Source organism: Hakea prostrata, chromosome 2 (genome assembly GCF_041222555.1).
Source record: "Hakea prostrata isolate BN-2017 chromosome 2, UWA_Hpros_2, whole genome shotgun sequence".
Classification (NCBI taxonomy): Eukaryota; Viridiplantae; Streptophyta; class Magnoliopsida; order Proteales; family Proteaceae; genus Hakea; species Hakea prostrata.
This window is the reverse complement of record NC_142601.1, coordinates 36,025,733-36,097,821: the sequence shown is the minus strand read 5'-3', so window position 1 is coordinate 36,097,821 and position 72,089 is coordinate 36,025,733. Positions and strand designations below refer to the sequence as shown.

Sequence of the window (72,089 nt, the reverse complement as noted above, 5' to 3'; positions counted from 1 at the left end):
TGAGCACCAACAGCAAGGGAAACTAAATAAGACCATCTAAGATAATTTGTCTCATTAAGTTTCACAATGGTTATCTAATGCGGAGAAAACTCACAATCCTGATGAATGGAAGATATGAGAGACTCTTCAGATGTACCAGATAAAGGAGATATGGGATCAGCCATCATTGCAAGGAGAAATTATTCAAAAAGTCCCTAAACTTTTTCAAAATTTACAAAAAAGTCCCTGTAATTGTTGCAAATTGCAAAAAAAATCCCTGAACTTTTTCAAAATTATGAAAAAGTCCATGAAATATTTTGAAAATTACTCCCACTAATTTATGTGAAAAGTATCTTCTCAGATTACCTTTAATTGGTATATTGTTGAATCAAAGTACATTAGGAAAGTTTTCAGGAAAAAATGGAGAGACACAACCAGTCCGCTTAAATACCAGACTTATTAGACAAATTTTCCTAGACATGCACTTAATCACCCAATATATATTTCTAGGATACCTAAAAGAAAACAAACATGTGAATAGCGACTTAAAAAAAAATTTCTACAGCACCTCTGTAGGATGAAAACAAAACCTGGCTCTGATACTATGTTGTAATGTGATGAATTGTTTCTTTAAAAGTATATTGTTCACAAGATCCCAATATGGTATTTATAGTTACAACCTAGTTAAGCCCTATACTAAGTAGGAAAATAAAATATAAAACAAATAGAAATAAAACTCTAAACTTATTAAGAAATATAATCATATTCTAATTAGGAAACCTTAGTATATGTTTTCAACAGGTACATTTTGCAAATTTGTAAATTTTAAAATATTAATAAAAAATCACATTTACAAGTTTACCCAATACTTATAATTTAGACGGTTGAACCTAAACATAATGATGTGGCAACCTTGCCAAAAAAAAATTCCAATAATTTCACCACCTAAGGTGGGCTGCAACGATCAACACCTCTTACTAAAGGCATCAATAAGTTCTACTCTCCTTAGTAGTATATGTAATGGTTATCCTTTCTTTTTTTTTTTCACTAATGAAAAATAAAATATCCATTAGACTAAATTAGACTACTAAACAAAGTGACATGTCATCTGGCTTGGACAATCCTAGAAAAAGAAACCACCCTTATAAATCTCCTTGTATCCCAAAAAATAAAAGGACCTTAAAGGGGATATGTTCGTAGTTGATTTGGCTTCAATGCTGCGAATGGTGAGATTCAAAGTGGCAGTTGAGATTCGATCTTGACCATTCATTTTTTTTTTTTTTTTTGTATTTTTTGATCTACAGTAACTTTAACACAAAAAAAAAACAAAAAAACAAAAAAAAAAAAAAGACAAAACGGGTGTGGTATTTGAATCCCATCAGTAGGCAGCTCACTACTGTACAATTAAATCTCGACCACCGCTTTAAAACCGTCATCAGTGCTGCGCATTAAGCAGCTAGGAAGTCTAGCCCGTTCGTGCTGAGTTTTCGTAGAAGGCCGTACGTTGGGTGTAAACTGTAAAATAGCTTTATGTATGTCTGTTTGATCATTTTATTTCTCAGGTTTTTATTTTTTCAAGGATTTCTTTAAGAGTCTCTACTACTCTGCTGTCTCCATTTGAGTGGCTCTTACTGAAATTTAATCTCTTAGATTCTATCTACCGACTCAAGCGGATTTATTTTGAGATATTGAGTTGCTTAATCGCCGGTAGCTGCAAATCTGTCTGCGAAATTTTCGTTAGCAATAGCTCCGTTAAAGGATCCCGCATTAACGCTACTGGTCTTCCTGTACGACTCGATTCTTGGTTAGGGTTTATGTGTCTCTTCGCATTCTGTGATCAATTTGCTGAAAATGCCGAAGATATAGTTCTTTGAGGATTGTTAGCATTTCCAGTAGCTCTCTTGTTGTCTTGGAATATTTTTCAAGAGCATCCGTAGCGAGATTATTGGAAGAAGATGAGGTTCTACCGTTCGTAAGGTTTTTGAGCTTGTACTGGTGTGTTTTTCGTGGATTTTATTCATGATATATCATTCTCGATGGAGTTTTTAGTGCTTTGGTGGACATACGTCTTCGCAGTTTGTTCAGCTGAGTAATTTAGGGAGATATTTATTAAAGAAGGACTCGAGATTGCTGCCAATTGCGGAGTAATGGAGTTGGTTTAGAGCTTCCTAGTGTTGTCTTAAATCTGTTATTGGTTCGGCCAAGATCAGGTACTTGTTTCAATTTTTCTGTGTTTTTTTTTTCTAATGTCTGTTCGACTATCTTTTCCAATAAAAGTTATGATGTTGACTGAAATTCGACATTCTGGTCTTTCCTCCTGTCTAGGGAATCGTAAAATCCGCAGTTACCCCGTTTTCATCCCCGGGAGAATCGCTGAAATTGTCGGATTTTTTGCCTTGGTGATCGATGAAATGTTGGATTGATACAGCTGGGTTGCTTTTTCTGAGAACACGTTCTTGCTGCGTTTCTTGAACTTGAGCTGCGGTTTAATTAGTAAGCATTGAATGGGGCTCCTTGGAAGTCCCTCAATGCTTGTTGCATTTCTCTTGATTCCGTGGTTGCTGGGACTTAGAGTTCAACCGTCTGGAACTTTATTTGACGAAGCAAGAGCCTTGGATTCCATTCTGCAAGACTATGCTTATAAAGCTTTTGTTCGGCCACGAACCGGAATCGCCTATGATGGAAGACCCCCTTCGAATTTATCTGGGATTGCGATTTCTGTAATGAGGCTCAGAAGCGGAAGCTTGAGGCGCAAAGGTGTTAGTAGCTACAAGGAATTTGCAATCCCAACTGGTGTTATCGTGCAACCTTATGTAAAGAGACTTGCTCTGGTTTACCAAAACCTGGGCAACTGGTCGACGGTTTACTATCCACTGTCTGGTTACGATTACATAGCTCCAGTTGTGGGTCTTCTTAGCTACAGCGCTTTCAATTTATCTGCAACCAATTTACTGGAATTGGATCTAAGAGCCTCTGGTCAGCCCATTTCTATCAGGTTCTCCGATGTAAAATCAATTGCAAGCAGTTCAACTGCAAGATGCGTGGCCTTTGATCTACATGGCACAATGAAATTCAGCAATATTTCTTCTGGGAATGTCTGTTCGACTGTAGAGCAAGGGCATTTTGCCATTGTGATCAAGTCTCTTGCGCCTTCTCCTGCACCTGTGCCTGTGCCACATCCACCTTTGCCTGCAAAGAAAGGTGAGAAGAACCTGATAACAAAGATTGTAGGGAGTATTTGGGGTGGGATCGGGGCCTTCACTCTGTTGTTGCTACTGGCATTGTTAGTTCGAAGACTCAAGCACCAGACAAGGATACAAGCAATGGAGAGGGCGTCGGAGGCGGGTGAATCGATGGATATGGCATCCATAGGCAATGTAAGAGTTCCTGTGGCGAGGCTAACCCGCACACAACCCTTACTGGAGACTTAATAAGCTTTAGGTTTTTGGCATTTTGTATACAAGGTACCTATACCCTTCTATTCATATTCAGTTCAAAGCTCTTAAACCCAATTCATCTGTTCAGAAGAATAATATATTCTTGTTTCATCCATTTGTCCAGAAATATACTTCTCTGATTCATTCTCAGCCTCTTAGGGAGATGGGTTTTGTATTTTGTATTCCGGTCATTCTTTTCTTCTTTGCTTTCCTTTCTCTTCCCCCATGGTTTTCTCTATTGCTGTATGTTGTTTGGTTTGTAATTCCTTTCCTGTGGGATTCATATAGTCAAATGTCAGAAACTTGGGAATTGTAATCTCACAGATAAGAGTTCATCAAAGTATTGTTGCATTGTATATTCTCTGATTGCACACCAAATTGAACAGCCGTTGGATCGTTTCAGCAGTTGAGAAATTTCCCACTTCCGTCAACCTAGAGAAATCAAGACAAATAGATAGACAAAACCATGAAACCTTCAATTTTAAAACCATGAATCCACCAATTTAACTGCCACAAGATGTTAGAATTGGATCTAACCAATTATAAAATGAAGGGTTTTCTTTCTCTTTTCTGTTGAAATTATAAAATGAACATTATAGTATGAAATACGTATGTGTTGACTTGAAGACTGGAAAATTGGAAGACTGACATGGTCAGACCAAAATTTGTGTAATAAGTAGAAATGGACCTAATCCAACTTACACTTGTCTATGGTTTGAGATTGGGATGTTTCTACGGGTAGAGGATAACACTACTCAGACATTCAAGGGTAGAGAATAAAACTAGTCTCACTTCTTTCTACCATATAATTAGCAAGGTGGTTTATCGAACACTGATAAGGTTGACCCTCCTAAAAGTGTGGTGAAGGGACATGAGGGCAGTGCTAACCAAATCAATGGGAGTATGTGATGGGACATCATTTGGAAAAACTAGGAGTCATTTCAAGGTGGGAATAGAGAATTAGATAGAATTCGACATGATGGACTCTAACTTGCTGTATCTGGGTCAGGTTGAATCCGATAGGGAGGATTTGGGTTGAGACATTTTACTTCAATGATTATTTGAGGAGGATGTACTTCTGGCACTGTGGTGGTAATGTAGAGAGAGTAAGATCAAGAATATATTGAGTATGAACCTCTATCCCTCCGCATTCCCCCCCCCCCCCCTTTGGAGTGCTAGGAAAATGACTATCTGAACACTTAGGCAGTGTTTGGTAACGTTCTTAGAAAATACTTCGGCATTTTTTCTAGTATTTGAGAACACAAGAATGGTTTAGAGGCATTTGATAAAACAGTTTGTTCTTCCATTCTTTAAGATTGAACCGGTATGAAAATTGGTCTGAAGAATGCCTTTTGTAGACATGTAAGACATGTTTTTACCAAAGAACAGAAACGAAACTTGTAAAAGTGGTCCCAATAAAGCCTCGTTTTTGCTATTCATGTAAAGAGCCAACAGCCTGGAGAAGCTTTGAAGCTCTGCAAATCTGGCATCTCTGCGACAGTGAGCTTCCAACGGCGGTGAATATCTCTCACTACATTCCGTGAAACTCTACTTCTTTGTTCACTACACCCCTCCTTCCCTCTCTTTTGTTCCTTCTCCTTCTCTATTACACACTCTGACTGACTGATCCCTATCTTGTGTTCCCTGTTGAGTGCAAATCTCTAGTCCTCTGCAAATCACGAGTGTTGTTTACTTCTATAACTCAGGTATCCTCCATTACTGACGTTTGCATGAGTGATTGTGGATTTCTTTTTGATATCCACAGTTAAATGTTTGTTTCTGGCTATTTGATCGTTCTTTTGTTTAGTTGATGAATTTTCTTTCATTATCTGTGAAATTTGTAGTTGATTTTCCATGTGCAGACCAATGTAAATGTAGGAGCTCAGATTGAACACTGAGGAGTGAAGTCAATATCTAGTTATTTTCTGGTTCATTTTCTTCTCTAAAATCTTCTTGTAAAGATTTTTTTCCTTGCTATGAATCCATTCAACTGATGCATCCATACTTTCATTTATTTCTGTTTCCTGTCATTTGCATGTTCAACGAACTTTGCCTGTAGTCATATTTAAGGTTAACATTTAACAACCATTTCTATAGTTACAATTATTTCTACTCTTTGGACTGACCTTCTGCTCTTGAGTTAAATTAAGTTGCTTTCTGCTATAAATTCACTGAATATGATGTTTTCTTTTCTGCAAGGTTTCAGAACTAGATTTGTTTCTACAATTTGGGACTCTTGGATTTTCAACAATGGAAGGCATTGCTTTTACTTTGAGAGACAGGATAGCCAGCCCTAATATTGGTTATTTAATCCTGGCTTGTTTCTCTTCTAGTTTATCTGATAACTTATTAGGAAGGAAAAAAACAAATTTTCTAAGGAGCACTATTGTTTTGAGAATGATGACCACTTTGTGCTCCTCCAATTTGGAGGAAGCTTGCTGTCACCCACCACTATATTTTCTAATATCACGATATGCCCCAACTCAAGCAGCCACACCATCATTTCAACTTGGTTTTCAAATACTCGTTTACTTGTCCAATTTCTATTGATGCTTCTTATGCTTTCAAAAACTTTGGGACAGGAGATGCATCCCATAATTTAATTTCCTAATTTAATGTCTATTGATCTTTATCTCCAGAACATTCCTGCTAAATGATCTGTCAGTGGGTTCTACTTTTTGGCCTTGTTTTGCCATGTTCTTATATATGACTAACTTGGGGTTTGGATTGGATGGCAATACTATTTTAAGTGAAGTAGGGCAGCCTGTTCAGCAACCCATCTCTTTTGAGAATGATTTAAAGTGGTTCAGAGATGGGATTGAGAAACTGTTGGTTAGAAGAGGACATTCCTTTTCCATGGGTACAGTTTCGTCATCCTATTTTGTTTATCAATTATTGTTTCAGATTGATTGTATTCAGCAGGTCATTAATTCAGTTATTTCAAGTTCTCAACATGCCTAGGTCACCTTATTGTGCCTAAATTTGTCTGTTCTGATTTTCTGTGTTTTTGTTTACAGCTACGACTTGAACAGTTCCAAGGAAGAAAGAGATTCCATAAAAGCTGAAAAAGAGGTAACATTTCAATTTCATTTTGTTAGGCCTTCATTTAGGGTAGATGTTTGTCAGCAAACTTTGCTAAACACATGTTGTCTATGTAAATTATATGGGTTGAGAAGTTGTTTTCTCCTAATAAATTTTGATACATACTTAAGGTTATGGGTTAATTCTGATTTTGTTAATGTTGTGATACTGTTGATGTTTTATATTCTTTTGGAAGTTTTACAAGGGAAGGTAGGCTGTTGTATCCTTTAATTGGTAGCTCTTGTAACCATCCTGTTTGGCATTTTTGTCTTTGATGTGTTTATTGTAAGCAGTTTGTCTGGAGGATTTATATCCAGAATTAAGATGTTTATATTTTGGGTTTGAAGCTATAAAACTTCATTTTTTTAATTAAATAAACTATCATGAGCGCATAAGTTTGAGTTGGTGAGGTCAATCTGGAGTTAATGGCTTCCCAACTTATATGTTTATGATTTAAATTTAGGTTTGAGGACAGATGTGGGAATCTTTAACTGGAAGCTTTGTATGGAATAATTTGAGTGGTACTCACTGACTTTCTATTTTTTCCACGGATATAGGGACTGATGAATGTCTTGAAACACATGGAAGCTGTTGGCAGATTCCTCCCCTCCCGGCTTCGTTCTTCTGTCTCTCTTTGTGAAGGCAATTTCTCACACTTCAATAACCCTAAAGGTATGTTTTTGTTGACTAAATTTCTCCTCTTCCTCCTTCATTCTTTCTTTAACTGGAAAATGCATTTGGTGAATTTGCCAACCCTTAATGTTGATATCCACAAATGGACTTACAGTCAGATGTGTAAGACGAGCTCAAGAAAAAAAAATTTGAGCTTGCCGGTGGACTGAACTTTTTCCCTCTTCTATTTTGCCAAGAAGCACATTGATGACTATGCTGTCAGCCGGATTGGTTGGTCTTTTCACAAGAGAAAATATGCCTGCAATTGTGCCCTCACTCATTGTAGATCTTCTTGTCCATTTCTCTGATGAATTGCATTTTATGTTAGGGATGTATTATTTTTGTTGATCAACTGAGTCCTGGAAGTGAATGTTTTCCTTTCTATGAATAAAGAGAAAACCAAGAGAAAATTTTGAGTTTTTGCTGTTTGTTTCCAGCTCTTTTGATTATGGTGACTTACCTAAAGATTTAAAACATGGTAATGTTAATTTGGATTTCACATTGGATTAAAATGGGTAATGAACCGATGAAATAAATTCTAGTAAGTTGCTTAGCCAGTAAGCTTCAAGGTTGGTTGTCCCCCCCCCCCCCCCCCCCCCACAAAAAAAAAAAAAAAAAAAAAAAAAAAAAAAAAAGAAGAAGAAGAAGAAAAAAGAAGGGGAAAAAAAGAAAAGAAAAACTCACATCCATGTTCTGACAAAGGAACTGATTCGAGTTCCAACTAAATGTTAAGCTATTTCTGGACTCTCTGGGAGGGTGATTTGTTGGAGTTCTAACTTTGCCATTTTGTTGTGCCTTAGTGGTTGGGACTTGGGACTTATCTGTAGAGCAATAAAGATCAATTTTTTGGAATGGGTAAAGTACAACAGAGAGGTAGGCAGTAGTTAAACATACTTTCAAGCTTGGTGTCAGAAGTGGACTCAGATGGCTGTGCTGGCTTTAGTTGTATGAATGCAGTTGTGCTTTTACAATCATTTGTGGTTGTGTCTATTCTGTTCTGTTGGTCCAGGATTAATTTCATTTTATGTAAGTTCTTGTGTTGTTTTTCAGTTAATCTTTCTTGTCCTTCGTTTCCATCAACTTTTGTTGATTATTTAAGGGCCTGTTTGGTTACATGAGTCTGGAGATTTCAAATATCTAGAGATTTCAAATCTATGGAGTCATAATTCATAAAATTAACTGTTTGGTTAACCTGAATCTGTGGATTCATCCTAAAAAACTGTTTGGTCAACGTGATTTTTGTGAATGTGCAAATGTTTAGCGCTTTTATAGTAAGGGTGAAATCCAGAGAGACCCTTTTACCCATAAATCACCCTCGTACCCATAAATCTACAGATTCATGTTTTTGTGTAAAAACATGAATCCCTAGATTTCATGAATCTGGGGATTTTCACAACTAAACGGGTATAAATCTCGCATTCATGAATCCAGATATTTCAAATCTCTGGATTCATGTAACCAAATAGGCCCCAAGTACATATGCTAATTCTAGATAGTTTTCATTATGTGTGAGTAGTTGGATGCTTTTATTTGTAGTGTTTCTTACTGTAATCTTGATACTCTTCCGTAATTCAGGCGATCAGATTTCTGCAGGTGTTATCCTTTGGACATCAAGGATGCGTTCAGCATTGTCCAAGATGTACTCACACTTTTGCCCCCCAAAAAAGGTGTGGTCACACTGTGCATTATACTGATGTTAGAAAGTGCTATTGTAATCTTTTCCTTTAGCCAAGTTTTCTTCTTTTTGTAACAGTTACTGGCTTTGTGGCCCGTTTGATGCTACCTTGAAGGTTATTCACTCATTGATTGATTCATATGGGTTAGATCTTACGATGGGTTTTCTAGTTTTCTTCTCTCATCAGTTATGCAATGCTTACTAATCCACTCATTGCAATGCTGATTAAAAAATTGGGAAAATTGAGATTCATTTCGATGGGTTGCTTCTGCTTGTCTTTCATAAGTGTCATTTTTTTTTCTCTTCCTTACCTGTCTCTCTAGAACTGAGACTCTAGTGTTCCTCAGTGTTGCGTGTGAATGGCAACTATTAGAGAGTGGTCTTATCCCATTGTATGCTCCCTCCTGACTAATGACATGAATGATGGTTAATGTTGTAGTAGCAGTTAGGCCTTAATTGCTACTTGGCATTTTCATTTGCTTTATTTGGTGGATTGACAGTGTTAGAGTTCTTCGATTTAGTGCTTACATTATCTTTAATGTGGTTTCCTTTCGTTTGATTTTCCAGTATGTGCTGTGAATTTGTTTAATTTTTTAGTTGAGCAGCAGTATGAAGTGGTATGTTTTCCAAAACCATTGCTTGAACCAGAGACCTAAGTGGGGTGTCAGGTTAAGCGGGCATTTCAGGTCACTTTGCTTTTGGCAGTTTCTATCTGGCTGCTCTACTGGGTAACACACACAATAATGTGGTGAGAAGAAGCTCAGCAGTGAGCATCGAAGCATGGTTTTGGGACATAAAGGGGATCTGGGGTCTACTGAAGGGGTTGAGTAAAGTGCATCATGTTGGAGAAGGTGAAAGGAAAGAAGAGATGGAGGTGGTGGAGATGATAAGCGTGATAAAAATGTTGATAATAGGGCCCAAAGAATTACTAATGATGAGAAAGAAATGAAGGAACTGGGAACTAAAGATAGGGAATTAGTGAGAAGTGAGGAAACTAATCTAGGTACTAGTGGAAACTCAAGTTTAATCTTAGGTGAGTCTTTAGCTCAGAAAGGAAGAGCGTTTGGATTTGTTTCCAAAAGATGATGGTTCGACTCCATCAAGACTCATGTATCTTTTCTCTTGGAATTTTAATAGCTTAATAGTTTCTTGGTGCACTTTTATAAAAAAAATTGAGCCTCGGATAGTCAATTGCATTGATGCAAAAGGAATTAGGTTGATGAATAGATATATTTGTTGCAGAAGCTTGATTTTATTCAAGATAAAGCTGAAGTCTCGATTAAGCAAGGGAGCACTATTACAACTTGAACTTTTAACTAAAAGCTAATAAGAACTTCATACCCAAAAAAAAATAAAAAATATAAGAACTTCAAAAGCAAACTACTATCTAGCCTCCAGCTAACCCAAAGTTTTGGCTGGTGGACCCAGCTGACATTCACTTAAGGCATGTCTGAAAAACATGAGAAAAGGCCAGTCAAGGCCTGCTTGCCTCCGAGAATCTAAGGTCTGTTTTTCATAACTTTCCTGTAAGAGTATATTTTGTTGGGTTATGAAAAATCCACCGAATAGAACAATCAGTAAATAAAAGAAAAGAAGAACACAAGAATTTACGTGGAAAACCCTTAAAGGAAAAAAAAACCACGGGCAAGAGAGAAAACTCTACTATAGATAAAAAAATATAAAAGAATGAAGATTTTAAGATGAATTACATGTAGAGGGGGAGGCATCCTTTTATAGCCTCTTCCTATCCTACCTTCTCCCACATCTACTCGAACTGGGACTAAAACTCTCAACAAACTCTCACTTCTTTATGATGTGGGATAACAACTCCTACTTCTAGATGTGGGACTAAGGCTATTTTTGGTATCAATTATCATTGTCTATTATGCCTATTTAAAAAAAATAAGTACAAGAATTCATTATTGGTCAAGAATGAAAAATGGTTTGGTGAATGTTCTCAAAAATAAATTATTGAATGAAAAATAAGTTTGGTGTCAAAATAAAAAATTATTAATAAATAATAATGAGCAAGTGATAAAAGAGGGAAAAAGTATAAATTTTATAAAAATGTGTATTGACTATTTTATCCTCATCTTAACCATAAATTTTAAGTAAACTTGTGCATAAATGAATAAAATGAAAATTTCACCATAAATCATAATAGACAAAAAGTTCATTGTGGATTTTGGAAGTTTTTCTATTATTTTAAATAAAACTAAAACTGATAATAGATGCCAAACAACTTAAAATAATGGGAAAAAAAATCTCATAATTGAGAATGATAATTGATACAAAAAAGAGCCTAAGACTATACAACAATCTCCCATTTAAAGATTAGATTGAGAACCAATTAATCTCCACACCATTTTCTATCTTGCCACCACCATGCTGTTTACGTCTCTGTCAAGCCATACAAGAATCTGTACCAAATGAACTTGTCAGTGTTGATTGCCTTTGTCAATGCATCTGCTAGATTATCTTTCGTGTGGATTTTCTGCACATTCACCCTTCCGTCTTCCACCACTTCACGAACAAAATGATATTGTACTTCTATGTGTTTTGTCTTGGAATGAAAAGATGGATTCCTTGCAATGTGCAAGGCACTCTGACTGTCATAATACAAGAGAATCTTCTCGTGTTTGTGCCCAAGTTCTTCCATGAATCTTCTTATCCAGATTGCTTCTTTACAAGCTTGTGTAGCTGTCATATACTCAACTTCTGCTATAGACAGTGCTACAACTGTCTGTAGTTTAAATACCCAGCTCACATCTCCTCTTGCAATTGTAAACACATACAGTAGTGGATCTCCTTTTATCAAGATCACCTGCAAAATCAGAATCAACATATCCTCTGACAGTAAATTCAGATCCTCCATAACATAAAGCAGCATCTGAGGTTCCTTTAACATATTTTAAGATCCTCTTCACAGTAATCCAATGCTCTCGTCCTGGATTCGCCATGTGACGACTAACCACTCCCATTGCATGTGCAATGTCTGGCCTTGTACATATCATAGCGAACATCAGACTCCCCACTGCTGATGCATACGATATTCGACACATCTTCATCCTCTCTGCTTCATTGCTAGGACACATACTTGAGGATAACTTGAAATTAACAGGAAGCGGGGTAGAAACTGGCTTACAGTCTTGCATATTGAAGCGGCGCAAGATTTTCTTTAAGTAACTCTTCTGAGATAGCCAAATCTTCCTGTTATTTCTGTCTCGGTGAATTTACATCCCTAGAATCTTGTTTGCGGGTCCCAAGTCCTTCATTTCAAATTCCCTAGCCAACTGAGCCTTTAATTCTATGATATGATTTTTTTTTGGGCCTGATACCAACATATCATCAACATACAACAGCAAAATAATGAAGTCATCACCACCAAACCTCTTGTAATATGCACAAGGGTCTGAAGCAAGTCTGTTGTATCCAAGGCTCAATATGAAGGAATCAAATCTCTTATACCAACATCTTGGCACCTGTTTTAAGCCGTATAGAGATTTGTTCAACCTGCAAACCAAGTTCTTCTTTTCTGGTTCTTCAAAACCTTCTGGTTGGAGCATATAAATTTCTTCTTCAAGATCTCCATGAAGAAATGTAGTTTTTACATCTAACTGCTCAAGATGTAGATCAAACGTAGCACAAAATGCCAAAACCATATGGACAGTAGTAAGTCGAACTACTAGAGAAAAGATTTATGTAAAATCGACATCTTCTTTCTAAGCATATCCTTTGATCACCAATCTTGCACGATACCGCTCTACTTGATCATCACTGTTTCATTTGATCTTGTAAACCGATTTGTTACCAATGGACTTCCTTCCGTGCAGCAAAGGTACAAGCTCCCACGTCTTATTCTTATGAAGAGCTTCTAGTTCTTCCTACATAGCTGCCATCCAAAGTGACGCTTCTGAGCTATCAATCGCTTCTTTGAATGTTGATGGCTCCCCATCTTCTGTTAGAAGACAGTATACAACATTGCTCTCCATAATATAATCAGACTGCCATGTTGGTGTGTGTCTTTCATGAGTTGACCGTCGAACTTCTACAGTTGTAGACTCAACTGATACATAGAAGGAAAGATCACAATCAAAACTAGACCAAGAAAGGGGTTGCTGTACCCATTGGTCGACTGATTGGTCTACTTCCCCAGTCGACCAATGAGTCGACCAACAGAGACAGTAGCCTTCAACAATCAGAAATTTTAGAATATGAATCCGAATTTGGTGGTTCAAAAGGGTACAAAATAAGGGGGAAACTCTAATGGAAGCATCTAAGTTTATAGAGGACATCAAACTATTAGTCAATTCAAGTTTCCAGGTTACAACTTAGGAACCAGAAGGTTAACCTAATTAGGTTAAACATAGATCATGAAGAAAACACAGTGTGATCAAGGGTAAATAATTAGAGGATGATAGGATACAATTCTAGTAAAGAAAATAAAGTGAGTGTCTTCTAACATGATCAAAATAGGGGTTCTTGATTTTACCCAAGAAACTAGGGTTTCACCCTTTTTGGCTCCCATGAAAAGGTTGAGAGTACCGGACGAAGGGAGGTAAATTGTTAGGTCAAATACAACAAGAAGAATTAAAGAATATTGAATTTAGATCAACCTCCACATTACCCATGAGGTTTCCCTCACATGGGGGTTACCAAAAGGTTCTCCTGATGACCACACAAGGTTAGGGTTTCAAGGGTTAGGGTTTCCAGGATTCAACTGGCAAGGGTTGAGATCATGATGATGATCATAGATCTCAAAGAACATGATGAGATCATGGAATGGATGGTTGCTAGAATGCAGCATCATCTTCCTGATCTCAATCAAGAACAGATTAAAGAAAAGAAAATCAGAGATAGAGAGGAAAGAGATCATAAACATACCTTTGATGCAGGAGGATGAAGATTACTTGAGTTCTTGTGAGATATCAACCAAGGATGCAAGGGAATTGATTAGAATAGGGTTCTAACTCGTTCCAGAGGCTTAGGAGGCAGATGAGGCAGAGTATTCCCGAGACTAAACTTAAATAGAGTAGCCACCACCTAAATTTCAAAAACAGACTCAATTGGTCGATTGATTGGTCGACCAATCAGAACAGCAACTTCAAAACAGGGAATTGAAGGCTCAGATCAAGTCCAAACATCAAGGGGTTTTGCACACACCTAAAGTGACATACCTAGTAGGTAGAAATGTCTTCGAACCAATACAGAGAGCACTCCAAGTCCATCAACTAATCCAATCTTCATCAGGGTGCAGTTTCCATAAATGGAACATTGACATCCATACTCAAGGATTCCAATCCAGCCATCAAGTCTTCTACTGAAATGGCCCAAAGATGACTTCTTGCCTTACATCAGGTTGCCGGACCCATGGTCCGACATGTCGCTCCATGTCGCAGTGTCGGACCCTGGCGACTTGGGCGATATGTCGCCAAAAGTTGACCGACTTTTGGCAGGGGTTCGATGAAAAATCGAACCCCTGTTTCGAAGGATATTTCAGGTCATTTTAACATGAAATTTGACATGTAACCTAATTTGAGGTCAATAAACACAATGGGAGTGTTATTTTGACCTAAAACATCACCTAACCTAAAGTTTATAATTGGCACATGTCCAGCTATATGCGGGCAAAACTGGAAGTTTGGAAAATTCATATAAACTAAAGTAAATATGCAAAGAGAACACAAATACACAATTAGTAAAGAGATGTACTAAAGTTTACAATTCATTATACAATTATGTTGAGTATGGCTCATGCTTCACATGTTGTTACCCTATGTCACTTTGGCAAAAAGTGAACGAAAAATCGGCGAAAAACAAACGAAAGGATGTAATATATTCAAGATGTAGCGATATATCGCCCATTTTTTGGCGATATATCGACTTGTCGGCAATATATCGCTGACATATGGTAAATATTGTGTCGTTGGGGGGAGTCGTGTCGCCCCCGAGCGACATGGCGACATAGTCGCCGACACAGTGAACCATGGCTGGACCTACAAACAATAGGGTTTCCGGGTCAGGGTTAGGGCTAGGTTTCACATTCTCCCCCCTTAAAGAAATTTCGTCCTCGAAATTGAAAGCGTACCTATGCTTCCAAAGAGGTGAGGAAACTTCTCCTTCATATCTTCTTTCTTCTCCCAAGAAGCTTCTTCAGGGGTATGGTCTTCCAACGAATCTTTACCAAAGGGATGGTGCGATTCCGCAATTGCTTATCCTTCTTATCCAAAATTTTGGCTGGTTCTTCATCATAGGTGAGATCAGCACTAAGTCCTTCAAGTGCTTGATGTAGAATCTGTTCCGGATTCTCTATATATTTCTGGAGCATCGAAACATGAAACACATTATGCATAGCAGCGATAGACGAAGGTAATGCCAATCAATACGCAACAGGTCCAACCTTCTCCAAAATCTCAAAAGGTCCAATGAAGCGGGGGCTAAGTTTTCCTTTAACATTGAATCTCATCACACCCTTCATTGGTGAAACCTTCAAGAAAACTTTCTCTCCAACTTGAAATTCCAAATCGGTCCTTCTCTTATCAAGATAAGATTTCTCGCCTAGATGGGCGACTTAATCCTTTCTCTTATCATATCGACCATTGCGCTCGTAGCTTCAATCATCTCAGGACCTAAGACTTTTCTTTCACCAGTCTCAATCCAGTACAATGGTGTCCTGCAAGTACTACCATACAAAGCCTTAAACGGAGCCGTGCCTATTGTTGCTTTATAACTGTTGTTATAGGCAAACTCAACCAAAGCTAAGTGTTCATCCCTATTTCCACCCATATCCACCACACAAGATCTGAGCATATCTTCTAAAGTCTGAATTCTTCGCTCAGATTGTCCATCAAACTGTGGATGATGAGCTGTACTCAAATTCAATTGGGTTCCCAAGTCCTTCTGCAAACTGTTCCAAAACCTTGACGTAAACCTAGGATCACGATCATAACCAATACTCATTGGCACACCATGCAAACGAACCACATTATCCACATAAAGCCTAGCTAGCTTATCTAGAGTATGAGTGATCTTCATAAGAATGAAATGGGCTGATTTGGTCAACCTATCAACAATCACCCACACGGTGGTTTTGTTTTTTTTTTTTTGGGGAAAAGAGAGTGCACGAAGTCCATAGAGATATCTTCCCACTTCCAACTAAGAACAGGAAGGGGCTGAAGTAATCCAGATGGAGGTTGATGAACAGCCTTCACACGCTGGCAAGTCTCACACTTGGCAACAAAATCATCAACATCGGTCTTCAAACCAATCCACCAAAAATGTTCCTTCAAGTCCTTGTACATCTTGGTGCTTCCAGGGTGTACTGTAAAGATCGACTGGTGTGCTTCCTTCAATATTTCCTTCTTAACTTCATCATTTACTGGCACACACAATCTACCTCTAAACAATAAAGCACCATCCATGGATATACCAAAGTCGGGATCCGACTCAGGATTCGAAGAAATCTTCTCCACCTTATCCTTAAGTTCTTGATCAGAACTCTGCAGAGCAACAATCTTATCTCTAAGACCAGATCTTGCCGTCATGGCAGAAAGAACAAAATCAGAATTCTCAGGGACAACTTCCAAATCAAAACTCTTAATAGAAGACAACAATGGTAGACTCAAAGTATTCAAATCCATGGTCTTCTTCTGAATCTTCCTAATAAGAGCATCCGCAACAACATTTGCCTTCCCAGGGTGATACTGAATATCACAATCATAATCAGAAACCAATTCTAACCATCTTCTTTGCCTCATGTTCAACTCCTTTTGGGTAAAGAAGTACTTCAAACTCTTATGATCCATGAAAATGGCAATTTTCTCACCATAGAGGTAATGTCTCCAAATCTTTAAAGCAAAAACCACCGCGGCAAGCTCTAAATCATGAGTGGGGTAATTCCGCTCATAATCTTTCAATTGCCGGGAAGCATAGGCTACAACCTTACCATGCTGCATCAGGACAAAACCCAAACCAATCATTGACGCATCAGTGTAGACTGTTAGACCACCGGAACTATCAGGTATAGTCAAAACCGGGGCACTTGTCAATCTATCCTTCAACTCTTGGAAGTTCTTCTCACAAGCATCAAACCAAACAAACTTCTCTTCTTTCCTGGTTAGCTTAGTCATAGGAGCAGCCAACCGAGAAAAGTTCTCAATAAACCTTCTGTAGTAACCTACCAATCCAAGGAAACTTCTTATTTCCGTAACTGTCTTCGGTCTTTCCCAATCAGCCACAGCTTGGACTTTCTCAGGATCAACATGAATACCTTCAGCTGAAACCACATGGTCGAGGAATACTACACTCTTGAGCCAGAAATCACACTTGCTGAACTTAGCATAAAGCTTCTTTTCTCGCAGTCTTTGCAAAGTGAAATCTAGATGCCTTGCGTGCTCTTCTTCACTCTTCGAATAAATCAGGATATCGTCAATGAAGACAATCACAAACTTATCGAGCACATCGTGAAAGACTCAGTTCATGAGGTCCATGAACACAGCAGGAGCATTAGTCAATCCGAAAGGCATGACTCGGAACTCATACTGGCCGTACCTTGTTCGGAAAGCTGTCTTGAAAATATCACTAGGCTTCACTTTCAACTGGTGATATCCAGATCTTAAATCAATCTTCGAGAACACAGCTGCACCCTTCAACTGATCAAAAAGGTTCATCAATTCTGGGCAGCGGGTATCTATTCTTGATAGTCAGCTTATTCAACTCATGGTAATCGATGCACATACGCATACTACCATCCTTCTTCTTGACAAACAAGACCGAAGCTCCCCAAGGTGACACACTAGGTTGTATGAAACCTCTATCAATGAGCTCATTCAACTGGTTTTGTAACTCTTTTAGCTCAGTAGGAACCATCCTATACGGAGCCTTAGATACCAGAGTGGCACCAGGGATGAGATCAATAGAAAACTCAACATCCCTATCTGGAGGCACTCCCGATAGATCATCAGGGAAGACATCAACAAAGTCAAAGACAATTTTGACTTCGTCAATTCTTTTCTCCACTTTACTCTTGCCTTCAAATGAAGCATCATCTACTAGGGCATAGATTTGCATCAGTGCGGACAATATCTTCCTACATACCCTTCTTTTCTCACCTTGAAATTCAAAAACCGGACTTCCACAAACATGGAACTGGATCTTCCTTGAGGAACAAAGAAACACAGCTTTGTGGGCTGTCAACCAGTCAATTCCAAAAATAACATCAAAGTCCTTCATCTCAAGAAGTACCAAATTGGCTTCCAAGTTCTTCTCACTAATCAACACAGGACATTTAACTAATCCTTTATCTAGTTTCACAACAGGACCAGTAGGTGTACTAATCAATAAACAACTAAACAATTTCTTAGGGATTAGGTTAGTCTTCTTGATAAATGCAGATGATATGAACAAATGAGATGCACCCGTATCAAATAAAACAAATGCAGGAATAGAATCGACTAACAATGTACCTGTAATCACTTCATGGCTTGGATCCTGTTCAGTACTAGAAATACTGAACACTCTACCAGAGGGAGGAGCAGGGGCACTCTTCACCACTGGGGCTAGTTGCTGGACAGGCTTCTTCAGACATTCACGAGCAAAATGACCAGTCTGCTTACAGTAAAAGCAAACAGGGTTGCTAGGTCCTACTGAAGTAGCCGCAACAGGGGGCTTCTAAACCAATGGCCTTGGATTTGCATTCACTGGCCTAGCACTCGCATTCACTGGTTGTCGATTCCCTTCATACTGCTTAAACTGGCCGGGCTGCCGAAAACCAGGGTTCTGACCTACACTCCTAGGCTGAAAAGCAGGAGTGGGATAGGGTGTAGGTCTCACAAAGCGCCGATCATTAAGATCCACCAATCCAGGGTTCCTAGGCTGCCAGGGCCTTTGCACATGAGCATTCTCCTTCTCAGTTTCTTCCAACTTCTTCGAGTTCTGCACCACTTGAGCATAGCTCACTATAGGCTGGACAGTGAGGTAAACTTTAATGGCAGGGCGCAGTCCTTTAAAGAATTTCTTCGCTTTGGCAAGATCAAGGTTCAGAGAATCAGGAGCAAAGAAATGTAGCTCCTTGAATTTCTGTTGGTACTCCAACACAGACAAAAATCCTTGCGCGAGAACCATGAACTCAGCTTCCTTCGCATCTTTCACTGCCTCAGGGAAGTAATTCATGCAGAAAGCTTCCTTAAACAACTCCCAAGTTACCACACCTGCATGCAAACCTTCCAAAACAGGCCGAGTAGAGGTCCACCAAGCGTCAGCTTCATGTTCCAACTTCTGCTCAACGAACAAAATCTTCTGGGCTTCCGTACATTGCAAATGACGAAAAGCCTTCTCCAACTCACGAAGCCACTTGTTAGGAAACAAGAGGTCCTTGGTAACACCAGTAAAGCTGGGCACTTGCATCTTCAGAAAACTTTCTATTAGATGAGTATGAGGAGTTCTAGCTAAACCTCCCGTATTCGGGGCTACAGCATGAAGATTCCCATTAACACCTGCACGAGTCTCATTATGCAGAGTCATGAAACCGGTCATCATTTGGTTGAACTGGGCTTCTTCTGCTGCACCATATTACCCATAATATTGGCAATATCACGAAAGCTTCCAACATTCGGGGCACCGAGTATGTCATGGGTACCCTGATCACTAGTATTAGTCCGCTGATCATGACCATCTTCAGGTATCTCACCACGACCATGACCACTAGATTCCCCACGCCCACTTCTCAGAGTAACCATTCTGCAAAAACTGAGAACGTCAAAATACCAAATTTCGAAGTTTCAACATAATCCACAAGTCCAAATGATTTGAAAACTTAAATCATGCTTATACATCCATTTAGTCATCCAACAACAAATCATAGGGCAAAAATCACATTTTCCAAAAATCCAACACAAAATGAGTTCACTGGGTCCATTGGTCGATTGATTGGTGATCGCCTCGATCGACCAATGAGTCGACCAATCAAGACAGAATACGAAAATTCACATTATCAGCCTCATTATCACATTCCAACTTCATTTTTACTTCTTCCAACAGTGAGAGAGCTCAGGGGAAGGATTCCAAAGGTTATTCCAAGTGTTCTAGGAGTGATTTAGTGCTTCAACAACAACTCCACAACCTACATTCATCTCACACAAGGTAAAACTCTCATTATTCATTCATTCTTTCCATCTTATCATGCTTGCATTTCAATCAAAATCCATGTTTTGCTTGTATCCATTGTTAGAAATCATGTTTAGGAATACTTAGAAACATATTCCCTAGGTTTTAAACACTATTCCATGCATAGACAACAAGTTCTAACACCTTTTTGCACATCTCGCAATGTTTTCGTACCGAAATCGTTAACTTTCGTTTTCTCACAAACCGCTTGGAGTTTTCGCACGAAATCAATTGCTACATGCTCAAAATGATAATGTGAATATGTCCATATAGTTTGATTTAACCAATTTTCAAATTTTCAAAAAATCCAATTCTGACCTAGAATGCAAAAATCCCCAAATTCTTCTTGCTGAATTTTCCACTTTAGACTGAGATTTCGATCGATTTTCTTCAAATAAACTTTATAGACATGAAATTCCAAGTATTGTGTACATGCTAGTATCTTCAAATCAAATTTTCCCCAAATTTGAAAATTTTCCAAAAATTACGAAAATACTTTTTGATTGAAATCTTGAAATAGCACTAACAACAATGTCTTTTGCTTCTTCTACAGACATTCACTATGCCAAGGGGTGTACGAGGACGAGGTCGGGGTCGTATGGTAGGGTCACTTAGAGGCAGAGGTCAGGTTCCTTCAGAGCCTAGACAGGAGGTTCGGAGACCAGACAGATTCGACACTCCCCAGGCCGAGTTCTTATACGAGGCCTACTTCAGTTACTGTAACATGGAGTTGGGACGTCTACTACACCTTCATCAGCTCAGAGTCTTCAGGATTCAGCAGAGGTTCGACACTTTACAGTGGACACATCTCTCCACAGAGGATCTGCCGATATACCCAGAGCTAGTGAGGTTGTTTTTTAGCAACCTAACCCATACCGAGGAGGCTAGAGGTCCAGGACATCCACTTCGGCTTGTCCTCAGGAGCAGGGTCCTTCAGACTCGGATCCGCTTTTCTACAAGATCACTGGTTGAGATCTTGCAGGTCCATCACTACCCAGATCAGTGCATATGGATACCTGTAGGGGCAGACATAGATAGCTACTTGATGCCATATGAGCTGCGCGAGATATGCTCCACATTGTGGGATAGTTGTCGATGCTTCACTCCATGGAATAGTGGACAAATGACAGACTCAAAACGGATCATCGGTCGCATCATCGGCCGAAACATCATGCCGAAGGCTGGACATGACCATCGGGTCACAGTGATGGAAGCCTTAGTCATCTACCGCATCTACATGGGCTTCGAGATCGACCTTTCCTACATCATACAGCAGGTCATGCTGGATATGGTTATGCGGCCTAGCATGCGGAACCTTTGCTATGGGAGGCTACTGACCTTGATCTTCAGGCATTTCGGGGTGAGTTTCTAGGACACACCAGTGGACACTGGTTCACGAGGATATATGATCGGGACTCCGACCATTCGTCAGATGAGGCTGCAATAGACTGTGAGATCTCCTGGTCCAAAGGGTGAGGAGGATGATGAGACAGAGGATGAGGAGCAGGAGTCAGAGGATGGAGAGGAGGATATCGGTCCTGATAGTGATGATCAGGCCGGAGATGATACAAAGATGCACGAGGCTATGGCGGAGCATCACGAGTTTCCTTCATCACACTTTGAGACAGGTGGTCCTTTTCATGCAGTCCCAGAGACTACAGATCTTAGTGCACAGATGAGATCGATGACTTCTATGCTGGAGAGGATGGAGGTCAGACAGGAGCAGATGTATGAGAGGATGGAGTCACGACAGGATAGGATCGAGCATCAAGTGGCTCAGCTATCAAAGGACTTCGAGCTTACAGAGATCAGAGGAGATCACCTAGATAGACTGTACTTAGGATTTTCCTTTATGCTTTTCAGATGTAATCGTTGTAAAACTCTTAATATTAATGAAGTTCACTTTGTTTCACTTTATTATTGTGTATTATGCACTTTTCTTGTATTGCATTAAGTGACAATTGTTTAAGTATAATTATTGTGCATTATTTAGAAGTATTCAGTTATGCTTCATTATACAGTTTCGAGTCCAAATGTTCTATTATTCACTTCTAAGAGTAGATGACTCACTTCTGGATCTATGACTCAAGAATGTTCTGTTACTATTTTCTGTGGTTAGGATTTCCTTGAACTTTGGGCTCTGATACCAATCTATCACATCCTCCCAGCCGGTACCCTAACTGGCATACCCGAAAGTGTGATCCACAGCCCTGAAGATCAAGTATCGAGGAAATCATCCTCCCACATATACAATAACATAATCATAAACAGGGAATAATCAAGGTTTAATATTATAAACAAGGTTCAAAACAAGAAATGAATAAATAATATAATCAAAGTGCGAAAAAATGATACCAGATATCTGTAGATATCAAAAGAAGTAAAGTGAGGCGGAAACTCACTCCACAAAATACAACGGAACGCAGTATGTAAGTTTAAAAGAAATAACAATTAAATCAAAGGAAATAAGAGAGATGACTAAACATAAGAGTTTTCTATTCTATAGATGACGTCTTCAAAATAGTGGACTTCGTCAATCCATTTGAGACGTTCCACCTCCACGTTGTCTTTAATCTTAGTACGCAACTTGATCAACTGAGGGATCATCAGAGTAATCTTGATTGTTGCCAACACCTTGCGTGTAGTACGCTTCATCGGCTTGCGCTTCATCGTACTGTGCGCCATAGTAATCAATTCCTGTAGAATAGTCTAACAAAACAATGTACAAAAAGGAATGAGTTTCGAAGAAACTCAATAAGGTAGTTAATCCATAACAACATAAATAACATGAAAGCAATCCATAAAAAGATGCAATGCAATATGAAACAAATAATGTATGTATGCATCTAAACTCTATGTATGCTGGTCTCTATGGCAGACATGCTTTAAGTCATAGCACCGTACTTCTTTGGGTAGGTCACACATACGGCTCCTGTTGGTAGTGGGTCCGGCATCCCTCAGGACAAACCATGGCAGGGGGTTAAGTCAACACTCTCTTTCACAACCATTTGGTCTAAGTACTGGCGCATGTTAGGGTAAAAGCCTAGCCCAATGCAAGTCATCTACTCAGTTACATCAACTCAGGTCTAGATACCTCCATTCTTCGCCCCAGGTGATCCTTTCCGGTATCCTTTCCACTAGAGTCCTAATTGTAAAACCCCGCCCTAGCCTAACCCTGACCTTGACCTAGAAAACCTAATTGATTGAAGTTCGAAGACCCGGGCCTCGAATCGGCGGTATCTGTGGGCCATCCGATCAAAGTTTTAGATGTGGACCCATTTGCTAGTGGAGATGTTTTAAAAATATATATATATATATATATATATATAATAAATAAAGAGAGAGGTGAGTGGAGAAGTTATTTATAAAGAAAAAGGGAGTAAGTGGGAGGCTTAATTTTAAGAAATTGAGGTGAGTGGAAAAGAATTAATGGGAGAGAAGAAATAATTGATTGGTTTTATTTTTAATTGAAGAGAAGAAGTGAGGAATCGATATTCATGATTTTCTTTAAGTTGAGAGTGAGGGAGAGAGCGTTAGTGGCTGTTATGTTATTAAACATTTCATTGTAGTGTGTATATTTACAAAAGAGGACTACACATGTTAAGCAGAGAGATATCAGAAAACCTATCTCTTATTTCCCTTATAACCTTCTTCTCTGTCTCGGCTTTCTCTACTTCTTACCTTCTACCTTGTCTTCTTCTTCAATCCCTATCTTGAATCATAACACAAACCCAGCAAGTCACTCGCTGATTTAGCAATGATTTATGGCCCTCTGATGACTATGAAGCTCGGTGGTTTAACCACCATAGTTGATTCTTCAGCAGCTATAGCCCAAGGATTTCTCCAAACCCACGACCAAGCACTTACTGGTCGATCAGTTGTGGATGCAGTTCGAGCACTGAACCACCATCAATCGTCTATGATATGGCTTTCTGCTTCTCCACGCTGGAGAAACCTTTACAAGCTCTGTAATCATCAGATTTTCTTCTCAACCCAGAAACTTGATGCTGGTGAATCTCTGTGGCGCCTTAAGATTCAGCAACTCCTTGATCATGTTCTTGAAAACGCCCAACTGAGGCAAGCTATTGTTGTTGGTCAAGCTGCCTTTGCCACAACCCTGAACTTGCTATCCAACACTGTTTTCTCTGTCGACATGGCTTGTCCAGGCTCCCAGATCGCACAAGAGATGAAAGCCATGGTTTGGGGATTTATGGAAGAGGCAGGAAAGTCCAACATTTCTATTTATTCCTCTGTTTTGAAATCATTAGACCTCCAAGGAGGAGTTGCGGCTCAAGTTCATTGGTGGGTCTAGGGCCTAAAGAAATCCTATAGTTCACCTTCTGTGTGTTTCTCTTTTGAGGCTGCTTATTGATGACTCAACTCCCCAAGAACAGCAACCAACCTTTGCAGTTTCACTTGATTTGTGTGGGTGAGCAAGCCGTAGGTGGCCAGAACTTGGTGTTGATGCAGGGGAACTCCGGCAGAAACTCCCACCAGGCCCGGCTCCTCTTCTAGTCATTGGTAATCTCTTCTCCCTTCTCTAACCTACTCCTAATTACTCTTACTTTTGCTGCTGAGGTTAGGAAGAAGGTGCTGCAACGTTGCCACCACCCCTTCTACAACCTCTTTTGTTTTGAATAAACCCCTTCATATCATATTCAGGCTATGATTATTATGCATAATGTTCTTGCCTTCTTATTATGATTTTCTTCATGAAAACATGAATCCTTTGCCTAATCTGATTTCTTTAAATAGGGCTGATTATATGTTAGTATGTACTCTAACCTACTGCCCATCATTCCCTTAATTCAATTCCTAAGTTCTCTTGCAATTGTAATTGATTTCATTGAAGAACATGGGTCTTGCAAGTTGAACCTAGGGTTCAAATTGGGGGTTTTCAATTTGACCATTGGATCATGTTAATTCTTGCTATGTAGTCTCCTGCTACTGTTCCTATCATTCCCTCCAAGTTTCGTATCGATCCGGGGCCCGGAAGACCAGTTTTGGGCCAAAACCCAAAAACCCAACTTGCTGTCTGAGACTCTTTTGGTCGATGCTTGTTGGTCAATACTATCGACCCAATGTATCGACCAACAGAGTTGCTGTCAGCAACTTTTGCACAGTTTCGATCTCCAATTGTTTTGATTTCTTCTCTAATCCTTCATGTATGTTTGTTTAGGGCTTTAAGACTATAATTGGACCATTCTCTTGTGACTTCGAATCATCTTCTTCACAATTTGAGGTAAGGACGGTTATCGCCATATAACATAGACTGTATGATTTTTACACTGCTATTGGTAACTTAGTAGACTTAACTTATTAATTGATTTTAGACATCATATGACTACTGTAGTTACCTTATGACAGTAGCACCATGCTTAATTACTTGATTTATCATGTTTACTTATTCTTGTCATTTATTTATATACTGTATTATGAGATGTTATGACATGTTTTCAATATGATAATGTATTGTTGATATGTAATGGATGGAAATAAGCATGTGATTGCTTAGGTATGATTTGGGATTGGGGAGTGCCCTATTGGTACTTCTATCCTTGGACATCGGAGGGAATAGTATGGGATGTTCTCCGAAGATGCCCATCGACGCTTTCCTGGATCATTGGATGACATACATAGGACTTGTCTAGATGTATGGCTAGGATGTCCCTGTCATATCAGACCTGAATCGGAAGGGCATTGAGACCGAACGACCCGTGGTAGTAGTATGGATTTGTGGGCGCTCAAGACCGGTAACCACTTTGTGAGAGGACATGAATTGTATTGCGGTTACCCGAAAGGGGCCATTTATTGGTAGGGTTGCAAATGGCTAGACTTGGGCTCACGGGCGCTCAAGATCGGTGAAATGATCCGTTAGGGGACGTGAGAGCTTCCCGTCTACTATTTGTGAATGACCAATAGGGTTGATGAGTCCGGTGAGTAATATCCGTGACTCTAGTGTGAAGGATACCGGAAAGGATCCCGAGAGGGGAGGAATGGATGTATCTGGAACTAACATGATATGACTAAGTAGATGACTTGCATTGGGCTAGGCTTTACCTTGACATGCGCCAATACTTAGACCAAATGGTGATGTGAGAGAGTGGTGACCAAAACCCCCAACCATGGATTTGTCCGAGAGGGATGCAGGACCCAATTCCCCCCGGTGATGAGTGACTGAGACTACCTAAAGAAGTATGGTGCTATGACTTAAAGCATGTCTACCCTAGAGACTAGCATACTTAGGGTTAGAATCATATATCATCATTGTCTCATATCATATTGCATCATGCTATGATGTGCATCATATGATTTATGTTATTATGGAATAATTTTCCTTGCTGAGTTCTTTTGAACTCACCCCTTTTTTCAACATATTTTGTTAGACTTTTCTGCAGGTACTACTACTGTTGACTATGATGGTCAACACTATGAAGACTAAGTTGATGACTCTTAAACTACTGATTTTGGTGACTAAATTGGTGAAGACTAATAGTCCGAGATTGAGACTTATCTGGAACAGTTCGGCCCTTGCACTTGTGTGCTAGTATTGGGATATCGTCCCATTTTCTTTTAACCTTTTATTTGATTCGTCGAGACCGTAGTTTAGTTTGTTCCCTTGTCATTTTGGGAACCGGTTGTAAACCTAAATTTTAAATCGATCTACCTTCCGCTAATATTATTATAGGATGGGTTTCCTCCCTCTTTTTCATACTTGACTGTTTACCCTATTTGAATCATTTCCGGACTCTGATGTTCTTTGTGATCCTTTTGTGATCATTTCTTAATCTTTATTATTAGATTACTTGAATACTATAAATTGTTCTTGCTTTTGATTATATTATTGTGATAAGTGGATATGATCATTCCTAAACTGGATTCTGTTGGCTGTGGATCACTCCCGAGTAACCCAGATAGGGTACCCCCTTGGTCGGTTTGGGGCGGGATGTGACACTAATAGTCCCGGACTACGAACTCACCAACCCTATTGGTTATCCACATATGGTAAACGGGAATCTCTCATGTCCTCTCACGGATATAACTCACCGGTCTTAAGCGGCCATGAGCCCAAGTCTAACCATATGCAACCCTCCAATACATGGCCCCCACAATGTGATTCCCGTCCTCTCACGGGTTGGTTACCGGTCTTGAGCGCCCGTGAATCCCCATTGCTGCCCCGAGTCGTTCGGTCTCAATACCCTTCCTAATTGGGTCTGATATAATGGGGACATCCTAGCCAAACACTGCTAGACAGCCCTAGGTATGACAATCAATAACTCGGGAGAGCGTCGATGGACAACTCCGGAAACATCCCATACTATTTCTGACAATGTCCAAGGACAGAAGTGTCAAAAGGACACCTCTCAATCCCAAATCATACCTAATCAGATACAATCTCAGATCAGTCATGACATACACAGTCAATAGTTCATCATATACCAAAGAGAATATAAAGTCATGATCTAATCATTAACAACATGATAATAACCAATTCATATAAGTATGAATAATGAAAAGATAACCTAAACAAGTGCTACTGTTCTCACAGTAGTAAATCAGAAGTAAAAGTATATAAACAGTAGTTAAACTCATAGTTTCATAAAGATAGAAACCAGAGAGTATGTGATCTATGTAGTTAAGGAGACAACTGTCCTTACCTTCTAACTCGTAAAGGAACTTAGAGAATCAAGTAAGACCTTGACTAAACCTGAGAAAAGAGTCTTAAACAAGTGTATACAATGAGTTAGGAAAGATACATAGAAGGAAAGATCACAATTCAATCAAAACAGACCAAGAATGGGGTTGCTATACCCATTGGTCGACTGATTGGTCTACTGCCCCAGTCGACCAATGAGTCGACCAACAGAAAAGGTAGCCTTCAACAATCAGAAATTTTAGAATATGAATCCAAATTTGGTGGTTCAAAAGGGTACAAAATAAGGGGGAAACTCTAATGGAAGCATCTAAGTCTATAGAGGACATCAAACCATTAGTCAATTCAAGTTTCTAGGTTACAACTTAGGAACCAGAAGGTTAACCTAATTAGGTTAAACATAAATCACGAAGAAAACACAGTGTGATCAAGGGTAAATAATTAGAGGATGATAGGATACAATTCTAGTAAAGAAAATAAAGTGAGTGTCTTCTAACATGATCAAAATAGGGGTTCTTGATTTTACCCAAGAAACTAGGGTTTCACCCTTTTTGGCTCCCATGAAAAGGTTGAGAGTACCGGACGAAGGGAGGTAAATTGTTAGGTCAAATACAACAAGAAGAATTAAAGAATATTGAATTTAGATCAACCTCCACATTACCCATGAGGTTTCCCTCACATGGGGGTTACCAAAAGGTTCTCCTGATGGCCACACAAGGTTAGGGTTTCCAGGATTCAACTGGCAAGGGTTGAGATCATGATGATGATCATAGATCTCAAAGAACATGATGAGATCATGGAATGGATGGTTGCAAGAATGCAGCATCATCTTCCTGATCTCAATCAAGAACAGATTAAAGAAAAGAAAATCAGAGATAGAGAGGAAAGAGATCATAAACATACCTTTGATGCAGGAGGATGAAGATTACTTGAGTTCTTGCGAGATATCAACCAAGGAAGCAAGGGAATTGATTAGAATAGGGTTCTAACTCGTTTCAGAGGCTTAGGATGCAGATGAGGCGGAGTATTCCCGAGACTAAACTTAAATAGAGTAGCCACCACCTAAATTTCAAAAATAGACTCAATTGGTCGATTGATTGGTCGACCAATCAGAATAGCAACTTCAAAACAGGGAATTGAAGGCTCAGATCAAGTCCAAATCAAGGGGTTTTGCACACACCTAAAGTGACATACCTAGTAGGTAGAAATGTCTTCGAACCAATACAGAGAGCACTCCAAGTCCATCAACTAATCCAATCTTCATCAGGGTGCAGTTTCCATAAATGGAACACTGACATCCATACTCAAGGATTCCAATCCAGCCATCAAGTCTTCTACTGAAATGGCCCAAAGATGACTTCTTGCCTTACTTCGGGTTGCTGGACCTACAAACAACAGGGTTTCCGGGTCAGGGTTAGGGCTGGGTTTCACAACATCTGCCCTAACTTTATTAAGATGGTCATCAAGACCCTCTAGGAATATATACACACCATCTTCTTTAATAGTGGCATTATGACAGCAAATATCGGCAGGGCATGACATAGGGTTAGGTCTTTGGAAATCAATCTCGAGCCAAAGTCCTTGGAGATCATTATAGAACTTTTCAATAGGGCCTCCTGCCTGTTTCAATCGAGCAACACGATGCTTTAAATCATATACTTGAGAGGCATCAGTACTATCAAAGAACATTACAACTAGTGCGTCCCACACTACTTTTGTAGTTGGAAAACAAATAAAATTACCAATTAAGGTTGGATCCATGGAATTTATCAACCATCCTTTCATAGTTGAATCTTTAGTCTTTTATCTTCTATAACTACGTTTTATTGGCAAAGGCAGAGGGAGATCACCATTAATATACCCTATCTTATCTTTGCATGTAATGTACATCTCCACCACTTGGGACCATAACCATAATTGGTCCCATGTAATTTCACAACTATTTTAGTCACGGATGATGAGTCATTGTAGCAGATGAATTTTGATTTTGGGTCAAAATCTAGATTAACTTTTTCAAGAAAACCTTTGTAGTTGAGTTGCCTGCTGAATTCTAATGAGGGACCACATCCCTGATGAATCAGCCATCTTTTCCTCTTCTTCTTCAACAATCCTCTATGGTGTCATTACCAAGGTTTAAAGTATCAGTATCGAGTATTGTATCGGTCATGTGATTTTAGGAGACGTATCGTCCTGTATCGAGTATTGTATCTCTCTAGCTAATGTATTTTAGTGTAATTCAATGGAGAGACGTATTGAGATGTATCATATCGGTTGGGTCAAATATGGATACATATCGGTTAGTATCGCATGGTATTGTGGGATACTTTAAAACTATAGACTCTATACAAGTTGATGTCAAAAGTGCTTCTTTCCTCTGTCTTTCTTTCTTTTCTTCCCCCCTCCCCACTTTTAAAGTAATAAAGAGAACATAATTTACTCAAATGGAAGAGAGGAGAAAAGAAGTCACCGTCATGACTCTCTTCTTCTTCTCAGGAGACTTGCTTCTGACACCCTCATTGTTTATTGAGCTTCACTACTGCAATAATTTGCGAGACCCTTAATCCTTCATATACGCAAACACTTTAGTCAAACCTCAATCTTGATTTTCAAGTTGTGAAGCAAAAGGGCTTCTCTACAGATGGATTTGCAATCTCCAATTGAAACCTTGAAAAATCTCTACAACAACTTGAATCAAAACTCCATAAAGACAAATCCTCTCTCCTTTGAAAGACAATAGGAAACGAAAAATGCCACTATGCTACCTAATAAAGAGACTTGAAACTTGGGAGTCCAACAAACAAAAGTCAGAGAGAAAGACATGAAGATTCCATTTAAATCTCCTTCTTAGCCACATTAAACGTGTTACCTTCTAAGGCTTAAATCATTTGAACATAGTTGGAATGATTAACCGAAGATTCTATTACAAAATCCCTTCATAATTTAAATCGTTTCCATAAATTATTTCATGTATATACTCTTCCCTAACCACATTTGGCATGTTGACTTTTGAGGACTAAATCATTAGAATATAGTTGGTAAGATTGCTCATTAATCTTGAAGATTTTGTTATAAAATGTCTTCCTATTTATAAATTATTCTATGTAGATTCTCCTCATAATTAGATTTAGTACATTAACTTTTGAGTCTTGAATCATTGGGATAGAATTGGTAAGATTGTGATAGAATCGCGGGAGAAATCACTTAAAAAGTGCAAGAAATAGAATAAAAATTATAAAAAAAAAAATGATTTTTTTCGATATATTGCAATACATCGCGAGATATCGGGGATTTCTCGGCAATATCTGTAAATATCGTTTCGCGGCTTTGGCCCCTTGGTATCGTTTCGCCAAACCAGCGAATTTCAGCGAAAAATAGTTCCTTGGTCTTGCCAAACGGAAAAAAGTTTAGCGAGTAGCAATTGCCTTTGTACCTTCTTCTTTTCTCGTGTCGTTTTGCGACTTGTAACCGACAGATGTAGCAAGGTGCTGTACTGTTAAGAAAGGCACGAGAAAGCAAATACCAAGACAAAACCCAATTAAAATATTGGATGGAAATAATCAATAGCCAGGGATGTAGGGAAAAGGATGACATCTCCGTCAACTGTAACTTCTTTTCACGCATGAACTGTCCCTCTCGTGTTCACGGGAAAACCAATTATCGACAACAACAAGAACAGAGGCAGCTGTTGTCTTGAGATCACTGAAACCTTTTCTCTATCAGGCAATAGGTAAAGTAGCTCTCTTTGACCTGCACGTCAATAGATTTTGCTTCGTTTTCTTCGTCTGAGACTTTTCTGCTAATTGCATTGCTTGGTTCCTCCTTTTTGAGTATGAAAGCTTTTCATCAGTGCTTCTTTCCAATTTGTTGTTTCCACTTTTCTGGTTAAGCTTGCATGAACTGTTTACCATATGAAGTTAATTCTTTCGCCTTTTCTTTTAATGGCAAAAAGACAGTGCATGTATTAAAAATCTTCAGCTATCATTTCCTTCTTATGATCATTAGGGATTCCTTTTTATACCTCTTTTACTTTCTCCCCTGCTCACTGACAATGCAACTGATGATTTCAGGAAAAAAAGTGGAATCTAAATATCCATGTGGAAGCTGTTGGGTGACGCCAGAAGCAGTTTGGTTTTGAAAAGACGAGGATGAGAAATGATAGTAGAGGGTTTCTTGGTATAGAAAGTTTCTGTGGAATATTTCTAACTTAGTAAGGACTTTAGTCCATCTTGCTCAGTGAACGGCCATGGCAAAGAGGCATTTGTATAGGAGGAAACATCCATTTGATATACACCGTAAGCATTAACTTTTATTCCTATGGAATTTGAAACTCAAGCCAGTTATTTTGTGAATTTTTTGTTTATTTTGTAAATAATCCAGGCTTACGGTAGTCTTAAACCGGACTCTGTTAAAATTATTACAGAGGAGTTAACAGAATTTTGAAGAGGTTGCTTGTGTTCAAGAGGTTCATTCAACCATTGGGTTGAAATGGTGGGAAATCAATCTAACTTGTCCTGATTATTGGGTTTTTTTATTTTTATTTTTTATCGAAGTATATGATAGTAAATTCTGAACTGTAAGATCAAATATAAATCTCATGTCTTGAAGGATTAATTTCGTTTGATTATTTAAAGCAGTCCTTTGTCATCAGATTGTTATTTAAAGTTTACCATTTCACAGCTTTCGAGGCATTCTCTCATGGCTCATGGAGGACAATAGATCATGTCAGGATTGGCGATGGAAGGGTAGCCATGTGTTTTGAAAGTCCTGGAACTGAGATGGACGAGGAAGCCTTTAATGACACTCTACGCATACGATCTCGAAAAGCAACCTCATCTGATTGCACCTGTTTCTTAAGGCCAGGGGTAGACGTATGTGTACTTTTGGCGGATCCAACCATAGGCTCAGACAAAAAGATTCTAAAGTTGGTATGCATTGGTCGGCATAAACTTTTCTTTTTTCATTATTTGGTTAAGGTCTGCATAAACTTAAAGAGGAACAGTTTGTATGCTTTTGAAGATATGTATGGTCATTGAGTTATTGTTACATGAATTGAAGTCTCACTGTCTTGTTTTGTATGTTGAGAGTCTTGAATTCTTTCTATGCTTTACATGTATGTAGCCTGTGAGCAACTGTTTCATTTTGAACTTACATTTTCTTCATCTTTATGTTTTACTTTTCGTCTACACTTTTCCATGATTAGTTTTCAAAGGTTTGGTGAAAGAAATCAAACATCAAAGCAGAGAATGGTTGATGAAAATGCTAAATGTAGTAGCATCTGGCACTTTCCAGTCACATGATTCTACTATTTCTTTGTTTCCTCTTGTTTGATGGAATCAGAAAACGGATCTCGAAATTTCTTATCTATCACTGTTATTTTGACCTGCAACAGCTTTGGGAAGTATTGTGACACTTTAATCAATAGGAAATCTTCTTTGTTTATTTGTGTCACTTTAATCACTGTTCCTGCTGCTGTCTTACTAAACCTTTATTTTGGTCAACACTATGTTACTAAACCTCTAACATATGATGTGGCTTCTCAATCTTCTTTGTTTATTCGTTATAGTTCTTTTGATTTTACCTTTAAAATGACTCTATATTCTTTTGAATAAAAACATTTGGTATAATGAGCCAGAACATGTGATCCTCCGCTGGTGAAGAACATCTCAGCCATTCCAATTATGAAAGAAAAATATGGCATTTAAAGATTTGTCATATACTTAAGAAAACTGGAAATTACTTGAAAAGCGTCAAATAGTCCTCATAGGTACACTTAAGAGGATCCACGGTATGCATATTGAATATTTAGGTTATATCTGATGATCAATTAAGTTCAGTAATGTTTTATGGATAATGGAGGTATCAACCCCTGAACCCACCATTCCCGCAACCCCCAAACACAAAAATTTCTTATTCTGTGAAATCAAAATTTGGTACGGTAATGTTGTCTTCTTCCATTCATCCTTGTGATCACTTCCCATTTCTTATAGCATTGTTCTAATTTTTGCTATACTGTCTGCTTGGTTGTCAGATTCATTCTTCTGCATATTTGCTCATTTTAGTTTTTCTAGCTTGCCTACTACAAATCTATTTCGTGTACAGGTTTGGATTGATGCTGAAATAAATTCAGTTGAGAGAAGGCCACATGAATCAGAATGCACTTGCCGGTTTCACGTAACCTGCTATACAACACATCGTCCTCAAGGCAAGGGCAAGGCAAAACTTCGTATGATCAGCGATGTGGGAATTGATCAGATTGCAATCATACAGAAACTGCAGAGAAAACCTTGTGAAGATGGGTATTACCGATGGAACTATTCTCAGGACTGCCGTTATGTGGATGATGCTAAACTGTTCCGGAGTCATTTCTCCTCAGATATTTCATGGCTACTTGTTGCATCCATTTTGAAGGAACTAAAGTTTGATATAAGATCAATAGAGAGAAAGATTGTCTATCGAATGTTGTCTGGTGATGACCATGATGAGTGTTTGTTAGATGCTTCCAGTAATGTAGCCATTAATTTCCAAATGAACAATGGAATTCTTAAACCAGTGACCAGGACTTTTATTCCTGTGGATACATCAAGGAACACCATTGATGCTTGCCCTGTGCATGATCTGCAGGAAGAAGACTCAATGCAGCTGTATGATACCATCGAGTTACGGCGTTCCAAACGAAGAAATGTTCAACCTGACCGTTTTGTGAGTTACAGTGGGTTCTCAAATGGAAAACCTTCTATTGTCCAGGAAGAAACAGGGAAGATCAACAGACTGGAAGAGAACAAAACAATGTCCATAGTACTGCTTGAGGCAGATAATGGCCATTTGATGGATAGTGAGTGTTTCAGACAGTCCATTGATGGTGAAGAGATGCTTTTGAATTGCAATGGTGAGAGTGTGATGGAAGATTGTGAGGGTGAAAAAATTGTTGACGATCTTAATTGTGAAAACATGGTCAAAGATACTAAAGTTGGCTACAGGAAGAAGTCCCATGTGAAGCAAAGTAACATCAAACGAAGAGGCTTTTTATCAGATGGAGCTACTCAAATGGAAAATCAAATACTGCTTCTTGAGAATTGTGAGATAGATACAAATACTGCTGCTCCTTATGGTAGATCTGAAGTAGACGGGGGCTTGTCTACAGGAGTTTCTCCATTTTCATTCCAAGATAACAAATCATGGAAAAACAAGAGAAAATCAAAGTCTCCCATCAACAAGTGTACTGTTTCCATCCTCAGAGCTACCTCTGAAGGCTCTGATGTTCCTCTTAATTTGGAAGGTGCTTCTATGTCGCAACCAGAGGATTGTCTCCCAATCCAAATTCTTGAAAATCCCATACCAAATGTTGCTAGGTCTTTTTCTAATCCTGATCACAGACATGGATCGTCTGTGATGGAAAAAAGATCTATATCAGGGAAAAGATTCAGGGAAATGAAAGAAAAAAGATATAGACAAATGAAATTAACATGGAAGGTGAAAGGGTTTAATAAGAAACCTCCTAGAAGAGTTAGTAATCTGTTCCGCACAAAGAGTGATATGTCTGATGAAACAAGAACCAGAAGAAGGGCCTATTTTAGTGCAAGTGAGTCCAAGAAAATGGTAGAAAGTTTCATGAACAACATAGAGTCTGCAATTAAGAGAGAACACCCACATGCTTCTGCTCGGTGGGAAGAAATGAGGTCAATGAATTGTTCAAACCATAGATGGAGTGACAAATGGAAACCTCCTCTTAATGAACAGCAAGAACACTCAGAGCTTGAAGCTTTATGGAAAGAAATGGAGCTTTTAATGGCAACAGTTCATTTTTCTGGAGAAAGTCAGGTTCATCGCTTCTAAAATATCTTGAATTTTTGCTTTCATAGTTGATTGGTATTTATGTTTGCTAATAAATACCATTGCTGTTCTTCTTTGAGCATCTCATATGTGATTTTTAACTAAAAAAACTAGTGGTTTTTCTTCTGAAAAACAATTTCACCATTGGAAATATCATCTTGCTGATGAATTAGGCGATTTTTTGAGCCTGCAAAATCCTCTATTTAATTATATATTTTTAAATATGGGAACACTGACTGTATGCTTATATAAGTCAGAAAACCACTTATGGATGTATAGAGCTTAACTCCAGAGCAATATTAGGTACTGGCAATGCATTGGTTGCAGGTTTTCTATGCCTTGAATTTTGTCTTTCTCTTCACCTTGTGTGAGTCCCTCCTCTCCTAGCTCCTTCAGGCCTTTCCAGCCTTGCTTCTTCTCCGTCAGCATCTTTCTTCTCACTTCTTATGGTGGACTGTTAAGCACCCGATATGCTCAACAGAGAATTACTCACACTGCAATACACATGTGCCAACACAGAACAGCACAACACACACAGCAACACACCAGACAGAATGCTCAATAGGAGAGGGGAATAACTCTGATTTTGTTCAAGTGAGTGTGATATACACAGAAGCAGTGAATACAACTCCAACTCAGCGGCACACACCTCTTACCCACCCAAGAGGCTAACTCTTCCTGCCGTGAGTCTAGCTTGCCCAACCTTAATTTTTCCTTTGCCCCTCTTCCCCCCCCCCCCCCCCAGCTTTCAATAAAATGACACCTTCCCCTAATGACCTCTCTCTTTCTTTCTCTCCCAGTCCCTTTTTCTCACATGTCACACCATTCTCTTCATAGAATTGGGCGTTGCTCCTACATGCATGGGTGTGGCTACCTCCAATTCCCTCCGAACACCTCTCCTGCTTCTGCTTTTACCTGGAATGTTCTCCTATGTGCCCTGGTGTGGATGATCCCGTGTAGCTTTTCCTATGTACATCTGAGATATTAGGGGCTTATCAACACTCTCCTCTATTGTAATATAGTAATATTAAGAAGGTCAAAATTGTCTGTTTAGGATATCTTATTGTAAAAGTCCCACATCGGAAATATCTTTTTCCTTCTTGTCACATCATTATTATAAACGAAGGTCTGCTATATCACTTAGACATAGGTAAGGATTCCTCAGACCATTCAACATCATGGTATTGGAGCCATAGGTCTGAGAAATCCCCCCCCCCCCCCCCCAAAAAAAAAAAAAAAATACAGGTTGAGCTTCATCTACTTCCTTCTTCCCTTCCACCTCTTTCTCTCTCCTCCAAAAACCCCATTTCCTCCCTCCGGTGGCCTAGGACCACTGCTGGCACCTCTACTTGGTCCTAGGAGCACCGCCATACTTCCTCCAGCCCAGTGAAGGTCCTAGGACCCTCGCCTTCCTCTTGTGAGGCTTCGAGGGCCATCCCTACCTAACAGCGAGGCCTTTAGGACCCCTTGATCTCCACTGCCAGCCTCCCTTCTCTCTCTGGAAGGACTGTAGATATTTCCTTCTCTCTGCGATCTTCCTAGGGGCCTTCGCGTCCTTGTTTCTCACCTTCTCACCTTTTTTTCCTACTGCCTCCCTTCTATGGCTTTTTCACTTGGTGGTGAGCACTTTTCTCCTAATTTGTTTTTCCCATAATAATGCTGTGATCTTGTCTTCAGATCAGTTATTTCTTTGATTCCGTATGACGTCCTGATTCTATTACCTTTGCCACTTCTATTATGTCTAGAATGGAGGAAACTCCAGTTTCACGGGGATGATGATTTCTCAGAGGGAATAACACTCAGTGTTTTGAGATTCTGCAGAAGATCCATTAAATACAATAGAAGGTGCTCACTTTGGCCTAGTACTATAATACTCTTCGTGGATATTATCAGACTCTTGATTTCTATAGACGTTTTACTCTAACTTGTGCTGCTGATGTTGCTACCCATCAGTTCACAATTTCTTGGCTGAACTAAATATTGAGTATGATCAAGTACGGGCTCCCATCCTCTCACGGGAACCATTCCATACCTGGAGCAGGCCTATCCCATGGTTGACACTGAGGTAGTCACCATACAATAATGATTCATACTCAAATGCCGAAAGATCTGCATTGATGGCTGATTCAGGAGCTTCTCAGACTCACACATGTGATTCTTCCTATGCCCCAGTCAAGTGCAATTATTGTGGTCGAGAATGTCACACCAAGGACAAGTGTTGGGACCTGAGGCTGGGATCTCTTCATCCAACCCTTCACTGCTGTTCTTTTCTGCTGATAGAGAAGAGAGCTGTATGTCACTGTCCAGTTGCCTAGAGAGAGCATCCACGACTTAGCTTGATCGGTAGATGTTCTCAAAATTATACCCCAACAGTTTCATTATCCACTTCTAGTGGTTCTTCGCCACAATCCATTAGTCTAATAGGTACTTCAGGTTTCTCTGGTCTGTTTCTGACCTTGAAATGTCACCTGATCAGATAATGGTGCCATTTTTTGATAGCTAGAACAATCATCATTAACTGTTTCTTGTACAACGACTTAGCTTGGGTGCTACTAGATTACACTTGGCTACGGTAGGCGATGGGGGTGTCCTCTTATATAAGCTCTTATATAAGGACGGGCCATAGTCCTAATCTTGATGCAGTGGTTTCCATGACGAACTCCTTGGTGAAGTCGAGCATGGCTAAGATGGGTACCATGGTCACTATTGCCTTCAAAGCTGTAAAGGCCTTGCTGGCTGTATGTATCATCCTAATGGAAAGCATCCTTTTTCAACAAATTTGTTAGTGGGGGCCGCCACCTTCCCATAGTCCTTAATGAACCTTATGTAGTACCCGGTGAGGCCCTAAAAATCCCCTCAATGCTCTGATTTTTTTGGGTTGGGTCCCATCAACATGCAACAGATTTTTACTGGTCCGCTTCTGCTACATCCTTCGATATTATGTACCCCAAGTACTCGAGCGTGGCCACCCCTACCATGTATTTCTCTCAACTCACTGCCAAGCAATGTTGTGTCAATAGAGTGAATGTGCACCCAGGTGTACCAAATGTTCCTCCACAGTCCTGCTAAGAATCAGAATATCGTCAAAAAATGCTAACACGAATCTTCTCAAGTGGTCAAGGAACTTTTCATCCATTAGTGCCTGGAAAGTAGCAGATATGTCATGAAAGCCCAAAGGCATTACATATAACTCATGTTGCGTATTGTGTGTCCAATAGGTTGTCTTCTCCACATCCCCCTCTGCTACTTGAATCTGGTGGTAGCCGGATTTTAAGTCAAGCTTGCTGAACATTGTAGCTCCATCCTACTCGTCCAATAGCTCGTCAATCACGGGAATGGGGAATTCATTAGTATCGGGTGTTTGATGAGAGCCCTGTAGTCAATGCAAAACTGCCACCTGCCATCTTTCTCTCAAACCAGCAAAACTGGACTCAAGAATGGGCTAATCCTGAGCTGTATTTGTCCTGCAGCTAACATCTTCCCTACTAGTCTCTCGAGTTTATTCTTCTAAGAGGGGAGTAGCTGTAGGGCCATATATTCAGCTAGGTCCTGCCATCCACCGGTCAGATGGAGTGACCGTGGGATCTCCAAGGTGGTATTGGTAAATCAGCTGGCTTGACAAACATGTGCTCGAATTCTGCTAGTAACTCCTTCAGGTTCTCCTATCGCACTCAGGTTGGTTGTTAGTGGTTTTAGTTAGAATCCTTCATTTGTGGCTTGCACTGATTTCCAAAACCCTCTCATGGTGGTTTCCAAACTGAGTAGGGCAGGGTCTCTGCATAAGTTCATGGATTCCCCCCACTAGTCGAAGCTCACTGTCTGGTGTTGCCAGCAACTGCTAATTTTGCTGAGTGTCAACAACCATTTGCACCTATAATACATGGATGCTGCCCAGGTTGATTGGGAGAGAGTTCTGCACAAATGTTACCCTGTCAACGGTTTTCAAAACACTGCACACCTCTATCAACCAACGCTCTGGCCGTCGCATAAAATCACCTTAAATTCCTTCCTCTACCTTCAGATTGAGAGGTTCCATGAGACTTTGAGCCATGATTTTGTGGGTTGCGCTGCAGTCCACCAGAACCTCCACTTCATTGCTGTTGCTTTTGCCTCTCAACTTCATTGTGCAAGGAGAGTCGAGCCCTACCAGTTGTTGGACAGCTCTACTTCTTCAGGCACCTCCTGCTCTGCAAATCCTTCCTGTCCCTCTGCCACAAGGTTTTCTCCTTTGTCTCTATGCGTCAGCAACACATGGAGCTATTTGAAGGGACATTGATGTGATTGGGAGTAGATGGCATTGCATCTGAGACAAAACCCCAGATCTACTTTTGTGTCAACCAACACCATGACTTGTTGCTGCTAGGTGAGGTGTTTCCCCTATTCAAGGATGTTGTGAGGTCCCAGAACTGGTCCTTGGTTCAACCTCGTTTCAGGCCCTACATTAGATCCTACTCCAGTGACTACACTAGTTCGCATACCCGATTTTGGATGGGCCGGGTAGGTGAACCCAACATCGATGAACTGCTGGGCTTCTCCTTAATTTGGAGGGTTGGGTTGGTTCCCCATGCGCTCCTTTGCTCTCTCATGGCCCAGTTCTTAGCCTTCCAGGCTGGGCCAGTTGCATCATTTGGCCCAAAGTTGAGGTGTGAACAGCCTCACCTTTGTGCAAACTTCTTCTCAAAGTTGGCTATAAAAGCTCCCATCGGCCACTCTATGTCCTGAGCTCCTGCCACTGCTGCCAAAGCCTTGAATGGCTCTTGTTAGTCTGCAGTTGATGCACTCTGCCTCAGCCCTATGACTTCTTTTTTGTGGAGGAGTTATTAGAGGTGAGCCAAATCACCAAATCATCTCCTCCTTGAGCTCTATCCACAAGAGAGTGGGTTTGTTCAGTTCTCTGAATTGCATTAAATACATGTTCAACATCTTGCTCTGATCTACACTTTTATGGAATTTTTCTTTTTTTAATTTTCTGTTATTAATTTATTTTTTGAAATTATTTAAAAATACATTTTTTTTCTAGAAATTAAAATTAAAACATATTGAAAAATTATTAGGTTATGAATATCATTCTAATATACGTTTGACTCCAATGGAAGGGCTATAACTTCATGGAATCAAATTTTTTTTTCATGATTGTTGGTACTTATTCATTCAGATTTAACAAATTAATTAAAATAATTACGGAATTTTTTTTTTGAAAAATTTTATTTTATTTTTTAAAATGATTGACATAATAGCTAGGGTAGGTGTAGGGGTGAGAGGCCCAACAACATGGGAACTAATGAATAAATACTTGCTTAAGGCAAAGGTGCTGAAGGACTATATTAAGACGCTAAGGCCATGATGGGAGATGAATAATGTCACTATGATGATTGATGGATGGACTGGTCCTACTAAACAGTCCATTAATTTCATGGTGAACTGCAATGGCAGGGTAGTGCTTATGAAGTCATGGATGCATTAGACAAAGTGAAGGATTTTGACTACTTGTAAAAGTTTTTGAGGCAGGTGGTCCTTGAGATAGGGGCAAGCAATTTTATCCATGTTGTCATGGATAACCGTGCTAACTTCAAGAAGGCCCGGGAAATGCTTATGAATAAAAGTAGTAGGATTTGGCTCTTTTGAAAACCATGTGCAACACACTCCATTAACCTTTTGTTGGAGGATTTAAGGAAGAGTAAATCAATCAGCACTATGGTTGCGGGGGCAAGACAGGCGAGCAATATCATATATAACCATGGGTATGTCTTGCATATGATGAGGGAAAAGTGTGGTAGTGCTCTAGGAGGCCTAGTTTGACTACATTTGCCACCAACTATATGGCGTTAAAAAGCTTCCAAAAGAAAGTTGTGGGTCTTTGTTACATATTTGCGAGTCAGGAATGATCTGGTTGGCTTGGATAGGGCACACCAAAGGAAGAATGGAAGAATGGCCCAACAACTTGCTAAAAATTCCTTCTGGAGAGAGCTTAACAGGACAGTGGGCATATTGGAGCCTAATATGTTTGTTTTGAGGATGGTGGATGCCAAGAAGAAGCCCACATTGCCCTATATATATGCTACCATCTAGAAAATGAAGGGGTTGGTCCAAGCTACTGCCCCTAGATCCTCCAAAGCCTACCTAAGGAGAAGCCCTTGATGCATCCTTTACACTTGGTTGGTGAGTCATTTTATGTTGTATAATTTATATATTGTTGATTGAATTTTATAAACAACTAAGTCATTGACCAAGATTTTAATTTCCTCAACATAAGCTTACTACCTCAAACCCAAGTACTAGTACAAACATAATCTGGGGCTTGAGGTCTAGTTCATGGTTGTGGTGTAAGAGGTAGTGGAGAAGTTGGAGCTAGATCCTGGCATGTAGGGGATAATGAATGGAGAGGTGTGAGTTATTTTATGGTTTTTTTCACCCTCTTTTTACATATATAGTACTTAGACTTGTACTAATTTTTTGTCAAAACTTGAAACATGGGTATACAAGTCAAGGATTTTAAGGATGGATCTGGGAGTTTTGGTAAGCCTGCTGTAGTTCCAGCTCGGATAAGGGAGATCCTAGTAAGTAGTCAAGTACTATAAATCTATAAGTATTAAGATTTACTTGCCAAGACCCTAAGGCTAATGCATTGTTACATTTTGTGATATAGCTGACTGGTGGGTGCTACATGGATTTAGTAACCTAATTTGAGAAAGATAACCATTAAGGTATCATCACAGGCATGCTCTCATCCTTTGGTTGTGAGAGGAACTAGACCACTTGTCACTCATCCACAATAAAACACACAACAGATTGGGGAGTAAGAGACTTGAGCAACTGTTGTATGTGCAATATAACATAAGGTTGAGAGTAGGGCACATAGGTGACGATATCGATAACGAAGCTTGGGACCCGATTGAGTTGTTGGATATGTTCCACAAGCCACCCGCATAGGATAAGGAGGAGGATGTGATATACCAGTGGGTTAGGGATCGAGGTGGATTAGTAATGGATCAACCATGAGGGCAGCCGGATTCTACTATTGCTTCTTCCATTGACCTAGCTGATTTAGATGCCCATATGTCTTCCAGTGAGGGTGTGGTTCATACACAAATAGCCACACAACCAGTTGTACCATTTGAGGAGCCACTTGGCCAATTTGTTATAGCAGATGAGAATGGTACCTCAGATGATGATAGTGATGATACTCAAACTTTGAGTCAGGATCCTTTGGCTTCAAGTCAAGGAGGCAGTGTTAGTGGTACAAGTGGTAGTGGTGTTGCTCGTGTAGGTTCTAGTGGTGCAGGTGGAGTCAGGGGATTAGCACCACCAGAGCTGATCAGATTCACTATAGAGACCTAGTTTACCCATGCCACATAGGATGTTGACCACGATACTTGTGCCCTGTCCTGAAGTTATAGGAGGCTGGCCCACGAGGACATGAGTGGTTTGAGAATGCATGATCTGGTAAAGAGCATGGGGAGTATGATCATAGGCAACAATACTCACCATCAGAGTTGGTGGTCCTTAGAGTATACATACAGACATTACATCACCGGTTCCGATTTTAATGGCTACACTTCATATGGAACACATCATGTTCCTTAAGACCCTAACCCTGGAGGTTTCTCATATGGGAGTGAAGGTGGGATGTTGATTGATTGGTTTAGGAACTCGTATCCACAGGTTCAGTATTAGCACCAACAACAAGAGGACTTTGGCTGGCGGCCACGTAGTATTAGAGGTTACCCTAAAGTTCAGTTCCTCTAGTATTCTAACTATGACACATATCTAGGTCATGTGAACACATGAGGCAGTAATTCCTTGACTTAGGAGTCTTATGTGGCCATCGTTCAGAATCAAACTGGCGGCCACGTAGTATTAGAGGTTACCCTAAAGTTTAGTTTCTCTAGTATTCTAACTATGACAGATATCTAGGTCATGTGAACACATGAGGCAGTAATTCCTTGACTTAGGAGTTTTACGTGGCCACCGTTCAGAATCAAATGTGGGAGAATGCTGAGTCTTACTCACCAATCATCCAATAACAAGGTTTGAAAATTGGAACTTCGAACTTTTACAAGTGTACAAGTAATTTAATTGTTTCACTTTACCATTGATTAAAGTTGAATATGATGGTTTTTATTTCTATTTATAGGTTGTTAATCCATGGAGGACAATGATTTTTGTGTGGCAACATGGAGTCCCCATAGATCCATAAAAATAGACCATCAGTTGTAACTACTGTGACAAAGTCCGTATCGAGGGCAAATGGAGGTCCAGGGAACATTTGCCTAGAAACTATAGGGATACATCTAGGTGCCCTGCTATCCCTAATTCTGTGAGGAATGATATCCTAGACCACCTCATTGAGTTGGATGAGCGACATAAAACCACTAGTAAAGGACGTGGCCATGGTCATGGTGCTGTGGAGCTAGTGGAGATGGTCCTAGAGCTGGTGGTGGAGCTAGGCCTTGTTTCATTTTATCTCACCTTCTGTTGTTATCATAAATTTATATTGAACTTATGATGATTGTATTATTGTATTCTCAACAGTTGAGAAAAAGATATTCTATTGTACTTTTAAGGATGGAATTTTCATGGTACTTAAGTTATTTGATGTATCTTATCACGTGCTTTTCATTTATATGTCCTAATGGTTTTATATTTTATGTTTTATAAATTTGCATGTTCATTCTTCCAACATTTTGGTTTCAAACTTAGGGTCGAGTTAGACGTCATTCTTGGGGTTGTTTTCTCACAAATCTGAGGCCACCAGTGTGTTCAAAAGGCCTAAAATAGGCTAATGAACTTTGAGCCCAACTTGAGCCTTAAAACCCCCTAAGGTGGGTTATTGACTTCACTCGAGTTGGCCCGGCAAAAAATACCGAGCAAGATCTCTCTTTTTCTTAGAGGTGAGATTGCCCTTGAGAGCAAGATCCTGAACCTTGAGTAGTACTAGAAACAACGTGTCACTGAAGCCCTTGCCCAAATTTGGAATCCAAAATATTAAACCTCTTGAACAAAGTAAATGACTATTCCATTTTCAACCCAGCATAAATATGGATAAAGCTCTGATGGTGGGTCCTTGGTAGGTGGCTGACAATCTCATCATGCTTGAAAAATGGAAATCGGCATCAGGTGGCTTGGTCATGCCACAATCCTGGGATAAATGAAAGACCTGCCCTCGTAGACAAAAATTGTAAGATCTTAAAGGAAGCATCATGTAGTAAACATTTTCAGTTCATTAACAAAACAGATAAATAAGCATATTCAATCATTGTAAAAATTGTTCCTATCCATATTTGTTCACGTATAGTCCATATTCGTAAAATTCTAGAGTACTTACTAGCAGGAGAAAATGTAAAGGACCACTGTATGTAACAAAATCTTCTCTTCTTGATGACACTTCAGTGATAAGTCCGCTCCTTATATCCCGTTCTTAAATACAAACTGGAAGATTGTTTCTACAACTTCCCCATGAGACACATACGCAAAACATTAGTAAATGTCTGAATATAAAAAAGTGAACTCTTCTTGATAGCTCCTTAACTTGTGAATCTGTAACCTTTTATCTGGTGAGACTTTGCAAAAAGGAAATTCCACAGTGGTCCAGCTAGGAGTTCAGTGGATAGGAGATACTCCAAAATAATCTTCCATATCACACATCATAGCTCATGTTCTTACTTGTGCTCATTTATATAGGTCTAACATGCAATTATATCATACAATTTCATATATAGCTTGAATATCACATTACGTTACCACACCGATGCAAAGTGGAACTGACTCAGGTTTCTACTGCATCTGCCTTTCTCTCTTCATGCCTAACGTCACTGTGATACTCACTTTCTAGTGTAACAAACTTTTTGTGTTGAATTTCCAATCCTCCTCACCTGTTAAGTGACTAAGTGAGATAAGTGTTACTCCTCCCCTTCTAATTGAGGTACTCATTGACATTCATGTATATTGACTCTCTTATACCCACCTGAATCAATGCTTCTCGACATGGCTGTTATGCACTCTCAAGCACCACGCTTAATTAAGAATCACATGTTTCTGATCCAATTCTCACTGTTGCTGCAAAATCCTGCTCGTCCTCATGACCAAGTGTACCTGCAAGAATGTGCTCGAACCGGGTAGGTCGAGTAACGTCTCCGACAATCAAATTAGTCGAATATCCGACTTTTGATGAAGAAAGCAGATTGCTGAAAGCAGGTTGCCAGTTGGAATGATTCAAGAATGCATACCTAACCACTGGTGAGGATATGGATATTTATATTTGATTACCTTGGCAATGCAGTGATTGAGTTCAACTTGAACTCTATAATTGCTCCTTTACCTGTAGAGAGAAGAATTGAATCTTATCCTTTGGGAGAGAGTGTTTCACCCGTATTACAATGGTAGAGTTTGACCTAGACTCTAAGAGTAATTCTTAAGGAGGTTAGTTATGTCACCCTTGTTTACTTAGCGTGTTTCTATTGTTCACAGGCCATTCACAATTTAGTTGATTCGGATACCTTTGAAGGTCGGACCGTCCAACCAGATGTGGTTGAGCGGCTATGTTCCGACCATAACATAAGCCCCTTAGTCATTTGATCTTGATGCATTTATGCTCAGATTAAGAGACTTTAAATTTCCCTGGCAAGAGTTGGTCGGTCAGGCGGATTATCTTGTTGGTCCTTGTGTGACCATCGGTTCATGTATTCAGGGCTTTATATCGTTAGAACGATCGAACAACCTACACAGTGGCGAAGTGCAAACCGTTGCATTAATGGCGAATTGATCGTTATGCATGCCAACTGACGCATGGCTTCCAAAATTCGCGCAACGCTCACCACTTGGCGCCCTAATTAGATCGTATCATGATTATTTTTGGATTTCGAAGAGTCTCAAAATCGTACCCGTCCATGTGTTTTTTACTTATGATCATCAGATAAGCATTATTTTGAAATTTGAAAGGGCGTTAAATCTTCACCGTTTACTCCCTTGAATGGAATACCATTAGATGAGAATCTTTTGGGTAAGGTATTTATACCCTTCGTCTTGCTTTTTTCCTTCTTTATTTCATTTCAACTCCTCTTTGTGCGTTTTGGTGTTACTGTGAAGAGGCAGCTCAGAGTGGGGCTTTAGTCTTCGTAGAGATTTCTTCATCCTTCAAGGTTCCATAACCAAAAATTAAGTGCTTTTTCCTTTCCTTGTCCTTTTTTCTGTCTGTTTCACCATTAGCCGTTGTATATAGCTTACCTGTTTTTCTGTTGTTGTTATGTTCCTCTATGTGTGGCCACTTCTTTCACCCCTTTTCTTTGAAACATACTTAGATTCATTATGGTCCTTGTAAAAAGGGTAAAAACAATGGTTTCTAAATCTAGGAGACAAGTTGGTGAAGAAAGACCTTCCAGTTCTACCATCGTCAGTGATTCCGAAGGTGAGCAGATGATTAATGTTGAACAATGTTCGAGTGGTTAGTCCGACGATCACTCAGTGTCCTTGTCTGGTCGAGACCCTTCTTGCAATGATGGTGAAGAGTCCGGTCCGGAGTTTCATCCTCCACCTCTTGAACCTCTCGATCAACGAAAACCTACTCTAAGTGTTCGAGCTAGATTAAGGTTGAGAGGAAACAATGGAAGGATAGTTTAACTCTCGAGGAATATAAGTTGGAACAGAATAAGGATCTTACACTTGACCGCATAGACTATGACCCGACCACTTCAGGTCCGAGTTCCAACCTTCTCACATTACGGAGGAAAGATTGGAGTACATCTGTCAAAAGTATGAAATTCCTTCCAAATTTGTTTTTCATGTCCCGACCAGCGAAGAAAGGGCAAATACTCCCTAGCCGGAGAACTCTCAATTTATGAAGACGCCCTTAAGAGTGGCTTCCGGCTTCCCGTGCAACCACTATTTAGGGAAATTCCCATCCATTTCCAGATGTGCCCGGGTATGCTAGCGCCAAACAATTGGCATAATGTAATATGCTTCTAGGGGTTCTGCTGGGGTAGGTAAGTTAGAGCCCGATCAACCCTTGCCCTTTTCGGTTTTTTTTTAATGGCGAAAAAACAAGAACAAAATGGGTGGTTTTGTTTTTTCAAACGAACTTCCTCCTAATGTGGCTGGGAAGGAAATTTGTCAGGAACGGCACACTCCTGTCCAACACTAAGGGGTGGTGCCCAAAGTTCTTTTTTGTTTGGCCACCCTCTGGTCCATCTTTCCCGATCTTCTGGACTTGAGGACCGTCTAGAGGATCTAATGACTTTCCAGATCTATCGGAAGCCGAGGAGCTTGCCAAGGGGCGAATCCTTTAGCTCCCAATTGAAGACAAGAACATGTTCGCCTTTAACGGCCGTTGTTGTAATACCTCAATATTCTGTGTCACTGGGGGTTTCTTCCCGGTGAGTAACCTTCGAAAATTTCTCTGTCTCAATCTTCTTTTGGTCGGTTTTGACCTTAATTTGGTATGTCCTTTTTGCAGTGTTGCTTAATCCAGCTGAATGTGCCCGGGCAGTTGATGAGGAGGTGCAAGAGGCAGGAGCTTAGTGTCCTAACAATCCTGAGAGCATGAGATCATCGAATAGTAAACATGCACCGCCTCTGAGGACAGTTTAGAAGAGGGGTAATTCGATTAAGGGTCCGTCTGATTTCCTCCCTACTAAAGGAAAAAAGGGTTTCAATTCCAACTAAGGCTTCTTCAGGAGAAGGCGAAATGTATGCCCTTGCACCTTTGTGTCCTGTTCAGACGCCCATAAGCGTTTCCCCGAGCACTCCTTACACATGTATCCATTCTCCATCCTTGCTAGTTGCTGAAGTCAGATTCTTATGTGATTAACTATTAATATGATGGAACCGCGGTTGCTCGGGAATGGATGTCTGACGTTCTTCTTCCTGCTGATTAGAAATTTCTGGATGAGATAGACCCCCTCAGATCTTATGATGTTATGACCAAGTAAGTCAAACCGATCTTTTCCTTTTTTTATTTTTTTATTTCACGGTTTCCCGGATAACCCGCCTCCCCCAAATAACCATTCTCCTTTGGCCGGTTGCTCTGTGGATTGACTCAAGCCTTGTGCGGGAGCTTGGAGGTTGCTCGGAAAGATCACTTGATCGTCCATCAATTGGGAGAAAAGATGAAAGAAAGGGATGATCAATTGTCCAATCTTCATGCGACCAATAAACAATTAATTGGTCGGGAAACCGAGCTTCTTGGGAAGGTTGCGACTCTTAAAGGTAGGGCGAAGTCTGCCAAGGATCAACTGTCAGCTTTAAAGTTGGAGTTGTCAGAGAAGGAGAAAGCATTGGTAGAGAAAACCAATTAGCTGGAGGTGGCAAACAATGAAAAGCTGAAGTTGGCTAAAAAGGTTGACAAATTGTCCGAGCAGCTTGCTCGTTCATCTCCAACCAGCTTTAATGATCTCTTTAATGAGGTTCGGCGTGATATTATTCATTGATGGGTTTTAACGAAGAAATGCTGAGCATTTATGTCAAAGGTTGCTGCACCGGCCTTCAGTTATGGTTGTCGTTATGCTTTCTCAAGTATAATCGGAGAGTTCCAGGGTCTTAACTTAGAGAAATTTTAGAATTTTATTGACTTGGGCATATAAGACCATAAGATTCCTCGGCCAGATAGGGCTCAAGGTAAATCGGTCTTCCCCTGGCCAAAAGAAGTGGACGTTCAGGATTTTCTCGATTCCGATTGGGAGTTGGCCCCGAGGAGGAACCCCTAGCCGGTGATTCATCTAAAGGAAACGAGGTAGCTGATGATGACGACCAAGAAGCCCCCGAGCATCAACCAAAGGACGACCATTTTCCTTTCTGAATAGTCTGAAGATCAAAGTTAAAATTTTGTTTAGAACTTGAGTGATTTATTGGTTTTGGCTAGAGACATTGCCCTTTGTTCATTCAATATTCCCGAACATTTGTAAACTTTTATACTTTTTTCTATGTATTTCAAAGTTTGTTTTGGTCGATGTCTATGCTTGCTATATTGCTATGCTTTTTATGGTCGAGCCATGTTCTTGTGGTCGAGACATTGTTGATACTATCCCCCCAAGCATGTTGAAGAAGCAAACGCATTCTTGTGTTTGGGACATCCCTTTTGTTTAGGGTATTTCCGCCTTGATAAAGTGAAAAGGAATAATTGAATTGCTTAATAAAGCAAAAGTGTTGCTAATCAACGAAACAAAATTTGGGTTATTACCCTAAAGGAATAAAAAATTGATAGATGCTACCAATAATATCTTCTAAGGTTGCTTGAATTCAATGATCAAGGAATCTGTTGCTCGGTCTCTGGGTCACATAGGTGATATTCTCCTGGAACAACCTGCTGGATTCCTATATATGGACATTCCCAATTTGGAGCCAACTTTCCCTGGTTGGTCAGATCCGAAGCAGCTGTTCGGCGAAGGACTAGTTCTTCGAGAAGATATTGCCTCATTTTTACGTTTGCATTATAATAAATGGCAATCCTCCTTTGATATTCTTCCAGACAATACTGTGCTTTATCTTTTACCTCATTAATAAGGTCTATGTTGGCCTTCATTCCTTCAATGTTAGCTTATTCATAAAACTCTTGTTCTCTAAGGGATCCGACTTGACTTTCAATAGGTAAGGGTGCTTTACTCCATAAGCAAGTCTGAATGGCGATTCCCAGTGGTCATCCTAGGAGTAGTTCGATACGACCAAATAACACTGGGCAATTCATCAACCCATCTCCCTTTTAGTTGGTCAAGCATTTTCTTCAAGCCATCGAGCATAATCCTGTTAACGACTTCAACCTGGTTGTTGCTCTGAGGTATGCTTCTAAGGAGAGATGGTGTTCGATCCCTTGATCTTTACAAAATCTTTCAATGACTGCATACTCAAACTTGCTTCCGTCGTCGGTCACAACTATCCTTGGGACTCCATATCTGTATATGATGTTGTGTGTGATGAAGCGTTTCATCTGGTCGATATTGATTGATGCCAGAGGTTTTGCTTCTACCCACTTTGTGAAATAATCGACTGCAACCACTAGATATTCTCTACCTCTTGACAATTTAGGCAATTTCCCTACCAAGTCTATCCCCCATTTTGCAAAAGGAAAGGGTGATAGGACTGATGTCAATGGTGCTGCAAGACTGTGAGGTAAATTGGCATGGGCTTAGTATTTGTCGCATTTTTGAACAAAGTCTTTTGCATCTTCTTGCATGGTTGGCCAGAAAAAACCTTATATTAAAGCTTTGTTTGCTAATGCTTGAGCTTTTATATGTGCTCCATAAATCCCTTTATGTATCTCCCTCAAACTTAAGTAGCCTCTGGAGATCCTAAGCATCGAAGCAGTGGTTGAGTACTTGAGTTACCGATTCTTGCGATTCTTGTATAGTCGACTTGCTCTGATAGTGTACCTAGCAGATCCTTGTTGGATTACTCGGGCTTCTTTTTTATCTTCTAAAAGCTATTTGTGCTCTTTAAGTATTGAATGATTGGTCCCATCCAACCTTGCTCGATATGTATCTGCATGTGGTCTACCACATAGATGCTCAGACTTATCAGTTCTTCTGAATATACTATTGGCTTTGTGATGTCCAGGTCTTTTATGGCTAAGCGAGAGAGTGCATCTACCTGGTCGTTCTTTGCTCTGGGTACTTGTTTAACTAGCAAATCTGTGAAGTGTTGTCTATATTGGTCGACCAGGCTTAGATACTTGCCCATCCTTTTTTCTTTTGCTTTATATACTCCATTTACTTCATTCACAATTAACTGTAAATCACTTATGATTTCATGGTTCTGGATCCCTAGAGCTGTTGCTAGCTTGAGGCTGGCCAATAACACCTTATACTCTGCTTCATTACTGGAGGCTCTGAATTTGAAACGAAGTGCATACTTTATTTCAAATCCTCCTGGACTTTGTAGAAGTAATCTTGCTCCGCTTCCTTGTGCATTATTGGATCCATCCACAGATAGGATCCATATTTTTATTGGTTCGGAAGTGAATTCATTTTATTTTTGCTCGTCCTGTGAAGTTTTGACAATGAAGTTTGCCAATGCTTGAGCTTTAACGGTTGGCTGGCGTCGAAACTCTATCTGATGCTCACTGAATTTAATCGCCCGGGTTACTAGTCGTCTTGCCAAGTCTGGTCGGTGCAATATCTTCCTCAGAGGAAAATTAGTTAGCACAACAATGGGGTGTGACTGAAAGTATGGTTGGAGTTTTCGTGCTGTAGACACTAAAGCTAATGCTTGTTTGTCCACTTCACGATACTTGGTTTCTGCATCAATTAATACATGGCTTATAAAATAAACTGAATTTTGTATGTTACCTTCTTTGTGGACGAGCATTGCACTGATTGCAATGGATGATGTGGCCAAGTACAGAAGTATTTCTTTTTTAGTGGTCGATCGGACAAGCAGAGGTGGATGTGACAATTTCTCTTTTAGTTCATCAAAAGCTTTTTGGCATTCTTAGTTCCATATTTTTGTCTTTTGATTGAATATATTTTTCAAAGCCTTGAAAAATGGCAGACACTTTTCTATTGAGTGAGCAATGAATTTGTTCAATGCTACTGCCCGACTAGTGAGGCTTTGCACTTCTTTGATGCTTTTTGGCGGTTTCATATTCTGAATTTGCTTCAATTCCCCTCTAGGACACCATGAAACCTATGGAATTTTTCAGATGATACTCCAAAGGCACATTTTTCTAGGTTAAGCTTCATTATATATGTTCGGAGTACATCGAACACTTCCGCTAGGTCGGTCAAGTGGTTGATCTTCAAGGTGCTTTTCACTAGCATGTCATCTACATAGACTTCCATATTTCTACCAATCTGGTTGGCAAAGATTTTGTTGATTGCTCTCTGATAGGTAGCTCCTGCATTTTTCAGAAAAAATGACATCATCTTAAAATATTCTCTGTCAGTTATGAAGGCCGTATTCTTCTCATCATCTGGGTGCATCATAATTTGATTGTATCCTGAGTAGGCATCCATAAAACTAAGCATCTCATGTCCAATAGTCGCATCTATGAGGAGGTCAATCATTGGGAGTGGATAACAATCTTTAGGACATGCTTTGTTGAGGTCGGTAGTCTATGCACATCTGCTATTTTTCGTTCACTTTCTTGACCATCACCACATTGGCCAACCAAGTTGGATGATCAAGCGGTCTTATGAACCTTGATTACTTTAATTTTTGAACCTTTATTTGGATTGCCTCGTGTTTCTCAACAGAGAAAATTTTTCTTTTTTGGACAATTGGAATCGCACGAGGATCAATGCCTAACATGTGTTCGGCCACTTGTCTATCTATGCCGGGCATATCATCTATGGACCAAGCAAAGACATCCGAGTTTTCTTCTAGAAATTGAGTCAATCTGGCTTTGAAATCAGCTTCTTGCTCGGCACCAATCATTGTCCCTTGATTTGGCTCATTAGGATTGAGAGAGATTCTTTCCGATTTCTCAACTGGTTTAGCTCTTCACATCCGCAGCTTCATCCCAGTCATCTCTAACTTCAATAGCCATAATCGAACGAGTTCTTGCTCTTTTCTTCATATAATTAACATAACTCTGTCGACTAGACTTCAGTCGGCATTGCATTCCCAATACCGTTCTTGGTTGGGAATTTCATTTTCATGTGCAATGTTGACACTACTGCTTCTAGAGCACAAAGGGTTGGTTGACCTAGGATGAAGTTATAGGCAAGCAAGTCCTAAACAACCATAAAGTTTGATTGAACGACCTTGTCTTGTGGATGTTTGCCAATTCGAAGATCTAACCTAATGGTTCCCTCTACTCAAGTGGAAGATCTTGTAAATCCATATAGCTGAGCTCCGCATGGAATGGGCTTGTTTTCACTTAATTTCAACTTTCTAAAAGCATCTAGAGATAATATGTCTGCTGAAGAACCAATATTTACTAGGACCCTGTGGACTTTAGTTTTGGCTAGAATGACTTTAATCACCAAAGCATCGTCATGGGGAGTCTTTACACCTTGCATATCCTTAAAAGAGAAGGTAATTGGTTATAATACTACCTTTTATCTGATCTTTCAAGTTCGGCATTCCTTAAGTATTGAGCTTTCCTCTTAGCCCGCCGGGTTGATTCCTTTGTCGGTCCACCAAACACTGTATATATTGGAGATTGTTTTCTTCAGTTGTCATCCTCGTTGCTTGGTCGACCTTTGCTAGGGCTTCTATGCCTTTCTCTGCTAGTCAACCTAGCTCTTTTCCTGGCTCTATTGGGTGGTTGAAGGGCTTTGCTTTACTTAGACATACTTTTTTAATTGCCCTTGAGAGATTAATTTCTCAATCTCCGCCTTCAACTGCTTGCAATCATCTGTCCAATGACCATGATCTGTATGGAACTCACAGTACTTGCTCCTATCTCGATCTTCTAGTCAGGATTGAAGCTTGTTTGGCCACTTAAGTAATCCTTGGCCTTTGACTTGCATCAGGATCTCTGACCTACTGGTTTTCAAGGTTAATAGGATTAACTTGTTGGCTGGTCCTCGGTGTTGCTACTTGTTGATGGATGCTTGCCCTAATTAGTTCGTTCAAGTCTAGGATTTGCTTCTGCAACTCTTCAAATTGACTGATTGAATTGACATGCTAGGGCATCATTATGAGGAACTTCTACTGTTTTTGGGGGTGCGTCCTCTTTATCAATCTCCTGTTTGCCTTCACTTGAATCTTCTCCAACTAACCTTCCCAATCTAGTATGCATGATTGGTTTTTAATCAGTTCACACAGACGACACCAATTGCTGCTGCAAAATCTTAGTCATCCTCACGATTAAGTGTACCTGCAAGAACGTGCTAGACCCGGTAGGTCGAGCAGCGTCTTTGACGATCAAGTTAGTTGAATATCTGACTTTTGATGAAGAAAGCAGATTGCTGAAAGCAAGTTGCCAGTTGGAATGATTCAAGAATGCATACCTGACCATTGGTGAGGATATGGATATTTATTGTTGATTACCTTGGCAATGCAGTGATTTAGTTCGACTTGAACTCTATAATTGCTCCTTTACCTGTACAGGGAAGAGTTAAATCTTATCTGTTGGGAGAGAGTGTTTCACCCGTATACTATGGTAGAGTCTGACCTGGACTCTAAGAGTAATTCTTAAGGAGGTTGGTTATGTCGCCGTTGTTTACTTAGCATGCACATTTCTATTGTTCACAGGCTGTTCACAGTTTAGTTGATTCGGATACCTTTGAATGTGGTCGGACCGTCCAACTAGAAGTGGTTGAACCGCTATGAACTGTTAAATCTCAAATATCAACGGCATTTAAGAGAATCCAATTGATCATATGAATGGAAGAGCGAGATTATACTATTCTTGAGAGGTTATTCATAATAAATGATTACAAGGTTCTAAGAAACATAAATCAATCAAAAGTAAATATCTGAGCCTATTATGTCATTGTCACCATTATATAATGTTAGAATGACTGTTAAGTTTAATTTTTAAAAGCATAAATGGAGAACCAAAGTAACTAATAAGCTTTCCGTCAATGTGCTTTGAACACAGAGTCCTCGCAAAACACAATAGTAATCATGTCCATCTGCTTCTTGAGCATACCAAGTCCATTTCTCCAAAGCTGGAGTATCATCACCTGATCAATATTTAAAATTGTTTGTTCCATTTGTTAGGTCTAAGATTGAAGAACATTAAGGTCCCGGATGAAGTTAAGCTTGGATTCTTGCCATGGCTGAAAGGACAGCCTTCTACAACTCTATCTCCACTCAAATCAAGCTTCTACAAGGCTCCACATCCAGGTACTCTAGGCCTACCCCATCCCCCTTCTCATTCCCCTTCTCATTCCCCTTTATTTTCTGTTTCATTCCCCCATCCCAAGGTTTGATCCCTACTTTTCACCCCCAATCAAGAACCATCAGATCTCAATCAGCCTCCTTCACAATCTATCCTTGCTCCAGTTGCCATGTCACCACCATATCCTTCACCTTCAGTCCCCATTGCAGCCCCAAATACCCTGCTGATCCGCAGATCTGCCCTTTCTGGATTTTGACACCCTCTTTTCCTTCCAAAATAAAGATACTTCTTCATAACTTCAGATTTCACCATCCAAATCTTTTGAAACTAGGGGGCATCTCCTAAGTCAGCTGCACTAGGACTGGTACAAGTTTCATCCCATTCCATTATCTTTAGGTCCCCTAAACTATTTCAAGAAACCTATCTCAAACTCTCCCACCCACCTTACCCTATTTGGGCACTTCCTGAAACATTCCCTAAACCCCTCAGACACATTCCAGGATACCTCATTGACGTAGACCAGGTCTAGGGTTAGGGGTACTTTAGTAATTTCCCTAAACTTAGGGTTTGCCCAGAAAATTCCAGCAAATAAGGATGAAGATTCTAGGGTTTCAAAGGGTGTTTTCAAACTTCCAAATCCAGTCACAGTGTGAACAGGGTTCTGGGTATTTGCAGGATTCAGGTTTTAGGGTTTCAGAGGTTCAGCTAGGGTTAGGGAAGGGGAGGGTTCTTGCTGTCCAGCAGTTTCAGCACTGGTTGCAGGTTTAACTTCTAAATGTTGGGGTGACCTAAAAGGTGAAGGAACGTAAGTTTAAGGGGCTTGGATTTGAAATCAACAGGGGAGGGAATCCTAAGGGAGGTCGTGGGGTAGTAGGAGGGGTTAGGGGCTTCAGGTGCTAGAGCAGTGTTTTGGGTTGGGGGGGGGGGGGGGGGGGGTGGAGGGACTTGGAAAATTATGGGACTTGGGGGAAGTGACCAGGGGAGTCATAGGGCCTAGGGAGGCTGCAGAAAGGGCAGGGAGTGGGGAAAGGGTGCGTAGAACAGGGCAGGGGTTGGGTGCGTGGGGCCTTGGGGAAGTGGGGAAGGGTGGGGGCTTGTGTTTACTTGTTGGAAAGGCTGCTGTGGTTGATCCGTTGATGTGTAACTGCAGGACTTGGTTCAAGGCTGCAGGAAATTGCTTGAAGAATGCTTGTAGGCTGCTAGATTGATGAGAAGGGGCTGAAACTTAAATGAAGATGCCGAAAAATTAAAGAAATTTCCAAAACCTGCTAAGGCCCCCTCAAATCAGGAACCCTGGTCCTTAATAACTTTGTTGTCCAGCTTGACCATTACATTGCATGAAGAGGCTATTTATAGCCTTAAAACAAATGACTTACTGGGGTTGGGAATCCCTAATGGATAAGGATCCCAACTTTACACCACTACTCTCAAAAAGGAATCAAATTACTACAAGACCTTAACCCTTAGATTGGAATCTTTCTAAACACACTTTAAGTTAACTTAAAAAGCACATGCTAATTAAGATAACTTAGGACTCGAGCAGCAACTTTAATTCAAACTAGAACTCTTTAAACACAACCAAACTCCTAAAAGATAAGAACCCCCTTGAATAAGGAATCTTGTCTTATTCACAACTAAGAAAGTTAGATCCATTACCATTGGATTGAGAGGATTCAATCTAGACCCATATTAAGCCCTAAAAGACCTGAAAAATTATCAAATGCCCTTGAGGGGAATTTGACTAACTTTGGATAGGCTTCTTTGGCCTGAGCTTTGGGCCCAATTATAATTTTTTTTTTTGGGGGGGGGGGGGGGGGTGTGTTTCAACCGAGTTCACATCACTCATACAAATCCATTGCAACCTCTATATCCTAGCCAAGGGTTTTAGAGGTTATTAGTTCGAACTCAATAAGGATGACCAACCAGAAAGTCCTGAGGGTAGAAACTATTATAAACCAAAGTCTGGAAATGGGAGGAAACACCTATACCAACCCTAAACCATCCACTCCCACCAAACCTTTCACCTCCACCACCACTTCACAAAACACAGAGTTCACATGGGTGGCTATAAAACAAAGTCTCCATGACCAGCAATGATAAGGGCTATCTGTGCTAGGAAAGAGGTCACTTTGCGAATGACCTCCCCAATAAGCAACGTGTAAGTGCAGTTGCAAGTAAATAGCCAGAGGATGACTCAGTATTGACCTCGTTGCGGGTGAAGTTTCAAATGGATAATACGACATCAACTATTATTTTGTGGAAGGCTACCATGCTTCCCATGTAGTTACCAGAGTCTTAATTGTTCAAATTCAAGGTGGAGGAGAAGACATCTTCTACACTAGGATGACAGTGGTAGCTTTGTGAAAGTAGTTTCAAAGGCCATTGTTGAGAGGCTAGACTTAAAGATTGACAAACATCCCAAGCCCTGTAAACTCTCTCTTCTGAATAGTAATAAATCAAGCGATGACTGCTTGTTTTTGGTCTATGAATTTGTTCTTCCATCTACTGAATAAGGCTTCTATAGTCCAGCCTATGTTTGGCTAGGCTCTTTTGATTTGCTATAAGACTTTCTAGCTCAAGAATAGTTGGTTGAGTAGGCCATGCTTGGTCAGCAGTTAAAAGATCACCAGATCTAGTTGGTGGCATATCTAGTGACACTAGAACACCCTTACACTTCTCCCTCCTTGTATGCAAGGCACCATGTTAGAATTTGAAGAAATAATTGCTCAGAAGGTTATTCTCATTCATAGGCCCCAATGGGGTATTTATAGTTACAATTTGAGTAAATCCTACTCTGAGTAGGATAAGGAAATACAAAGCAAATAGAATAGAAGCATAACTAAAAGAGGAGTCTACTCCAATTAGGAAACCTTAATCATACTTCCAACACTCCCCCTCAAGTTGAGGCATGGATATCACACATGCCCAACTTGACCAAAAGAGTATAAAACATCTGTCCAGGTAAACATCTGTAATTTGATCTTCAAACTTATAGATTACTTCTGCCTTATAGACTTCCATTTGCTTTATCCTCATCTTTGCTGCAACTTTATGTCTCCAAGGAAGAACACCCAAGAAAAAAGGTAGAATCTTCAAATGTTGAGAAGACTAAATTTCTGCGCAAATCTGAGGGAAAAAATATTTTTGGGGTAACAATTGCTAGGGTAAAACAACCAAAGTGAAACTTTTGATTTGTAGCAATGTTAGATCTTTAAAGGGAAAGTTTGCCAAGGGACAATCTCCAAAGGTAGGGGAAAATTTGTCAAGATAAGTGACAATCTCCAAAGGTAATAGAGATCAAGTTCTACAAAGGTCAAACGACAAATCTTTTGCAAGGTTAGATCTCCGAAGGGAAGATGTCAAGTTAAGGGGCAAATCTCCAGGGTTAACAGAGATCAAGTTCTGCACAGTCAAAAAGATAGCTCTATAGCAATGTTAGATCTCTTAAGTAGAAAATTGCGAAGGTAAGGGACAAACTTTCAATGGTAACAAAGATCAAATTCTACATAAGGAAGTCTACATGAAAGGTATTGAATTGTAGACATCTTCAATCTCCCCCTCATGTGTAGCTTTACACGTGGGAAAACAATAACAAAGGAAAGGAAGAAATTGTAATGGTAAGATGAAAGTATCATGAAAAGGTATGGATAAAAATCAGGGTAAGAAAAAAATCATTACCATGGAAATATGATAATTCATAATTAACTCCCAATAAATATTCAAATTCTCAATAAAGCCCCCAAGAGATATTTGAATTTACAAAATGACTCTCTGGAAGGAAAAAAATTAGAATTTGAGGGGATAATGTGTTATTTCAAGTTACAAAAGGATAAAGGAAAAAATAGAAATCATAGGACTTAAAGGTTTAGTTTGGGTTGGGTCGATGGGTTCATTGGTTCAATGGTTCAATGGTTTTATTTCACTTGGTTGAATGGTTCAGGATGGTTCAAGGGTTTATAATAGTTCTCTTTTCAGAAGAAGAAAAGGAGGCGGAACCAGAAAAAAAATGAAAGAGAAGAGCAGAGATGAGTCTTAGGATAGGGAATGAGTGTTCGATGAGTCTTGGGATGGATTTGCGATAGGTCTATGATGGTTCTGTGATGGTTACAGAAGTTGCAGAAAATTTCTGGTTGCAGAAAAAAACTGTCGATGGTTTCAGAAGAGAGAGAAAAAGAAGAAAGAATCAGAAGAATAAGAAAGAAATTCTGCGATGGTACGATGGCTGCAGAAGAAAGAAAGAAAAATTTCAGAAAAAGAAGAAGAAAGGAGGTTCTGGATGGAGGAAGATCAGCAGAAGCAGTATGATCCAGAGACAAAACAGAGACCACTTCTTTTCCAGATTGAATACCCTGAAATTGAAGACCCTTTGAAGCCACGACACCGTTTTATGTCATCCTTTGAACAGAGGGTGCAATCCTGTGATAAAAGGTACCAGTATCTTCTGTTTGCAGCTGAGCCGTATGAAATCATTGCATTCAAGGTTCCTAACACAGAGATTGACAAATCCACTCCCAAGTTCTTTTCGCATTGGGATCCTGACTCAATGTTCACGTTGCAACTGTATCTCAAGGTGAAGCCACCAGAAGCAAACAAGCCACCACTGCCTCGACCCGACCAATTAATAAAGAAGGGAGTGAGATACTTCAATCCATGACATCTATAACTTTGGTTTCTTTAAAAACTTCTGATCAGGAAACGGAAAACGAAGAACAAGCCCTAAATAAGAACAGATGATAAGTTCTTAAGGCCAATATCAACTAAGATTACCACACCGATTCCACTTTTCAAGATGTATCCAACGATGAGAACAAGAACCACCACGACAAAAGGTCGCCGACACCATAGAAGATCCAAGAAGGGATTTTCCGAGCACCGAAGACATGGTCGATGCTCTTCAAAAGCAGCGATTTAAAGCCAACTCCACGGCTCCACAAACCAATAAAACACCTATAATCAAAGCTCCAGGGTTGAAGCAACATCGATCGTGCCTTTGATAAACAAAGAAAAACCAAAATCCGGCTCAAGTCAGCCCATCAATCGGGAAATCCAGAAGCAGAGATCTCCTTAATGACAAACAACGATTAACCTAGAAACCTAGATAATACGGATATTTAGAGAGAAGTATGCAAAATTCCGGCATGTTTTGCAGCTATTCACCTCCAAAGAACCACGGAGCTCTGCTGGAAAACTAGCTGCTCTTGCGATTCCAAAAGACCTGCTGCTGGAAGGCGATGGGAATGGGGAAAAAAAGGCCAACTGCTGGAAGCGATGGATGCTGAGTTGAAGAGCAGTGATATCGGTAGCGGTAGCGGCAGTGAGTGAAATCAAGAGATCAGTAGCAGCGTCGGCGGCGAGGATATCGGCAGCGGCAGCGAGGGAAATCAAGAGAAAGAAAATTTCTCTAGTTCCCTCTTCTTCCCTAATCAAATATTAGGCTCTGATACCATGTTAGAATTTGAAGAAATAATTGCTCAGAAGGTTATTCTCATTCATAGGCCCCAATGGGGTATTTATAGTTACAATATGAGTAAATCCTACTCTGAGTAGGATAAGGAAATACAAAGCAAATAGAATAGAAGCATAACTAAAAGAGGAGTCTACTCCAATTAGGAAACCTTAATCATACTTCCAACAAAGGCAAACCCATGGTTATATCTAAAATTATTCCCTTGCCTTGCTCTCCCAAACACATTGCCAATAGATCGCCTCTTGCCCAAGTCCTTCAACATGAAATCAATAGAATTGGCTGCACATGCTGTCCAGAAGAGCCGAATCCTGCTGCTTTTCTTGGCCATAACCATCTCCCCAACATTCTTGTAGTTAGCACAGTTATCCATGACAACAAATTGGATAATGTTGCTTGCACCTACCTCAAGCACCAACTTCTTCAGAAGCTTGTAGATATAGTCAGCATTCTTCACCTCCTTTGATGCATCCACAGACTTCATGAACATTGTCTTGCCATTGTGGTTCACCAGGAAGTTAATAATGGACTCATTAGTAGGACCAACTCATCCATCAGCCATTATAATCACATCGTCTGTATGTCTCCTGTCGTGCTTTAGTGTCTGAATGTACTCCTCTAGCTCCTTCTGCTTAAGCAACTAGACATTCATCAGCTCCCATGGTGTTAAGTCTTTTCATCCCTGGACCTGCCCTAGCAGTAGCATTAATCATCCCCTAGTAATAGGGACCCTGGCCTACATTAGGTGCAATGTTATTGTAGAACAAAAACTTGCTGATTACATCCCTAGCCTGATCCTCCCTACTGACTCCAAACATCTGAGGGATGGTTGGTTGGTAGAAGTCTTGCTGCCTGAAGATGGTGGGGTTTTGCTCGAGTATAGGTCCATCGTCCTGTATGCTTGCTCCTCCCCATGTCTGGTCTTCATCCTCCTCTCACCTCCCTACTAAAATGTACATGGAGTTGCTGACCCTAATTCAAATGCACCTGCCCCTCTAGCCTGCTCGTATTGCCTCACATTATCAAAATGCAAGGACTGCTAGCTTCAAATGCAACCTTCATCTGTCTCAACTTTGCTACTGAATCTACATCCATACTCCTCCTGGCAACCTCGTCATCATTGGACTCCTCATCCACATCCATGAAAGGCCTCTGTAAGGCTGCCTCCTTAAAACTCCCTCAGCTGCCTTTCCCTCTTTGCTTTCTTCAGTCTCCCTCCTTTTAACTGGAAGCAATGGCTTGTTGTACTTCATAAGGCACCTTAGGATGCTTACCCACATCCCTGTATCCCTTCGCCAAGTGTTGTTTCAATTTTGGTACACCACCAGATTTTAACACCTTCAAACAATATTTATACTTCGACTTCTTCTTATCGGCAGTTAGGGCCTCACCATGTTGCCAAGTAATGTCATGAGCAACAGTACCACTACTAGCTCCATGATCAATCATTTAAATTGATACACATTACACAAGGTAAATACCTCACATATATCAATAGAATAATCAAAGTAAACTACCAAACCATTCCATCACAATAATATATTCAACTCTAAACTATTACACTAATAGAATAACATGTCCAACATCTAAAAACACTAAATTAATGAAAAAAAAAATTAATAGGTTAGTTAAAAACATATGAAAATAATTTATAGTACAAAAAAATACACATTTTGTTATAAGAACACAAACATACCATGCTTACATTAACATGGTTTATTTTTAAAATGGACAACATAACATATGAATGATTTACTTAAAAAAAAAATTGTAGATTAAAATATTTTTTTAATTATTTATATTTTAATCAATTTGTTAAATCTGAAAATTAAAAAAAATAGCAACAACCATGAAAAAGAAAGAATTTGACCCCATTAGGTTATAGCCCTTCCAGTGGAGTCTATCATATACTAGAATCACTTCATAACCTCAGTATTTTTTTAATTTTAGTTTCTTAGAAAAGGTTTCCCTTTAAATCCAAAAAAAAAAAAAAAAAAGACTGAAAATTAACTTTTTTCCATGAAAGTGTAGATTAGACAAGGATGTTAAACATATATTTAATCCACACTCAAGACCTACTTTAGAATATAGTATTTGGAAAAAGTCTAAATTTGGGGGAAATCTTACCTTGCTTGAAGAACACTTTCACATACCTTGATTGATGTTGTTTTGTTGATGTAGATGACCTAAAGTTGGCTTAGGAGTGTTGCAGGTGAAGACCCAGTGTGATTCCAGTGAAAAATCTGGCAGAAAAGAGGTTAGGAGGCTGCTGCTGAGAGAGGTGACTGAGAGGTGTGAGATAGAGCCGTCACGAGAGGCTGAGTTGGTAAACATATCCAACATCTAAAAACACTAAATTAATGAAAATATATTTTTAGGTTAATTAAAACATATAAAAATACTTTATAATACAAAAAATACTCATTTTGTTCTAAGAACACAAACATATTGTACTTGTGTTAACATGGTTGTATTTTTAAAATACACAAAATAAGTATCTTTTAAAAAAAAAAGAAGAAGAAAAAAAAAAAAGAAGATAATTTTAAATGGATTAAATTACTTTTGGAATTCTTTTAATTAATTTATTAAATCCAAAAATAAAAAATAAAAAAGCACCTACCATGAAAATAAAAAATAAAAACTGAGACTCTATGACATTATGGTCCTTCCAATGGAGTCTAACATATATTAGAATCACTTTCATAGCCTAAGTTTTTTTTTATTTTTATTTTTTTTATATTTTTATTTTAATTTCTTAGAAAATCTATTTTTTAAATCCGAAAATAAAAATAAAAAATAAAAATTTTTGCCATGTAAATGTAGATCAGACAAAGATGATAAACATATATTTAATCCACAGTCAAGACCTACTTAAGAACATGGTATTGGAAAAAGTCAAATCTGAGGAATAATTCGCCTTTCTTGAAGAACACTTTCAAATGGCCTTGATTGAAGTTGTTTTGTTGATGTGGATGAGATAAAGTTAGCTTAGGAGTGTTGTAGGTGAAGATCTGGTGATTCCGGCAAAAAATCGGGAAAAAGGAGGTTAGGAGGCTGCTGTCAAGAGAGGTGACCGAGAGGTGTGAGATTGAGACAAGACGAGAGACTAAGTTGGTAAAATAGGGGTAAACTTGACCGAGACCCCTAGTCAAAATGAGATCTCTGTCGAGTTGGGTTATTTTTATTTTTTATTTTTTTTCCCTTGCTTTCGATCTTGTCTTGACCCTGGAGAAAACCATTATCTTGTCAAGATCTCCAGAGTTCTCTGACTATGATTGATGCATTCTGTTATCCTCTTCAGATTTCTGCAACACTATTTCCTAGGTATCATATTTATTCACCTGAAGGCTCCTTGTCAAAATCCCCACCCAAAATTAATGAGTAAAAATATCCTTGGGTGCACCCAAGCTGTGATTTTATCTTCATTTTCCATTTCAGTTTTCTTTACCTATTTTATGCCAGCCAAAGAAAGCTCTATATGCCAAAGGGCAGGCAGTTTTTTTTTTCTTTTCTTTTCAGCCTGGGTGTAGGGATAAAAATGTCGGCATGTATTTTAGCTTCAAACTTGAAATCATAATGTATGTGTCCATTTTGAGATTGCTTAGAGTAAAGCTGAAATCACAATAGGATGTTTTGAACCTGAATTTAATCATCTAACTCAATTCTATTATGTTTCATTGTGATTCATTGCTGTTGAAGAATTCTCAGGAATCAGGGATGGATAGCTTTGATGAGGTCCTCAAGAAGTCAAGCAATGTTGATAGACATTCGTGCCAGCATAAATTAAAACTGGATGAAGAAATTGGGCTTGTTTGCCAATTATGCAGCTATGTGAGCACTGAAATAAGATACGTTTCATTGCCATTTGTAAGTCAAGTTAGCTACTTAACCAGATGATTTCCTTTTATTAGTAATCTAAGGTGCCACTGGGTAGGTGGACTTCTTGTATGATGCACAATAGGTGTGACAGGTCCCTGCTAAAATATATGGCTAAAAGACAATCAGACTTAATTATGGTTCAATTTCTTTTTCAATCCTGCTCCAACTGCATGACCACCCTTCATATAGTATAATTGATTTGTATTTGTATTTTCTAATGTTTCAATTCTTTTTGTAGTTGCAAAATACAGGTTGGACTGCAAGCAAGGGGCTTCACAATGAAGATATATTGAGGCGGGCCACAGATGGACATGAGGATCTCAGTACTTTTTGCAATCCCGGTTCTTCAAAGGAAATACCATTATCGGAAAGAAGTGACAATGTTTGGGCCTTAATACCAGAATTCAGAATGAAGTTACATTTCCACCAAAAGAAAGCTTTTGAATTTCTTTGGAAAAACATTGTTGGATCTCTAAGCCCCGCTGAGATGGAATCGCGTTCCAAAAGAACGGGTGGCTGCGTAATCTCCCACACTCCAGGTGCTGGAAAAACTCTGGTTGTAATTGCATTCCTTGCAAGCTACTTGAAAATGTTCCCTGGAAAACGACCATTAATCCTCACCCCGAAGACCACACTCTACACCTGGTACAAAGAAATGAAGAAGTGGGATGTACCATTTCCAGTGTACCAAATCAATGTTCGGGCAAACTTCAGGCATGAGATCCATAACCATTTAGTGGAAGCGTATGTGGGTGATCGCCGACCTACTCAATGTGATCTGCATGTTATGGATTGCCTAGAAAAAATACAAAAATGGCATGAACACCCAAGTATTCTGCTCATGGGCTACACCACGTTTCTATCATTGACACGAGATGGATCAAAGTACGAGCACAGGAGATATATGGGTAGAATCTTGAGACAAAGCCCAGGAATTCTTGTTCTTGATGAAGGACATAATCCAAGGAGTACCAGATCTAGGTTAAGAAAAGCTCTAATGAAAGTGAAGACAGATTTGAGAATTTTGCTTTCAGGGACACTGTTTCAGAATAACTTTATTGAGTATTTCAATACTCTCTGCTTGGCCAGACCAGTCTTTATCTATGAGGTGATAAGGAAACTCGACCCAGATGTGAAATATCGAAAAGGGACGAAATGCTCTAACACTTCAATGGAGAAATTAGCTAGAAGGTTGTTCATAGAGAAGATTGCAAAAAAAATCAAATCTAAAGTTGTGGAAGAAAGAAGGCGTGGTCTGAACATGTTGAGGAAAATTACAAAAAGGTTCATAGATGTATATGAAGGTAGAGTTCAAGACTCGCTACCAGGATTACAAAGTTACACACTTCTAATGAAGTCTACAATTATCCAACAAGATCTTCAAACCAGACTACAAAATCAGAAAGTTGCATACAAGGGATATCCTCTAGAACTGGAATTGTTGATAACACTTGTGTCCATACATCCTTGGCTTATCACAACTGTAGGATGTGTTGATAGATACTTCACTATGGAGGAACTACAGGATCTGGAGAAACATAGACTTGATATTATGAAAGGCTCAAAGGTTAGATTTGTTGTGAGCCTTGTGCAGAGGTGCATCATGAAGACAGAGAAGGTTCTGATCTTTGCCCATAACATCGCACCCATAAGTCTATTTGTTGAAATATTTGAGATGATATTTGGCTGGCAGATGGGAGAACAAGTACTTGTCCTTCATGGTGATCAAGAGTTATATGAACGTGCTAGGGTTATGGATAAATTTGAAGAACCCGAGGGACCTTCAAGAGTTCTTCTTGCTTCAATTACAGCTTGTGCCGAAGGCATTAGTTTGACCGCTGCCTCACGAGTTGTATTGTTGGATTCAGAATGGAACCCATCCAAGACAAAGCAGGCTATTGCACGGGCATTCAGGCCTGGTCAGGAAAGGATGGTCTATGTGTACCAGCTTTTGGCTTCAGGAACACTGGAAGAAGAAAAGTACGGCAAGACTACGTGGAAGGAATGGGTTTCAAGTATGATTTTTAGTGAGGCTATGGAAGATGACTCTTCTCGCAAAATGGTTGAGAACATCGATGACGAAGTTCTGAGGGAGATAGTTGAGGATCAAGACAAATTATTCCATATGATAATGAAGCATGATAAGCTTTCAAATGGTTTGGATAGAAGTAAAGCAGCTGAACTCTTTCAAGGCAGGTAAACTTGGCTCTAATATAAGAAAAAAAGAAGAAGAAGAAAAAGAAGAAAAGAAAAGAGAAACTTGGTTCTGATGGTTCTATTCTGTTGTTTACCTCATCCTCTTTTTCTGTTGTGAAAAAACAACTCAGAAAACCAGCATTGTAAGATACGTAAATATCATCCAAAAAGCATAGTTCAGCGTACTGTGCTTTCTCTAGAACGTCTTGTTAGTTCCTGTTGAGGATAAACTATTGACAGAGTCCATCAGCACAGAGAACTCTCAACAGAAACTCAAATTTTAATTTTGAATTAAATCCTTTTGAGAATCAAATTTAAATCTGCTACTGTCAAACGAAATCTAATCTGTAGCAGCTTGTGTATTTGATTTCAAACTCCTCTCTTAGTTTTATACTTGGATAAACTTCCTTCGTATGTATGGAGTTTTTTAGAAATTCCTTCTATAGCTCTTCAGCTTAGACGATGTTGCAGAAACCAGGTGCCCAAGACAGATAGAAACTGTCCTGTTTTGAGTTACACGAGCTGTTTTGCCGATTTGGTTGATGCACAGAGTTGAGAAAACAATGGACGGGAGAGCGTTATGTAATTTTTTGTTGTACTTTTAAAATTATGAGGTTAAATGTTGGAAGACAGTTCCGTTAGTAAATTTTTAAAACCATGAGGTTCTCTCTACCAAACAGGTATCTGTTTGTCTACTTTCAAATAAAGCCGTAAAGATATAGGACATATTGCCTATTGGTAGGACATTGAAAATTCAATTTTGTGTATGTGGATGGTAATGGCAGAGTCTAAAATTAGAGAGAATTGATGCATTAAATGCCAGAGACCCTCTATCTATAGAGTTAAAAAAGCACAAAGATGAGGGAAGAATGGAGATTGAGGGTATTGGGGATTATGTAAGTTACAACCCTATAGCCAAGACAAAACTCAAAATATAGGGTTATATATATTGGTAACAACTGCATCACTTGAGTGATCACATTATTCATATGTGAGATTTTCCAGAAAGGCGGCTCTCTCTCTCTCTCTCTCCCCCCCCTCTCTCTCCAAGAAAACATAGGAAGGAGAAGCTTTGTGAAGTTTGTTCTCCTTAGTCTTGGTCTCGGTTTTCTTTCATCCACAAAGCATTTGGGTTGTGGAATACATTCCCTCTCCTCGTGACTGTGGAATCAAACCGGTAATGAGTTCGTGGAGGAACGAGGACGTGGATCCAAATTAACTTCTGTTGCAATTTTTCTATATTGGGAAAGCTAATCCAGGCAAGGATCTTTCCCTTTTATTGTCCAATAGAGATGTATATGAATTTACCTACATTGGTATTAGAGCCAAGTTCCCACAATTCTCGGTTCCAACCAATTGTTTGTGCTTTCTTGAATGGATCCAATGAGAGGATCAAGGGTTTATAGAAACCCGTGGAGAATCCAAGGTTTAATGAAAACCCACGGGAGAATGAAGGCTCTATAGAAACCGTAATTTTTTTGTTCGGATCCAAGTGGAAGGATCCTTCTAATTTCCCTTCTGTAAAAACATGCATGATTGATGATCCATGAGAATGTATTCTTTTTTTTAATAATTGCTGGATTTTTCAAGTGTTTTTTGGGAAATTTTTGGGTGAAAAACAATTTTTTCCGTTTTTCCGGTTCTGTAATTCGTGCATAAGTTGCAAATGCCGTTTGGTCACTGAGGACTAGACGGATGTCTGTTTGATCACAATAATAGACCAAATGGAAATTTCGTCTGGTCGCAGAGCACCAGACAAAATTTTCGTCTAGACCAAATGGTCCGTCTGGCCAGATGGTAGTCCGATTGGGAGATGGATTTTTTGAGACTCTGTTGTGTCCAATTCAGAATGTGTTTCTAACTTACTGAACACCAGTGGCCCGACAATTTGAGTGATGTTTGCGCGTTGAGAGCCTGATGGGGCATAGTGGGAGCTAGTGAGGTAGAAGCATTCTATGTAAACCACTTCATAGCATAAACATGATTGGGTGTTTTATTTTAGTAAAACAGTTTTGATTATGGGTCTTATTAATCATGTTTCTAGCACAGAATGAAACCAGTATATAAGTCTATGTGGGTTAGCATGAGAATTTGATTTAATGTTTGTTAGAATCTCTTCTAGTTTAAATGTTTATCCCATAGGTTGACTATGCTATTGTGAATTGTTGTTGCTTGTGTTGTGTTTTTATGCTAAAATAGTTGAACTCATCATTGCATATATTGTCTCTAGTTAAATGGCTGCTACCAAAAGCATAGTTGCTGACCTCGCGAAAGGAAATAAATTGAATGAGAGGAAACATGACCTCTGGCACCGAAAGGTGCAGTATCTCCTAGAAGAGCAGGACATGCTGAAAACCATAAACTAGACCATGTCTCCACTTAAGGAAGATAACACTACACAGCATCACATGGACCTTAAGCTTTACAATGCTTAGAAGAAGAAAGACCGGGTAGCTAGGATTACTATCCTAAGCTCCATAAGGGATGATCTGATGTTTCAATTTGAGAAGCATAGGACTGCAAAGTCTTTGTGGGAGGCTGTGAAGTTCCAATATGGAGGGACTTCCACCACAAGAGGCCGCAAGCTCGGACTCACTTTTAATGGTTACAAGATGCGTCAGGTCACACCATGAGGCAGCATATAACCATCATGTCCAACATGGTAAGTGAGTTGAGCGCATGTGGGCGCCAAAAGACTAATGAGGAGCAAGTCTCTGCAGTCATCAGGTCATTGCCTAAGACATGGGAGCATATGAAGATCTTCTTGACTCATGCTGATGATGTCAAGACTTTTGATCAAGCTGCCAAGCACCTTGAGCTAGAGGAGAATCGGATGTTGGCTGATGCTTCTCCCACTAAAGTATTTTCTGATGAAGCTAGCACTAGTAAGGGTGCAGGCTTTAAGCACAAGAGGGAGAAAGCTCAACCTCAGCGGTCCAGACAAAGTAATAGAGGTGAGAACAGAAACAAGAGTGGCCCCAAGCGTACTAGGGGGACCAATGCTAGCAAGAAGAAATCACATTTGATTTGCTTCAACTGTTGAAAGCCTGGTCATTTTGCTCGTGATTGCACTGAGCAGAAGTATGTACCTGTGTGTTATACCTCATCTTGTTATGTAACAAGTTCTACTATGCCTGCTGAACTAAATCCTTTGTGGATTGTTGATTCAGGTGCGACAAAACACATAACAAGGGAATGCCCGAGTTTCGTGGAATACCATTGTGTTCTAAGAGGAAGCAGGAAAATAACGATGGGGAACAACTCGAGTGTGGAGGTTCATGGAGTTGGCACGTGCAAATTAGTTTTGCGAGGTGGCCGAACGTTGTTACTCCATGATGTGTTGTATACTTCAGATATTAGGAGACATCTTATTTCTGTTATTTTTCTAATGAGACATGGTTTTAGAATTATATTTGATAATAATTCTTTGGTTTTGTATCTAGGTGATACAGTTTATGGTTATGGTTTTCTTCAGAATGGTTTTATTGTATTGAAATATAATCGATTATTTATCTAATTCTAATAATGCTTTTGTTTGCCAAAATACTGTATGTATTGATTCTAATATGTGACATGCTAGACTAGGACATATTGGCTTAGATAGTGATAAGGGAGAAATAAACTAGCTTGAACCAGTTTGGATAAACCCAGGTCGGACCAGGTCGGTTAAACCCAGGTCGAACCAGTTCGGATACACCCAGTTCGAACAGACCAAGTCAAGGTTGGTTATACAAGCTTAAATGCAGGATAACAAAGTGAATCCTAGTAGATTGATAACCAAAGACAAAGTATTCGACTGAGACTCAATAACTCATATTTGAGTAGGACTCAATCACTAAAGTTCGTATTGCAGTCCAAGTAATGTTTTAGTTCGAGACGAACTCATATGTAAAAAACCAATAAAAAGGTAAGGGAGCACAAGAGAAAGGTACGCTGAATAGAACTATCACTATTTGTATCATTATTGTTCATTACTTTCTTGTCTTCCTTAGTCGGATTCCTAATTAGATCGTCGGAGGTGAAAACTCGACCTCCACGGTTGAGCTCATTCTTGCAGGTTCATCCGGCTGAAGGGACGAACATGATTGTGCAGCAACAATTGGCGCCGTCTGTGGGAATTTTGGTCAAAAAACCATCGTGCAAATAAGATCAGAAACGCTAAATCAACCTCCGAATAATAATGAGGTGATCAAATTCCCTTGTGAGGTAATACTACCTTTAAATTCTCTTTTTGAGTAATCCACTCAATAAGGTATGTTGTATGTTCCTCTTCTCTTTAAAATAATCTTTCATGAAGATTGAGGAATTATTTATCATTGCATTATTCCCAAATCGAGATTGCCGAACGAATTAACCAAAAATCGGTGGAAACTTGCTTGGTTTTCTGAAATCCGATCAATGAGTGCATGTTTTCTAAAATTATATTACCGGAACAAAAGGTCAGAATTAGGTATCGTGAATTGTTTAAATTACCTTTTTTGGACTGAAGGAAAGGATAGGATATTTGTGCACGATCAAATGTCTTTTAAGTTTTATCACAATGAATTCTCTATTGTTTATGTACGATTGCATAAAGGGATGATATATCTACAATAAATTAACCATTGTTACTATTTGAGATTCATGATAACCATTTGTCTTTTTTGCCAAGCAAACCACAACTCACAATAACGTGAGTGATTGAGATTCAATCATATATTCACTATTTTTGTCTTTTTGCTAAAAGCATTTACACAAAGTGATGATATGCTGACTTTCTTTTGACAAAAGATAACTACAGCCATATCTTTATATTCCCTAAAAAGCGGGATGAGGGGAATCCGGGAACAGAGCAGAAGCCTGAAACCAAACAGGATGATTAGCTAATCTGGATTTGAGAAGATCCCTGTTATTCTGATCGGCGTCTCAATCGGCAGCTTTTTTTTTCTTGTCTGTGACCATCGTTTCTATTGGATTTGGTTCTTTACTTTCGATCTGTTGGATCTACTGATCTGGTTCTTCAGAACCATACCTCTTTCGCTCATCATCAATCTTTCTAATCCATGTGTTGTTCTCCATTCTCTCAGATCTAAGCGTGATCCAAAGATGCAGAAACGAGCAAATCCTCTTTGGGTGGAAAGAGGCGCACGTAATGCAATGATTATGTCCAGTTAAAATGGACGCAAAGTGCGAATGTAATCTAGTGAACTGTGAAATTCAGAGAACCTCTAGGCCTTAAAGATCCAGGGGCTTCCGTTATTGGTTGAGGGAGATACAACTTAGAGCGCCTGCTCCCATGAGTTTAAGTATCAGCTATGACAGGTTTTCACGCTGCTCTGTAATGGCTTCTTGCAGGCTACCTA

The 72,089-nt window shown here is 39.6% G+C and overlaps 2 protein-coding genes and 1 pseudogene across 6 annotated transcripts; all 3 read left to right on the top strand.

Moving 5' to 3' along the window:
- Positions 1-1,408: 1,408 nt before the first annotated feature.
- LOC149024267 (uncharacterized) lies at positions 1,409-7,775 on the top strand. 3 transcript variants are annotated; one of them, XR_016171617.1, is made up of 5 exons: positions 1,409-2,189; positions 2,305-3,443; positions 5,616-6,276; positions 6,434-6,488; positions 7,055-7,775. XR_016171617.1 is itself a non-coding variant. In XM_089144581.1 (3 exons), the coding sequence occupies exon 2, from the start codon at positions 2,484-2,486 to the stop codon at positions 3,408-3,410; it is 927 nt and encodes a 308-aa protein (XP_089000707.1). In that variant the 5' UTR covers positions 1,409-2,189; positions 2,305-2,483; the 3' UTR covers positions 3,411-3,443; positions 5,616-7,775. The 3 variants fall into 3 exon arrangements, 2 of the variants coding, with proteins under 2 accessions (XP_089000707.1, XP_089000706.1); XM_089144581.1 differs by having other exon boundaries at positions 5,616-7,775; XM_089144580.1 differs by lacking the exons at positions 5,616-6,276; positions 6,434-6,488; positions 7,055-7,775 and having other exon boundaries at positions 2,305-5,606.
- Positions 7,776-23,764: 15,989 nt separating this feature from the next.
- Positions 23,765-24,319, top strand: LOC149024266 (geraniol 8-hydroxylase pseudogene; annotated as a pseudogene).
- Positions 24,320-31,223: 6,904 nt separating this feature from the next.
- LOC149024265 (SNF2 domain-containing protein CLASSY 1-like) lies at positions 31,224-67,452 on the top strand. Of its 3 annotated transcripts, none has more exons than XM_089144579.1 (6): positions 31,224-31,388; positions 31,729-31,953; positions 32,339-32,586; positions 33,761-35,479; positions 64,381-64,539; positions 64,790-67,452. In XM_089144579.1, the coding sequence occupies exons 2-6, from the start codon at positions 31,905-31,907 to the stop codon at positions 66,749-66,751; spliced, it is 4,137 nt and encodes a 1,378-aa protein (XP_089000705.1). In that variant the 5' UTR covers positions 31,224-31,388; positions 31,729-31,904; the 3' UTR covers positions 66,752-67,452. The 3 variants fall into 3 exon arrangements, with proteins under 3 accessions (XP_089000705.1, XP_089000703.1, XP_089000704.1); XM_089144577.1 differs by having other exon boundaries at positions 64,372-64,539; XM_089144578.1 differs by lacking the exon at positions 31,224-31,388 and adding an exon at positions 31,400-31,488 and having other exon boundaries at positions 64,372-64,539.
- Positions 67,453-72,089: the final 4,637 nt, after the last annotated feature.

Coding starts and splice junctions, on each gene's coding strand:
- LOC149024265 (XM_089144577.1), top strand. CDS start 31,905: ATGGCAAAGAGGCATTTGTATAGGAGGAAACATCCATTTGATATACAC. Junction 31,954..32,338: donor ACATCCATTTGATATACACC/GTAAGCATTAAC, acceptor ACCATTTCACAG/CTTTCGAGGCATTCTCTCAT. Junction 64,540..64,789: donor GATACGTTTCATTGCCATTT/GTAAGTCAAGTT, acceptor TTCTTTTTGTAG/TTGCAAAATACAGGTTGGAC.
- LOC149024267 (XM_089144581.1), top strand. CDS start 2,484: ATGGGGCTCCTTGGAAGTCCCTCAATGCTTGTTGCATTTCTCTTGATT.